This window comes from Oryza brachyantha, chromosome 6 (genome assembly GCF_000231095.2).
Source record: "Oryza brachyantha chromosome 6, ObraRS2, whole genome shotgun sequence".
NCBI lineage: Eukaryota > Viridiplantae > Streptophyta > Magnoliopsida > Poales > Poaceae > Oryza > Oryza brachyantha.
This window is the reverse complement of record NC_023168.2, coordinates 13,056,351-13,109,987: the sequence shown is the minus strand read 5'-3', so window position 1 is coordinate 13,109,987 and position 53,637 is coordinate 13,056,351. Positions and strand designations below refer to the sequence as shown.

The 53,637-nt window shown below is 39.6% G+C and overlaps 3 protein-coding genes and 1 long non-coding RNA gene across 4 annotated transcripts; 3 read left to right on the top strand and 1 right to left on the bottom strand.

Annotated features, from left to right (window-relative positions):
- Positions 1–20,032: 20,032 nt before the first annotated feature.
- LOC102705637 (uncharacterized protein At5g41620-like) lies at positions 20,033–25,326 on the top strand. Its single transcript, XM_040524964.1, has 3 exons — positions 20,033–20,947; positions 22,980–23,108; positions 23,387–25,326. The coding sequence occupies exons 1-3, from the start codon at positions 20,486–20,488 to the stop codon at positions 24,893–24,895; spliced, it is 2,100 nt and encodes a 699-aa protein (XP_040380898.1). The 5' UTR covers positions 20,033–20,485; the 3' UTR covers positions 24,896–25,326.
- Positions 25,327–28,646: 3,320 nt separating this feature from the next.
- On the bottom strand, positions 28,647–30,186 carry LOC107304496. Its single transcript, XR_001550580.2, has 2 exons — positions 29,743–30,186; positions 28,647–29,568 (listed from the first exon to the last, which is right to left on the bottom strand). It is a non-coding gene; the product is annotated as an uncharacterized LOC107304496 (long non-coding RNA).
- Positions 30,187–40,238: 10,052 nt separating this feature from the next.
- On the top strand, positions 40,239–45,901 carry LOC102705921 (BTB/POZ domain-containing protein POB1-like). Its single transcript, XM_006656054.3, has 6 exons — positions 40,239–40,671; positions 42,798–42,923; positions 43,896–44,014; positions 44,105–44,168; positions 44,503–44,782; positions 44,864–45,901. The coding sequence occupies exons 1-6, from the start codon at positions 40,452–40,454 to the stop codon at positions 45,675–45,677; spliced, it is 1,623 nt and encodes a 540-aa protein (XP_006656117.2). The 5' UTR covers positions 40,239–40,451; the 3' UTR covers positions 45,678–45,901.
- Positions 45,902–51,033: 5,132 nt separating this feature from the next.
- Positions 51,034–51,695, top strand: LOC102718466 (BTB/POZ domain-containing protein POB1-like). Its single transcript, XM_006656938.2, has one exon. The coding sequence runs from the start codon at positions 51,034–51,036 to the stop codon at positions 51,625–51,627; it is 594 nt and encodes a 197-aa protein (XP_006657001.1). The 3' UTR covers positions 51,628–51,695.
- The last annotated feature ends 1,942 nt before the right edge of the window (positions 51,696–53,637 follow it).

Here is a 53,637-nt window from a genome sequence, read left to right as displayed (position 1 = left end):
AATATCAAATCCCAAAAACTTCACTCTTATGAAAATTTATTTTCAAACCAGACATCTCTTCAAAACAATACATAAGGAACTTAGTAATACCAATCTCTCTATCACACACAAGAACAAAAATAACAGTATCATCAGCATATTGAAGATGAGTCAGCCCCCTGCACCAAATTAGGGACTAAACCAGACAAAATACCACACTCTTTTGCATTATAAAAATTGCAGCTAATGCATTACTAGCTAAATTAAAAAGTAAAGGAGAAAGAGGGTCCCCTGCCTAAGACTCCTATAAGTTTGGAAAAAGGGTTATTCTCGTTATTAATTTTTATACTAACTTTCCCACCCCTTATGCAGTTATTAATCCATCCTATCCACTTTGCAGAAAAACCTTTGTTAATCATCACTTCAGTAACAAAATCCAATCTAACCCTATCATATGCCTTTTCAAGATCAATTTTCCAAAGAATCCCTTTATCATTTTTTTGTTTTTAGCTCATGAATCACCTCATATATCATCACACAACCCTCTAGAATATACCTACCAGGAATAAAAGCTGTTTGAGAAGGAGAAATGATTTTTGCAGCCACCTTGGTAAGTCTATTGGTAATCGCTTTACCAGCATTCATTCAGAACACAAATAGGCCTAAACTGCTTGATATTTACTGCATCAGTAATTTTTGGAATTAAAGTAATGAGGCCAAGGTGATGAACCCTTTGGGAGATAATCGAAATCCTCTGCCATTATGGACACAAATCTTGAATCTTAAATATGGAGAGCGCTGTGTGCATAGTAAAATATGTGTTGTGGTGCATTAATATGCGGTACATCGGTTGTTTTTTTTTTTGCCCAACTTATTCATACTTTTTGCATGTTTTTCAAATGGTTAAATAATATTTTAAAAATGTTTCACGTATAAATTTATCATCTTATATTTGTAAAATATATTTTTAATATTACAGTAATTAATTATATCGTTCGTAAAATAATTTGGTCATCTTTCATCCTCGTATAGAAAAAGAACGCAACCATCACTGTCGCAGCTGTAGGATCTTATTTTAATGTGCAGTCTTTTTCCGTTGCTGTGGCAGACTATTGTAGCATTTTTTTTCCATTTTCCTATGTTTTGTGTGAACATATAACGCCTTTTACTTCATCTGTTTCTAAATATAAATATTTCTGTGTTATAGCAGAGGTTAAGGTTGGGAAGAAAAAGATTAGCTGCTTCTTTGTAAATGAGAAACGTACGTGGGTACGAGAGTAGGTGAATATAAAATATAAAGAATTTTAAATGAAAAAAATATTGATAAGACAAGTAATATTGAGAATAGTGCTAGAAATAATTTCATGACAAAACAAAATTTAAATTCTAGAAAATACTTGTTTTGAAATGGTAGGAGTAGCTAGCAATGTGAATCAAGTGATGCAACATCCAACTCAAGCAGAATACTGACTAGAACCATCAGATTCACCATTATTACACTATTTGCTCGCCTGGTCTCCTTGCTTTACTAGCCATGTATCGTGCTAGCGCTCCTACGATATTATAATATTTTCATTCATATATTATTTAATTTCATTAGTTAAACTATTTTTTAAAAACCTAATTGTCCCTTAACTCGATTCAAGTCATATATCAAACATACATGTGCTAACGTATGGTGATATTTAATAATAAAAAAATTGAAATAAAGTTTATGTCTTAGATATTGCATAATTTTATCTACCCATAATCATATTCAACCAAATAAATTTCATGACCATATGTGTTCCATCCAACATGCTATTAAGACATGTCTATACTAAAAATATACTAAATAAAAATATTTTTGAAGACACACGCATCGGTCCTTAATACAATGCAATTAGGATGTATCTTTTAATTCATGTAAAATAAAGTGTTTAGATAAATTTGTGTAATCCCAGTAAAAAACGTTCTTTTATCACAATCTGAAAGGAATAAAATAAATCTTATATACAATTAGTCATAAATTTTGCGTGTATGTGTATGTATAGCATAATTATAGGAGCTATATATTGTATAAATTTATATTTTATAGGAAATTTCTAATATATAGAAAGATTTTGTCTATGCATGACATACACAAAATTTCTAATACAAGTTTATATTTCATAGAAGATTCTAATATATTTTATCACTGTAACATCCTCGAAATTTTAGGATAAAATTTTTGCGAAAATATTTTAAGTTGTTGTTCTTTGTTTTTGTCAAGTTGGAGCTCTTAAAACTCATTCCATTTCTTTTATCTTTTCCTTTCGTCGCAATCCACCTAAATCTCCGTCATCAATTGAAATTCGTCTGTAATTAACAATTACTCGATTCCACCATTTATCCTATAGATCAGTGCCAATCCATTTTCTTTAGCAAATATCTGCTTGTCAAGTTCATGCTACAAAATTCCGGTGTTCATAAATATCATCATTCGAAGTCATGTCGATATCCAGATTTCCGGTTCCATTTATTTATTTGTTTCATCCGATTTATATCCAAAGTGTCCATATCAAGTCTATTTAAATTTCATCCATTCGAATTCCAAAATCTTCATATTTATTTTCTATCCAAAACTGTCTTAAATAATCCAAATTATTCCAATTATCAAATTTGTTATTCGGAGAGTTCTGCCGGCTCATAGCAAATCGCTGTTTTATTCGCTTATACGAATTCTTATCTTTAAAATCATCTATGTTTTCTACCTTGCCCCAAAACCCATTCACCTCTCTTTTTTCCTCATGTTACCGATCCATTTTTCTCGGATCGGCTAAAATCGGTATATCTCTTTCTTTGATTTTGTTCCTTCCAGCCTAAACCGGCCCGGACCAAGTTAATTCCAGCCTAGGCCGGCCCAATACCTCCACCGACCCCAAATTCAACGAAGCAGAGTTCGATCTGGTCGGCGCCGGAACCGGCAGCGCCGACGTTGTCATCATCCTCATCCCCTCTCCATCCGAGCCATCCAACCACCCAGCCATCTACCATCTGCTTCTCTTTGTCTCACAAAATCTGTCTCTCCCGTCCTCTCCGTGGGCGCCGCAGCCGAGCCGTAGCCGACGGCGCCGTCGTTGTTGCCATCCTCATCACGCAGCGGCAGTGAGCCACTCAGACATCCACGCGTCGTCGTCGGGCGCACATCCTCGCCACCGATGTGCCAGCAACCGACTCAAAACCCCAGCTCATCGTCATCCTCTCTGCACCACCTCTCTCTTTGCTACTGCCTCTGCTCTCTCTCAAATCTTCTTCTCTGTCTTTCTTCTCCAACCACTAACCACAGAGAAAACAAAGCTCTTGCATTCTTTCATCCTCTCCCTGAACCAGCAAGTACCATCGTCGCGAGGTTCGACGCCACCGGCGCAAGGACGCCGTCGGACACAGTGTGGCCGCCGGCGCCGTTCTTGAGAAATTCGTCAACCTCGTTGTCTCTTCTTCCAAATCAAGGTATCCATCACCTTCTCCATGCTCGTGTTATTCTTTCCCCTCATTTTCCCGAGCCAAAATCACCGCCGGAACCCACCGGCGTCGCCGCTGCTCGTCGCTCCTCTGTTCGTCCTACACCGGCGCACGTCGCGCCGCTGCTCCCGGCCGTCCCGGCCTCGGCTGAGGCTGCAGAAAGCCTTGAAACCCTTTCCTGGACCTTCCCCAGCCCCTGCCCCCACCGAAGCTCGCCGGAATCGGCACCTCCATGGTCGCCATCGCTATCCTGAACTGGTCGCCGCCGCAAGCCTACTCGCCGGCGCTGCAGCCGCCTCCACCTAGGGGAATGGGTTCCCCTCGAATCCCTGGTCCTGGATCCGGCGCCCCTTGGCCGGAGCCGGCCACCTCCTGCTTCCGGCGCCCATCTCCCATGGCCGCTCCTCCTCTGTGAGAGAAAAGAAAGAACGAGAAAGAGGAAAGGAACAGAACGCACGGAAAGAAAAAGGGAGAAGAGAGAAAGGAGGGGAAAAAAAAGAGGAAAAAGAAAAAGAAAAAAAAGAGAAAAGGAGAGGAGAGGAGAGGAGAGGAGAAAAGAAAATAATAAATAAATAAATAAATGGGAGAAAGAAAATAAAATAATTGGAGTCCACCTAATTTCTTTTTCTATTCAAAATAAATCCAAAAATTATTTTATCTGATTTAAATAATTCTTTGACCTTTAAATCTCGGATTTAAAATCTGAAACCATTATCCGACTCTTTGAGTCATTCCAAATTCAACGGCCATAGTTTCGTCGCCATCCAGGACTCCGAAGTCAAAACCTTAATTTTAATCCTAGGGTTACTATTCTTTAGTACCGGCGAAACCACTCGAAATCAACTTGATCTTTGACTCGTTATATTATTATTTGGTTAGTCACTCTGCTATACTAAATAATTATGTAGTCAAATCTAAAGTTTATCCTAATATATCGACGATATTTGAAACGTCGATTTCATGTTATTTATTTTGACCCAACCTCATTTAATTCCTACATTCTTTTATTCTTATACACTAAACCATGTATAAATTGAGTTATTGATTTAATTCAACAACTCAGCAGTCTACCATCATTGTCTAACCACCCCTTTAATTCGAGCCAACCATACCTGATTCATTTATTCTCTTTCAATACGCATTTTAATTTTAAATGCGTGCGCAATTCATATAGTTAATATTGTTTCCTATTTAATCATCCATAACCATTTACCGAATGTACCCATTTATATTCCTTTATCTGTATCAATTTCCATGTCCATGACAATATTTTGGATGACTTGGTGTTTAACGCATTAAATCACTCGCTCATCTTATGAAACCACATACGATCATAGCATAACTACCCCACCATATACTCCTAGCTTCCACTATTACCATCCGCTATTATAAGCCCTAAACCTATCCGGACCTTTGACCCTAATATTATTCTTTGAAACAGCTCAAACCTATTTGGATCCATCCATCCTCCAATATGTCAAAATATTCTTTCGAACCGTTGCTTCAAACTGTCATACGACATTGATTTCACAACTTATACAGTAATCCAGCTATCGACATCTTCTTAAATCCAAGTTTGTGTTGTTTACCACAAAATAATCTCGTCTGACTTATCATCTTCTTTTTCGACACACTAAGTTATGGTCTCTCCCATCTAAAGTTTAAACTATCATTCCTATCCAATGGCTTAGTAAATTCTAAACTTCAACCAGCCATTGTCTATTCATACTATCTTTCATTCGAATCAACCCTTGTCTCGAGTTATACTCAATCTTTATTATGTGGTAATTAAATCAATCTCGCAATATGCGAAGCCACATAAAATCATAACACATTCTTTTGATATCTTTTACTTCTAATCACTATCATATACCATTCTAATTCTAGACCATAATCGTCTAGATATACAATCATAATCTTGATCCTATGTCAGTTTAAAAGTCTTCTAAATCCCTTCCATTAATTATCCAATCATTATCTCTTTCGTTGTTATTTTATTGTTTATTTATAGCTTTAGTTTTATAGTTTTGTTTATTGTCCGTTCTTGTGTGCGTGCGCTAGGTCGTATAGAAGAGGAGTTTATCAGGTTGCCGTAGGAGCTGATGTGGACCCAGATGGCTATGTTGAAGCCCCCAGAGAACCACATATTGCAAGGCAAGTCATTAATCTATCCTTGATCAACTTGAGAACCTAAGTAGAGAACCACTTAGTTATTTTTGCATTATTTACTTGCAAAGTTATTTTGGCGTACCATTATTTTCAAATAATCTTGTTATATTAGTTATTGCCCTATACTTAATTTAATATCATTGCCAATACCATAAACTACCATATCATGTTCTCTGATAACCTAGGTATAGGTTGTATATTACATCAGATTAATATTATAGTGGGTAATACCACCAAAACCCTGTATAAAATGTGTCTTGATATGAATCACTCGTTCGAAGTGATATGGAGGTTAATTCTGAGTAAAGATGATATTTTGAATAATTTTCTTATGCCATGTGAAGCGATGTAATTGCGCCCATCCGCATGATCGAGATATTCGAACTTAGCGTATGCTGCTCCAGTGAATTGATGATCTGCAGCCTATCGGTGTATATAGCAATATCGGCCTTAGGTGTGTACTGACCACTGACTGTTGGTGAGAATTGTTGAGTGAGGGTGCTGCGTGTACCCAGGGTACTGTGTATACCCAAAAGAGGTCAGGAGGAGCTGATGTGCCTCTGAGACGCTCAATAGTGGGTGGAAGTTGTGTCGGGTTGGAACACACACCCTCTGCGTTCGGGACGAGGCCAACAGCCACAAATCCTTTAAGCCACTAGGTGGATCTTAGATGAACTTGGGGCAGTATTATGTTATGTTATTTACAGCCTTGCAAACTGTGGATATCGTGCGGGTAAAGCTGGGCATACACTGCAGAGTTGTATAGTATTTGAATACGTCGTACTCCCGGTTAATGGAGATACGTCATAGGGTGATTCCTATTCACATGGTATGAGTACTCTTTTATAATTAAAATGTGGATTTGATAGTGTTGAGAATAACAATAATTTAATATTACTATTGTTTTAAAATATCGTTTATACCTCTATTGAATAAAATATTTATGAAAGTAGGGCAAAACTATTTATGATAGGCTTGTTATCAAACCCCCTTTGATGAACCATATTCCTTTTGTACTACTTGCATGTGTTATACTTGTTTAGTTATGGTTATGGCTTGTTGGGTACTTTTATACTCACCTCTTACATAAAATGTGGTTCAGAAGAACAGGTCTTCATCAAGGTTGTTCGTGTTAGGGTCACTTCCTTTGCTCGAGCATGCCTGTGGTGTTGTTGGGTCTTTTGCTTGCTATCTGGTTGGTCTTTTCGAAAAGCTAGGCCGACGTGTCATATTTCCGCTGCTAAGTAAGTATATTCCACTGAGCTTGTGCTTTTATACCTTTTCTGTGTGCAACTGCATCCTAGGCAGTTGTCACGCCCAGAAATTTATACTAAATTTCTGAACAATAGCATGTATTAAATCTCGGTCCAGGAATCAACCCGAGTACACACTATGACAAATCAATACACAGCTCCACGACTTAAAAACAAATAAAAACAATTATCTATCGAAATGCAGCGGAAAAGAAAACAAACTAAACCATCTAATCTTTAGCTTCAGCTGGCGATGACGGCTCCACACCACAGGCATTCTCGACGGCGGACCGAACCTCACTTTAACCTTTGGAACAACCTTCTGACTCAGGCTCTGGCACTTGCTCTGGTGGGGGAAAAATTAAGCAAGGCTGAGTATAAATCACCGTACTCAACACGTAACACCCAAGAGAGGGAGAATAATGAATGCAATAGGGTATCAAGGATAGGCTAAGGTTGACTTGCATAAAGCGGCAGTAATTTAGCAAAACAGTAAATAAAATAGACAAATAAAAGTAAAATAAACATTTAAAATAATCATCCGCTGTCCAACGTTACACCACGTTGCAACAAGCTCAAACCACTGTCTAGCGTTACACCACCCTGCAACAGGGTCAACCCTCTGTCCAACATTACACCACGTTGCGACAGACCCAAACCACTGCCAGCGTTACACCACGTTGCGCAGGGTCAAACAAGTTCCAAGATTAACCAGGTTATTAATAGTTCAGCTATCTCAGTGAATCTGTCAGTTCGTCCAATAACCACGGGCACGGCTATTCGAATAGTTTTACTCTGCAGAGGTGTATAACTTTACCCATAAGACATGGCTCCCAAGCATGTTACCATGCCCCAATATATCACCACGATATCTCAGTACAGAAACCATGATAAGACCTTTCACTTAACCCTCCATAGACAATCGCACCACACTTCAGGTTTCGCCCCCTCCTTTACACCAAGTCGGGCAGCCCTCTCTTATGCCTAGGTGAATCCGGAAGCAGCATAGGACCATCGTTACACCATGATTCCCATCCATACTCCATCATGCCCACCTTTGCCTGGGTACGTCGAATAGGGACAAGCTAGACTACAAGTCTCACCGTTGCCCATTCTGGATTGTGGTTAGTACGTGTAAGACTTCCAGGATTTCCTGAGAACCGGTCCTTAATTGCCATGGGCACGACTCTCAAAACCATGCACCCACAGCCCACCATAAGCAATATTTTAGTTATATTAATCCACATCGGGAAATTAACCATGATCACAACCATTAAGGTTTATCAAGTCTAGCAGAAATTAAATAAGAATTGGTGAGCTAGTTGAACTAAGCATGGCTAAGCATTGCCTAAGCCTATTTCTAGTCAAATTAACCCTGGGATGACAATAATAACAAGTGGGAATCAACGGGTATAAAGATAATTGCTCAATAGATAAATAAAGTAAATACATTTGAATACAATGCAGGTTTGAATGTAAAAGCGGGGGATTTTATAATCATGGATCAATATGTTCAAAGAAGGGTGCCACTTGCCTTGCTTAGACCCACGAGGAACTTCAGCGACGACTTCGGGAACGGACGGCGCTGCGACGGAGAAAAAAACCTACAACAAACAGAGCAAAACAAACTATAAAACTACTGAAACAGAGAAATAAACTATTTTTAATGGATTCTTGGCATTTATCTGGATTTAATGAAACTTGAATGGATCTAAACGGAGACTAGATGAATTAGTTATGAATTTTAGAAGGTTAAATGTGTTTTTAAACTAAACAGAAAACCTTAATGATTTAATTGCGCAAATAATTGAAGGCATCACATCAGCACAGGGGAGAGAGGGTGTGCTGACGCACTAGGCCCACTGGTCAGTCAGGCCCAGAGGCTGACAAAGGGGGCCTGAGGGAGAGAGAGAAGGGAGGCCGGTCGGCTGACCGGTGGGCCTAGGAAAAGGGAGAGAGGGAGAGAGGGGACAACGGCTGACGCGTGGGGCCCGCGGGGAGAGAGAAAGGGAGAGCTGACAGAGCGGTCCCACAACACGGTGAGAGAGGGAAAAGGGGCCGCTGACGTGTGGACCCCACGGGTCAGAGAGAGGAGGGGACGAGGAGTTCTGCTCCGGCCGAACGGCGGCGGGGAGCGAGCGACCGGGCGGCGGCAGCGGAGTCCGGCGACCAACGGCGGTGGATGCCCGACGACGGATGGTGACCAGCAGAGGAGGCACGACGGCGCACGGCAAGTGCCGGCGGCAGGGGAGGAAGGAGAGCCAAGGGAGAGGCGTCGAGAGGGCACTGCCCAATGGCGGCGGTGACGACGCACGGGGACGACGACGACATGACGACGACGGTGACCGGTGACATGGGGAAGGGGCGGCGCGATGCGACTGAGAGGGAGGGGAGCGGCGCGGCGGCGAGGACGGCCATCAACGCGGACGCGCCCAGGCGCGGCCGGTGGCGGCTCGGGGCCGGCGCCGTAGAGGCGATGTAGATGGCGGGGAGTGACAGCGATGGCAAGCGACGCACTCGGCCGGCGGCGGTGACGCGGGCGACGTCGACTGGCCGAGGAGAAGGGAGAGGGTAGGGCGACGCGGAGGTTTACCGACGGCGGTGGGGGCGTCGGTGCGTCGGCGAGGAGGCGGGACAGGGGATGTCCGCCAACGACGAGCAATCCCGGCGCCGGACGGCGAGATCGATCGGCGGCAAGAGGCAATGGAGCTCGGGTGCAGGAAGGGAAAGCGAGCGGCGGCGCGGGGAGGGGCAATTTACAGGGGCGGCCGCCGCGTAGGGTGGGGAGGTGGTTGGCGGCGGCGCGCAGATGCGAAGGAGGCGGCGCCCGGCAGTTGCGGCGCGGTGGTTGGCGAGCACGCGGATAGTGGTGGCGGTTGTAGGATGTGCGCGGCCAGGCAAAGGCGGTGAGCAGACGCAGTGTGACCGACGGCGCGGATGAGTCACGGCCGGTGAGCCGAGGACGCGACACAACTCGGCATGGCGGCAAGCGGCGCGAGCACGAGACCGATGAGCTTTCAGGGAAAACGCACGACGCGATTGGTGGCGGGTGGCGGAGAAGAGAGGAAGGGGAGGAGGGCGGTGCTCACCGACGAAGGACGACGAGGAAGGAGGAGCTCCCAGCGGCAGCGGAGAGGATGGAGGAAGTGCGGTGGGGCAATTGATGACGTCCCGAGGCGGCGGCGTCAGTGCTCGAGCAGCGGCGGCGGCGAGCGACGCACGGGAAGGCGAAAGAAGGTGGCGGCGCGAAGCAACTACAGGCGACGACAACTTGTAGCGGCTCGCGCGGCAGCGACGGTGGTGGCCGAGGCAGAGGCAGCGTGGAGGTGGCGCTAGCGGCGACGCGAGACGTCAACCACGCGGCACGACGGCACGACTTCGGCGTGTGCGGTGAACGACGGCTCGACACGCGCACAACGGTGCAGTTGCGGCGCACGACGAGTGGCGCAAGGCAGCGGCGTGAGTGTGCGGCGCGGCTAGCGGCACGCGACGCGGTGGCGACAGCCACGGCGAGGCGGCACAGCGAGGCGGATGCGGGGAGGATGCGAAGGGCGGCAGCCGAGCGGCACACGGCCACGGCGGTGGCGAGATCGACGCGCGGCGTGGCTGTCGCGCGCGCGAGCATACAGACAGAGGAGGGAGACGGCTCCGATAGGTGGGGCCCATCTGTCGGTGTCCCGAGGAGGAAGGAGGTGGCATAGACTCCGAGGCGTCAACGAGCTGCGGCCGTGGGCTGGCCCAGCGGGAGAGAGGGAAAAGAAAGAGGAGAGCGAGCGGCTGGGCCGAGTTGGGCCGGTCCAGCGCGGAAGAGGGAAAGAGGCCGAAGGGAAGAGGGGGGGAGGAAGGAGTGGGCCCTGCTGGCTTGGCTCGGCCCGAGTGGGAGGAAGGAAGGGAGAGAGGCGGAGGCGATCTGAGTGGGGCGGCGCGACGGTCTGGCCCTTTGGAGGGAAAGGAGGGAGGCGATGGGAACTTTGCGCGCGTTGGTGGTTGCGGCTCAGGAATTCACGAACAAATAGCGTATTTGCATAACAGAACCAAAACGTGCACGAATCAAAGATTCGCACGACGAATTAGATCCGAAACACGAAACTGGGAACGGTTAGCGGAAGCACGACAGGGGGTAACGACCCGTTAAATTAAGATTTAACGACTCGCTAAACATAAAAATAAACGACTTTAACGTAAAACCAATCTACGTACAAAATTAGACTTCGCACTGTAGATTAATCTCACGCTAGCTAATTAGATTAGAAAATCTGAGCAATTACATGGTAGATTAAAGATAGATTGATTCACATGAGTAAAACATATGTGAACCTGAGATTTGGTGGAGAGGTCAGCGACAGATTGCTGCTGTTCCTCGCTGTTCGGCTAGATAACCTAAACAATTAAACGGTAGATAAATTTAGATTGATTTGTAGGTATAAAATATATGCGAACCTAAAATTTGGTAGAGAGATTCGGCGAACGGCTACTGCGAATAGGGAGCTGCAGGGCTGCTGTGGCTTGCTACACAGCTGCTGGACAGGAGGCGGTGCTTGCGAAGCAGAGCGACGGCGTGGGCGCAGTGTGGCTGAAAAAGGGACGGGAAAAGGTGGGGGCTTGGGGGGTCTATTTATAGGAGAAAACTAGTGATAAATCTAGTTATTTCTCTCTTATTAAAAATAAATAGATAATATTTTAAAAAGATAAAAATTAGAGTCCTATTTATTTGGAATTGATTTTACCGTGAGAGAGGAGGCGGGGGCTCACGGTTGGCAGGGGGCAAGATGCGCGTGCGGCACTGCATGGGGGTAGGGGGAGTACGTGCTGACCAACAGGGAAAAAAGGGGAGATCGCACAGGAGAAGGGGTTCGGCCAAGGTGGGAAAAAAAGGAAAAAAGAAAAAGAAAAGGGAAAAAGGAAAGAAAAAAGGAGGAAAAAAATTGCCTTCAATTTTGCCGATTTTTATTAAGTTTATTTAAGCAAATTTTACTGACTGCAATTCAAATATAAATCTGGTTAATAATTTAAAATGCTTTTGGGATATTTTAGAATATCCAAAAAGTTTCGAATTAAATTAATTAATTTATTACACTGGGTTTTCTCCTGAACTTTAACTAACAAATTATTTTTAATACATTATTTCAATGAGGTTTAGCTAGGGTAAAACTCAGGGCGTGATAGCAGTTGTGGCTTGTGGGATTCCTGTTTATTTCAGGTACATCCCCACAATCACTATAGGGTAAATTAGATAATACATGCGCATATATATCAAATAAATAATTTAATTTGGACCCAAACAAGTTGTTTATTTATTTTATGAATGACATATGATATTGTATATTTACAATAAAATTTGAAAAATACAAACTGTCAAACATAGGTCCGAAATTTAACGGCGCCAAAAAAACGAACTACAAATTAATAATGTTGTGTCAAAAAATAGCTCCTGCGATTACCTATGAGTCAATCTGAACATACACATGTTTATAATTTAAATAATATATATACGTATATATTACAAAATTTATTTTATACTCGTTCCTTTTTATTTGACACGGTTGATTTATTCGTGTTGATATATACATATAAAAAATACCGAGTGAGTATTACGAATGCCCCCCATATGAAAAATATATCTCGTTATTTAATATTGTCAACTCGAATGTCTATATAGATATTAGATTATATATATACACATATAAATGATACATCATTTAATCCATATCTGGTCTATTTTTATTTAACGTCGTTGATTTAGGTGACCATTTGTATTGATATATACATATAAAAAATTATTTTTTTATGAATTTTATTATTATTAGTAAATAGACTATAATGATGTATAATATTCTATATTTGCATAAAAACATTGAAAAAGGCAAACGATTAAACGAAGATTTGACTGAGATCGGACGTAGTGTTATTTGTAATACTCCCTCTGGTCTTTTTATGATACATTGAATTTGGATGTACATTTGTTCTAGACTTAATGCATTAAATTAGATGTATGGATAATAGATAGAAAGTGCGCATGATTTTGGAATAGAAGGAGTATTTAACGTGACGTACGCGTGATTTGGGGAACCTATAAAAGAAATAAGGGTTGATTGAACGTGAACTGTTCGATCTGATGGAGATGATATCAGCCGTTAGATCTGTCCAATGAGTAAATCATGTTGGTGCACTATAGGACAGGAGTCGGTAAATAGAAGGAGAATTTAATGTAATGTACGCGTGATTTGGGGAACCCATGAAAGGAAGGAGGGTTGATTGAACGTGAACCATTCGATCTGATGGAGATGATATCAGCCGTTAGATATGTCCAATGAGTAAATCATGTTAGTGCACTGTAGTTTAGATTAGGATGAAAGAAATAATAAAATTATCCTGATCGTGAATGTATAATATTAATTTCAAAAGTCCTGACCTTAATCTATGAAAATTGGATCCTTATTTCTGGTCGTGATTAAAGAATCACTCATCATGTTGAAATTCAGGTACTTGAAAAGTTTTGTTGTTAGGGGGGGTCAATCATTTTCAAACTTTAAAGAAAATAGTCAAATGACATATTTACAGTAAAAAATATTTCATAAACAAAAAATTTTATATATGTGTTTATAGATCTAAAAGTCAAGGTTGAGAAAAAAATCCAAATCAAGTAAGTTAAAAATTTAAATTTTAACTTATAAGTATAAACATAAGCGAAAAGATAAGTGTTGTACTACACTAATGCCAACAGTACTGGGTTGTTATTAGGATCAATAAGAAGCGTAAAATGTACTCCATTATTTTTAAAATATAAGTACTTTTGTGTTGTTTAGCAAAAAAACTTAGAAGTAAAAAAAACTACTTCAGTCACTTTATGGGTTAATAATTTTGAATTAATCAGATTTCTTTTCTTAAGTCCGTTTCATATTGAAAGACTTTCTAGCCTTGCTTAAATTGATCAATTGATACATATATATATATAATATATATATAAGTCTAGATTCATTAGTATTTGTATGAATCTAGTCAAGGCTAGAAAGTATTATACTATGAAACGGGAGAGTATTTGATTAACTTTGTGATCGATTAAATGATTGAAAACATGTAAGTCATGGCAGGAATATATGCTTATATTACGGTATAAATTTAAACAATGATGATTTATACCATCATGGCGCTAGCCCCGTCCGCACCGTGAGTCCTCCGTCCGTGTGCAGTGCGGCGGTGCTCCGTCCGCGTCGTGATCATACACTGTCTAGCCAATGAGAAGGACTGTCACGCCAAAAACCTCGTGTGATAGCGTTGTTTTGTCATGCCAATATTGATGACATAGTCAAAAGGTTCATTCGGTGAAAATATTTTCACCCAAGGTTTATTAATAAAATTATTTATTAAATAGGTTTAAAAATAAAAAAAATCGGAATAAACAGGAAAATGCAAAGGTGATAAAGGTACGCGGGAATCACGTTGGAGGTGTCTTGTGTCTGCGCGCGTTGCGTGGGGGCAACCGAAAGCGCTGCGCTGGTCGATCGATCGATCGATGCGTCTTGTCCAACCCCTCAACCTCCACAGCCGCGCATCCATCCTGCCCTGCCTTTCCAACTCACGAGCAACGTCGTGTAAACCGCGTGCTATACGGGGTAACTGTGCTAGTGATAAAGCCACGGCGACCGTTCCAACTTTAAATTAAATTTAAGAAAACATATATAAAAATTTATTTATACATTATTTTTTATTTGTAAATATGTTATTTGGTTTTTTTGAAACACCCAAACAATCTAGTTGGTTTTTTATCGACCTAACCATAAATCTAAACTAGCATACAGATTGGAAACCTGTGAGTAGTCTTAGGCCACGTTCGCCACCCTAGTTAGTTAACTTAACTTCTCGTTTTTCGCACGCACGTTTCTCGAACCGCTAAACGGTGTATTTTATAAAAACTTTCTATAGTAAAGTTGTTTTAAAACTCATATTAATCTATTTTATATATTTTAAATAATTAATAATTAATTAGTATGTACTAATCTATTACTACGTTTTAACTTACACCACTCCCTACCAAACGTGGCCTTAGTAGTTAGTACGGCATATGCAGGGTTCCCGCTACCGCGGGCCCTCTGTCAAGGGGCGGTAATGGTATAACCGTGGTTTGACTTTAAATTTGACAGGAATTTAAAAAAATTGAGGGAATTAACAAAAAAAAATATGTTGTAGAGGTTGATATATAGCATAGTTTTGTCAAAGAAATTCATAAAAAAGTGTATTTCCAGCACAATTAAAAATCGTAACTGAGAATTCCATGAAAAAATTAAAAAAATTGTCTATTGCAAATAATATTTCATAAGAAGATGGTTAAGAATATTTTATTGTTGAGTCATTATTAATTTGCACTAGACACATGTTGTACGTAATGTTGAAACACAAATATACAACAACAGATATACGAAAAGTATGTATGGAAGAAAATTATAGGTGCATGTTAGTATGTGTGTAATAGTTTTGTTCGTAATAATGGGAGGTAGGTATAGTTGTGACACAGCGGTTAAAATGAAGTTGTTGTTACTTGTTATTGATATGAATTATTTGGTGAATGGTGATATTAAGGTGTATATTTGAATCTTGCAATGTTAAGAATTTAGAAAATATCATATCAAAATTTTCTTGTTCTCCCTATAACATGTCCTAAATGTCACAAATTAGTCACAAAATATTTCCCTAGTATTCTTATATTTTTTTTAGATTTTTTATAGTTTTTTTTAGCATTTGACATCTCACAAATTGAACTATCCGCGGTTTTTGGTTGATGCCGCGCGGATTTGACCAGAAACCACGCGGTTAGCACCATTTGAATTCAAATTTTTTGGATTTGAATTTTTGACGATTTTGGCGATGTACGTAGTAACCGTACGGTAATTGTGGATCTGCCGTCCCATGGCACGGACGGCTTGGACGGAAACGTGAACCCTGGCCATATGGCATGAGGCTACTATGAAACTACTAACTCTATATTTCAGCCCTTAAATATTTCTTGACAGTGAAGTAACCTTCCCCGTGAATCCCCTTGCCTCCCTATCATTGTCGCATTCCCCTCTTCCCCCTCTCTCCTCGATAACGGCAGCGACAACTGATGACCTCCCATGTGACGGATCGAACTCGGCGATAATGGACCAACATCATGTATGCGCGACCCACTTCATCTTCGGTGCATTTCTCTTCTCCCTCATGCTTTCAAGACCCACACTAGACTCTATCTGACAAAGCCACCCATGCCCTCTACAGAGCACACACGTCTCTATGGGAGACACGGTTCACGCCAATCTAGCAAGCCGGCTCCGACACTATTGGCCAGAGCCACATGCCACTTTAGAACATTGTGCATGTCCTTACATGTTCGTACAAGATCTATTGCATAAAATGTTGCCAACATGTGCCGTTGAGGGTTTACCTATAACAGTGTACTACTACTCTAAAGACGTGTTTGGTTTCTTGTATAGCATGTAGCCTGGTTCGTTTGTATGCACCTGGCCCAACTCATGTTGTTTTAGATGAATAATGTTGGCTTGTTTGGTTTTTTGGTTTTCTTAGCTAGGTTCTTAAGGGAAGTTGTTTGGTTCACTGCATGTCTACCGGTAAAATGCCTAAACACAGCTTGGTAGCCAGCATACATGAGCTGCTTGCTGCTCTCGCCAGCCAGGCTAGCAAGAAACGGAACTAAAGTACGTTTCTGTGGAGCCAGGCCCGCATTGCCATTATGCATGAGCTAAGCACGAACCGACTCAGCTAAGCATGCATGAAACCAAACGTTGCATTCTTGCGTGCAGTGAGCTAGGCTCTCGACGGATACAGGAAACCAAACACCCCCTAAAATGGTGTGCCATATTGCCTAGTAAAACATTTACAAATTGACCTTTGTTAAAAACTTATTTGGACAATAGAGACAAGCATATTTTAAGATGGACAGGGAACTCAGTGCCAAACACAATGGTGTTTACTTGTGTACCAGGGATTCAGGGTGTTCACGATCCATTTTTGAAATAAGTTTCATAGGGTCTATTGTCCAAATAAATTTTTGAGAAGGGTCAAATTATAAAAAGTTTGTGTAGCATGGCTATATCTATGATGCCATATTTATTAAAAAAAGGTCAAATTATTTATAAAATTAGTTCTCCTATATCTATTTTGAGACTTACCTCGTAGTTATATTAGTTATATTGTAGGTTCAACAATTAGTCCTATATTTATTTATTCTAAGAGTAAATTTCACAAACTACAGATATTTGACTAAACTATTTATGTGCATCACAAAAATATGAACTTAGCATCAAATTTATCACAACACTATAAATTTAAGATCTCCTATAATAAAAGTATAGGTTTAGTGGTGAAGTTATCATAAAACTAGATTTGAGATATGTTAACGTCAGGTTTTGGCAAATGGCCGTTTAGGATTAACGTTCGATTGGAGGCCGAATCGGACAGGAAAAGGGGAATCAAACGAGAGTATGAACGGAAGACAGTTCGAGTTCAACTAATGGAGTCCGGATCAAACAAGAATTGGAGTCCGATTGGGCCTGGATGATTATAGATAGATTCAGAACCAATCCCAGTCGTGTAACTTAGATTTATCTGTATCTTAGAGTTTGTTTAGGATTTTACATCTAATTAGAGTCCGTGCGTCATAGGTTAGTTGCTAATGCGGATCCGTATCCGTTTAGTTTAGTTAATTTCTAGGATATAAATAGAGTATCCTACAGCTTGTATAAAGAACAATTAGTTCAATAACACATCTTCGGCGCATCGTTAACTTTCGACAAGAGCGAGCTCTTGACACAAGGTTTGTTAGTTTCGTAATGTAGTTCGTGTCTGTCAACCCGTCGATCGGCTAAAATAGGACTGTCTCGATTTAGTTCGATCTCCTGTCTAGTTGGTCGACGACCTATCTAAAGCTTGTTATTACTTTGATCTGTTTTCGGTTTGAAGTAGTAATAGGTTCTTGATTAAGTCCTCACGAGTTTTTTATTCGGTCTATCGATATGAATCTATTCAACTTGATTCTGCCTCGGTTTAGTCTGATCAATCTAGTTGGCTGGGTTTGTATTACCAGATTGGATCGAGTACTCGGGAGGGCTTATCGCTAGAGTTCTAGCCAGCATTATCCTAAATAGTCTATCGACTTATTTTATTAAGCTTGTAGATCTTTATGTTTTTCTATAGTTATATCGAGCCTGACTGCATACTGTCTCAGTTTGGTCCGATCTGTCTATATAAGCTTGTCCGATCTACTAGGCTTAGTAGGCAGGCTGATAGGTTACGTTGGTTTGGTATTTAATTACTTATACATCACAATATTATACTGATTTCATGCATAGTTATGTTAAGATCTAAACTGTTTTGGTTTAGTCTGATCGTCTAGGTCTAGCGTGAGCATGTATGTGTTTAGCTGTTATTATTATTATTATTATTATTATTATTATTATTATTATTATTATTATTATTATTTTGTGCTAGTAGTTAGCATAACAATCCAGTTTTACTTTGAATTACGCACTTAGTATCCCATCGGCTACTGACTGTATGTGCGATAAGTGTCAAATCGATCTGATCGACCGATTAATCTTAAAATTGTCTCGGTTGAGATAAGTTAAGTTACTTGACTAAACTGTTTGGCGGTTATCCTACTAATAATTCAGTCGATAGGGCATATTTTTACATATTATCATGAAATTCCTGTAAAGCCGATTATCTAGCGTATTGGCTAGGGTCCTGAAGCGGTATCGGCTATCCGACCGATATCGGTTTAGGTTTAACTGCTTTCCATATTTATATCTTATCAATTACAGGATCAAACTGACTGGCACGCCTGGTTTTCTGAGAATTTAGATCCTACATTAGAACATTCTGAAAAGTGATTCCCAGGCCTTCGTGTGTGACACGTTGATCACATTTTCAACGTCAACAAGATCTTAGACACAACACTATTGTTTTTTTAAGTCATAAAGTTGGTAGTTCTATGATAAAACTTAATGTTAAATGTGTAGTTTCCGACACCAAGCCTTAAATATGTAATTTTATGAAAGTTTTGATGCTACCTATACAATTTTTTATGCACATAGTTTTGCTACAATTGCCGTCTATATATGTCCGCTGTCCGCTGCCACTTGTTCTTCGTCGCCCACATCTAACCCTCTAAGTCTGTTTCTTACCCCGAAGTTTACCCCAACCCTAATCAGTATGTTTTTTGTTGGAGTCCGACTGTCGTCAAGGTGAGAAGCTCGTTAGAGCCCGAGAGGAGGTGTTGCAATGTAGGCGATTTTCGGTTGGGCGAACGTTATCAATATCTCCTATTTCATGTACTCCTCTGACATGCGATTTCTTTTACTAAAGGTCCATTTTTAACATTTATTTTCTATAAAATCATCAACAAACTTATTTTCAACGGTTGTATCATTTACGCACACCATCCCGCTGATACAACAATATAACACTGTTTTGCTAGTATTTATTCTTAAAAATAGATGTTAAAATTATTGCATTTAGGCCTTGTTTAGTTCCTAAAATTTTTTTCCAAAAACATCACATCAAATTTTTGAACACCTAAATAAAGCATTAAACATAGATGAAAAAAAAAACTAATTGCACAGTTACGGAAGAAATATTGAGACGAATCTTTTGAGCCTAATTAGTCCACGATTAGTCATAAGTGCTACAGTAACCAACATATGCTAATGATGGATTAATTAAGCTCAAAAGATTCGTCTCGCGGTTTCCAGGCTAGCCATGAAATTCGTTTTTTCATTCGTGTCCGAAAACTCCTTTCGACGTTTGGTCAAACATTTGACATGACACTTCTATCAAAAATTTTCTCCTTGTTTAGTTTCCAATTTTTTTTCAAAAACATCACATCGAATTTTTGGACACATAAATAAAGCATTTAACATAGATGAACCAAAAAACCAATTGCACAGTTATGGAAGAAATTTTGAGACGAATCTTTTGAGCCTAATTAGTCATGATTAACCATAAGTGCTACAGTAACCAACATGTGCAAATGACGGATTAATTAGACTCAAAAGATTCGTCTCGCGATTTCTACGCTAGCTGTGAAATTCATTTTTTTATTCGTGTCCAAAATCCCCTTCCGAAATCCGATCAAAATATTTAATGTGACGGTTATCCTAAAAATTTTCTCAATCTAAACACCCCTTAATAAAAACTTTTCTCAGAGATGTACTAACCTCATTCCATAGCAGTCTGCATCTGTGGTGTGGCCACCTCTCCCTTCTCGCTATCCCTCAATAGTCAACACACACCTCTCCCTCTCTTGTTCCTGTCTGTCCATCTCAATGCACACGCATTTACTACAGCAGCGGCGTGTACATACACAGCGAATACACACGACAGACAGAACAGAACAAGCAGAGGAAGGAAGGAGGCTGAGCACGCCGCAGAGTGTTAATGGCTCCATGCTACTACTTCCCCTAGTCAGAGAAGAAAGAGGACCCGAGGCGAGGAGCAGCAAGAAGAAGGAAAGCCGGCCACCATCAGCAGCTGCAGCTGCGGGAGGGGAAGGGCGTCGCTGACACCCACCCCACCCACCCAACCAGCTAGAGGTAGCAAGGCATCCATCAATGGAGGTGGAGACACCGCCTCCACGGCCTGCACCTGCGGCAGGTGTACGGGGGCTGAAATGCCGTGGCGGTGGCGGTGGCGCGGAGCCGGCTATGGGGACGCCCAGAGCCGCGGAGACCCCGCATCGGGGCCAAGAACCGGGCGAGGAGGACGGTAAGGGGGAGGAGGCGGTGCTGCGGCGTGGGCTCGCGGCGGCCCGGGCGCGGCGGAGGGCGGGGCCGGTCACGCCGTCCCCGTCGTGGAAGCTGGAGGCGTCGCCGCCGCGGCCGGAGGAGCCGGTGGCGGAATCAGCGGCGGGGGCGGCGGCGGGGAGGAGGAGCTCGGCCGCGGCCTCCGCGCGGCAGCTGGGCGCCACGCTGTGGGAGATCCAGGACGTCATCAAGGTCGCCGGCGCTGGGCGGCGGATCCGGCGCCGTGGGCGGAGGGGCGTCGCCGGCGCCCGCGACGACGAGGCGGATCGGGTAAGAGCTCGTCGGGTGGTTTCTTTCGCCCCGGTCAACATGGTGACGTCATAAAGTTGTCACCTTTTTTTTTCCTTGCTCATGTGTGCATCTTTTCCGTCTCTTTCTTTTGCTGGATTCTTGCATTGCATCGTTTACTCTTGCTCCAAATTATCCAAATTAAAGCACCGGAAAAATCTTTTTACAGCTTCAGAATTTGATCTTTAGAGTTCTTGCAAATGTTTGCTCAGATGGAGTAGAGATCAGGGTAAACCATCACATAGGATCATTTCTTTGGTCTTTGTCTATAAATTCAGCAATTTAGACGCAAGATCTTAGGCGTGTGCATACCTTTTTTTTTTTCAGTTCATTTCGTGGAGCAGATCATGTCCAAAAACCTTAAGTTCATAGCTTAATATCCAGATGGGTTCTTTTTTGTTCTTGTGGAGGATCCGTCGTTGGGGTCTACACTAGTGCTTATTGGATTGTTAGAAGCTCAAAATCAGGACAGCAAGTAATGTGCAATAAAAGCTGCATCAAAACGTTGTGCAGTAATTCTCACAAGTCATAACTTTGTACCCTCACACACCCCTTTCAATTAATCCCTTGTTAGTACCTCTCTTTTACGGACGAGTTGGGGGCATATGGTAGATATCCAGCTATGGCTTTTTAGATGTAATGTGGTATACATTTTGGCTTTTATTGCTTCAGCAATTAAATGCATTGGGAATTTTTGTATTTAGTAGCTGCAGCAGTCTATATTTTATACAGCAGAGTTCTGGATGCTTTTGCTTACAGAAGCTCTCTTGGGGAGTGACAAGTGAAAATTGCAAACTAGCTGAATAACTAGCTGGAAATTCATGACTGTTGATTTTTGGGACTGAGTGTTTGTTATTCAAGTGAACAATTCACTAGTACTTGGAGTAAAACTTTTGCTCATTTTATTTTTTGGGAATTCGGAAGATTGGTTGTGTTAAGATTATGCAAAATTACAAGGAAAGAAAACCACATATTAAATGGCTAAAGGGATAAATTTCTTGTCAGATCAGTCATGATTCCTGGGCAGGTTAATATTTTTGATACACTAGGCACTTTTTCTTCTCAGCTTGATGACTCCACTTTCTTCTAATCACAACTTTAGTGTTGCCATAGAAGATAATGATCTTGTAATATATATATAGCATGTCTCCATATAATTTTTCTTTTATTTTTTTTACCTGGAATAGGGAAGAACTTCCAGCTTACTTTAAGATAAAACAGAGGTGTCTGTAAGCTTATAAAACACACATAAGCCATATAAGATGACTGACTTTACTTTCTAACAAATGTACATAAAGAAAACAAGTACAGTCATTAAAACATGGACAAAAAAAACTCAGACTAGTAGCCAGAAGGCTTATGTGTTGCACTGTGCTATTTGTTTACAAATCTATCCTCTGAAGTTCAAGTATCACCTTCTCAGAGAAGTATAGGCCAGGAGCCTGTACTTTGCAACCTCCTGACGATCTTCCATCATCAAATTGTGAAATTTTCTCTGCCTGCTTTTCTTGATTGCCGGTCACATTTCTGGTACACATGTAGAAAATAAGTTTTTTTATTTATTTCTATGGCACTTACAAAGCACAATACAAATATAATTGTTTAGTGCAATCTGCAATAGTGTCAAGATTACGTCCTGTATCTTTTATTCACAACGTTAAGAGAACATAATCTACCTGGTGGTGTCAAAAATATTGCTGTTTCAGTTTTATCAAATTCTCAGTTATTTTCCATTATGGTCCCAAACTCCCAAGCCTCTCTAAGAATTTCTTGAAATTTGTGCTCCGGATGCGTATCACCTTATGAACTATATTTGGGTGACAACAATTAATATTTTCTGGAGGAGGTGCCAATGATTATAGTTTTGAGTTTTCCCACATGCCTGCATTCTGAATTTCAATTCACTTTCTTTGATGGGATTCCATTATCATGCTTTTCACAGTAAGAGTCACATGTTTGAAGTTAAACAAAACCATGAATTTATTTCGTAACTTTCTTCATTTGTGTGTTTCAGCCACAGAGTTCATGTGGTGGTGGTGGTGAGCATCTTTCAACATCATTGATGGAACATGACAAATTACATGGAGAGAGATGTCATGCAAGGCAGTCTCTTTCACCTGCAAGCTACACAAGTTCAATTGGGGTATGCACACACAATCCTTCCCCGAAGTAAAATATTGATGATTTCTGTGCTTTACCTGTTTTGTTATAATTGAACAAAGTCTGGCACTTTTATTTGTACAAGTGACTGCCATGCATCTATAATATGCTCCCAAATATTTTAATCACGAAATGCTAGGATACTTCGGCTGTCATTGATGCAGTTCCATGACAACAATCTTTTAGCATTCTGTAGTTCTAAACAATAACTGAAACAAAGCTTATTTCTCAAACTGCATTTGTTTGTGCATTCATTGACAGGCTGCTACCATAAACCTTGTCAGTCCTACTCGGTCACTGGACTGCAGGACTAGATTTAGGGAAGCAGGTTGCCAACTTAAAACATCAACAGAACTATTAAAAGTTCTAAATCGGATTTGGAGCTTGGAAGAACAGCATGCGGCTGATGTGTTAGCAATGAAGGGATTGAAGTCAGAGTTGCAACATGCTCATGTAAAAGTTCAAGAGCTTATGCAAGAAAGGCAGAGGCATCACTACGAAATCGATTCGCTGGTCAGGCAAGTATCTGAAGACAAAATGGCACGGAAAAGCAAGGATCAAGAGAAGGTCAAAGCAGCACTTCGCTCACTGCAAGAGGAACTTGAAGACGAGAGACATCTGAGAAAACATTCGGAGAGTCTCCACAGGAAGCTAAAAAAAGAACTGTCTGAGATGAAATCAGCATTTCTCAAGACTGTGAGGGACCTGGAGAAACAGAAGAAAACAACCCACCTGCTAGAAAATCTCTGTGATGAATTTGCATTAGGAATCAGAAACTATGAAGAAGAAGTCAGGGTGTTAAAACAAAAGCATGTAAAGCAATATGAACACAAGTTTGATAAGTCAGTAGTTCATATTTCAGAGGCATGGCTTGATGAGCGAATGCAGATGCAAAATGCTGATCCCAGGGAAGCTTTGGCAGAAAGAATCTCAATCACCGAGAGGCTTAACAGTGAAATCCAGACTTTTCTTAATGCCAGTAGGTCAAGTAAAGGTGATAAATTATACATCAGAAATGAAAAGCAAGATGCAAGCTTGTGCCGGCAGTCCCTTGAGTCTGTCCATTTAAATGGAGCCACTAGTGCTCCTCAGTTAGCTGAAGATGATGATGACAACTCCATAGCGAGTGACCTGCATTGCTTTGAACTGAGCATGCATGGTAACACCATTCAGAATCATGATCTTGCAGGAACTCGACACAAGGTCACAGGCTGCATGTATTCACCAATGAGAAGGCTGGAATTTTCCAATGGCGTATGCATTGAAGGATCAAGAATCTCAATCACATCACCTTGTTCAAAGAAAGAGAAGATAAGACCTAATGGCACTAGAGAACAAGTTATTGCTTCAACACCAGAAATTAGCCCATGTAATGATGCCAAAAATGCTCCAAGAGGTGTGCAAGACGAAACGGTCATGACTCAAGTTTCCCAAAGATTGCATGATGACCTGTTGAAGATCAAGTCAGAGGCTCCTCAACATGCGTATCTCGGGCAAAAATCCAATGATCATCAAACCAAGACAGCCCAACTCCGCAATGATCAGTGTACTGCTTCAGGAAATGTGTATGATCTGCGCAGTCCAGTTCATCATCTGAATAACCAACGATCATCGCTGGATCATGAAATATCCGAAGCCTCACCAGCGCATCCACTGGAGGCGAAGGGAAGCACCACCCTGAAGGCAAAACTTCTGCAAGCAAGGCTGGAGGGGCAGCACGCCCGAATGAGAGCGTCAGGATACACCCTAACCAGCACAAGAAGGAAATGAGAAGAGAGCTGGGTGACACTGAGATTTGATCATTCTGTTTCATGCAACATGGAGTTGCAACTGTTAACTGTAAGAGATCTGAATGGAGCTGGTGACACTGAGCTTTGATCATCCTGTTTCATGCAACATGGAGTTGCAACTGTTAACTGCAAGAGATCTGACTTCTTACTAGCTATGGCACATATCACTTGCAACATTTTAGGCGTTCATGTAACTATCTCATTGCAGAATTATGTGAATTCTAGCGGCAACATTTTCCTCTTGTAGATTGTGTTTTATATGTGGACCGTCCTGCTAGAATTGGATCTAGAAATGGATTTCGGCAATGATGTTGTAATTTCTGTACAGTATGAATGTGTAGCTATGTTCCCTTTTGCCATTGTCACTCAAAAATAATACTTCGTTCAGCCCAAAATATAACTTCTAATATTTTCTAGCATTTAAAAGTTGTTCCAAAATATAACTTCTCACATATGAGCCGTTTAGAGTTTTAAGCATTAGGTCCGGTTTAGTTCCCAAAAATTTTCCGTGGACACCTAAATAGAACATTAAATATAGATAAAACGTAAAATTAATTACACAGTTATGTGAGAAATCGTGAGACGAATTTTTTAAGTCCAAATAGCATATGATTAGCCATAAGTGCTAATCCACAATTCGAACTCATTGTACCATAGGATCCAGATCATCCAAACTACACACGAATCCTTCACTCATTTGTTTCCACGGAGGCAAAGGGCTCCTACCGACATCACGTCAACCACGGCCTCAGATCCCCTGATTTCAAGTGACTTTGAAGACAGTAACTCACACGTATTAATAATGGATTAATTAGGCTCAAAAATTCGTCTCGCGGTTTCTATGCGAGCTTTAAAATTCGTTTTTTCATCTGTTTTCAAAAACCCTTTCGATATCCGATAAAACGTCCGATGTGACTAACAATTTTTTTTTGTTTTGCTATCTACAAGCCGTTGTACGGTTGTACCATATAGGCCGTATTTGGAGAAGCAGCACAAGAAGACGGGAGGACCGAAATGCCCCACCGGTAAAAAAATGGTGTTTGATTTTTATCCTGGTTTTTACATATAATTGACAATATATTTATCATAATACTTCATAAAATCTAAGTCTATCATATTGTAAAAAAAACATTTTCGGGGACAAATTTAGATATACCATGTTTAGCTTTTGAACTAGTATTTTCCAAAATCATCAATGTTCAAAGTTTCAATTTTTTATCGTATCAGTCCAAAATATAACAGCTTTTAACATTAGAAATTTATCTCAAAACAACTTCTATGCATATATATTTTTCGACCAATCATAAGCACCCATCACTAAAGTTTCCTACCTACTTTAGCCGATCATACTATTTACCCGTTCAACTCTATCAACTTTCTTACTCAGCTATTTCCATTTTTTTAGGAATTAATGGCTAGAAATGAAAAGGCCAAAATATTCCTCAACAGTGCATGTATGTCTTGGGGAAAGCAAATCGTGGATTAATTAGACTTAAAAAATTTATATAATGAAATAGTCTTTATTTATGCAATTAGTTTTGTTATCAGTCTATATTTAATATTCCTAATTAACGCCCAAATATCCGATGTGAGAAGGGACGTCCCTAGATCCAATTAGCCCCTTACTAGTTAATTAGTTGATTAGCGATGCAAACAGCCCAATGGATCTTAGCATGCTTCAGTTAACTAGATTCTCCTGAGCGTGCAGCAGAGTGCAGTGCTCAGTTGCTAACTAGTTGGTTGCAGTGGATGATGGAGGGCCCAATCGACGTTCCAACGTAAGATTACGATCGGTGGCATGGCCTATCGCCTCTCTCTCTACAGTTCGACAGCGCTCCCGCATGGTAGCTTGTGGGCCCAAGCATTTTATCTGTTCGACTGCATGTTATTTTCGCGATTTCGCTTGATTGGCCTAAGCTTTTGCGATTGTCCATTAAAACAATAATATTTCTTTAAAAAATTCGCTGGAGAGAGCAAGGTGGGTTAATGGATATGAGGTGGTTGGTAGGGGCGTAATTGCACCAAAATCGCTAGAAACAACTGCTCTCTTTGTTTTTTTACGTTGTTTGACTTTTTATCTAGGTTTGATCGGTTGTCTCATTTAAAAAATTTATATATTTATTGACCTTTTAATTATGATTTGATTTATTACTAAAGTAACTTTAACTATGATTTATAATTTTATATATTTGGATAAAATTTTTATATAAAATAAATGGTTAAACATAAATTAAAAAGTTAACGGCGTAAAAAAGAATAGATGGAGTATACTTTAGGACATATAGAATCATCCGCCTGTGTCTAGCTCTAAAACCCTTGCATCCTAATATAGTCTCTCGTTTCACGTGAACATGATTTCGGAACTAATAAACATCAGTTTTTTTGCAAAAGCAATATAGGAAAGTTGCTTAAAGACATTAATTCATTTTCAAGTCTAAAATAATGAATACTCATTTAATCATAACCTAATTACTTACTTTGTTTTACATAATGACCATGTTCATTCTTTTCTTTTCTTGTGTCTTAGCTCACGCTAGGTGAATTTGACCAAAACATCCAAGCAGCAGGGAAAACTGCCAAAAAAAAAAAACACCCACATGTCACAATTAATTTGAGATTTCCTCCTATAAGATTATTTGTTATGAATACGTCCCTACTAATTTAACTTGTTCTGAAAATCCTCTTATCGTTGCTACGTGTGTGTTTGTCTGGTCATTTTCCATACGTTCTATATGATCCAGCACATCTCGAGCTCCACGTAGTTACGAATTCTTGTACCGTATCAGTCCAGCTTGGTTTTGTGGGAGCATGAGACATAGGCCTTGTTTAGTTTTCAAATTTTTTTTTCAAAAACATCGCATCGAATTTTTGGATACCTAAATAAAGCATTAAACATAGATGAACTAAAAAAACTAATTGCACAGTTACGAAAGAAATCTTGAGACGAATCTTTTGAGCCTAATTAGTCTATAATTAGCCATAAGTGCTACAATAACCAATATGTGCTAATGACGGATTAATTAGACTCAAAAAATTCGTCTCGCGGTTTCTAGGCTAGCCGTGAAATTCGTTTTTTCATTCGTGTCCGAAAATCCCTTCCAACATCCAGTCAAACGTTCGATGTGCTCCCTTTAGAAAAAATTTTGTCAACTAAACAACCCAAGTCGCACATTTTCTATGTGCATAAGGTCTCAAGCATATCTCCTAGTAACACAATATCACATGGGCTCATCGTATGGATCGACAGATTAGAAGCTTTCAGCTGACTGACAAATAGCAAAGGCGGGTCTGACTATTCGTCAGTTGACTGAAAACTTGCAAAACGTCAGTCGATCTTGTGACCCGCCCGATCTACATCCAAAGGTTATAAAAACGCAAAAAAGTTAAAAGGCAAAATAACAAAGTTTGGTGGGTCGGTAGATCAGTGATCCATCTTAACGGGTTGGGAAAAATAAAAGGGCTATGTTAATGGGTTTGAATGTGTATTTTGAGACAGTTTGCTTGCCTCTTTTGGATATGTTTTAGGGTGGGCCAAGCTTGCACCTCTTTTGGATATGTTTTCGGCCTTTTGTGTGAGCCATGTGTTAAGTGCGTTGAGGAAATTGAATTTAACAAGCCCGATTAGTTTCGTTTTATGCCATTTTAGATGTATAGTTTGAGCTTTCATATGGACCATATCTGTCACATAGGGTAAAAAAATTGAATCTCATCATAATAAAAGGCACCATGTGTTTCATCAATCAAAACATAAGCACAAATATCACATTGATCAAAAAATAATATAATTTACGTAATAAGTTCTCTCGGATTGTACACATTTGAGCATGTTCTCAACAAACTCTGATGCTCTGTAATAGCAGTGTCTACTGATTGATTTGGTACTTCAAGATGATACAGTAGTCAACAAGCATACATAACTGGAAAGACTATATGGAAAACAAAATATTTTTGTGCACAACAAATAAAGTAGCATAAATATACAGTGGACATGTATCTTTTCTATATTTGGGCCAGCGAAGAATTATACAAAAGTGGAGTTTGCTGCAGACCATTGATGTCATTGTCATTTAAATCCTAACTAAGCTTATTTTGCGTATGATAGCATCAATCACATTCTTAGATTAATCTATGGATCAGTATATATTGTTTGTATATATGTCTAAATTTATTATCATCTATATGAATATATGAATCTAGACAGTGCTAAGTTGTACTAACTTACTAACTGTTGGGAGCAAAGCACAAAGATTAGGCTAAAGATGAAAACTGAATTAAAGAGAGATCACTCCTGATATAAGCTGAACAAAACAGAACAATATTTTGCTCGCTGAAATTGAGTTACATACAGAAGCTCCTCCTAGGCACTCATTTAATCCTCAAACATCAGCAAAACATGTCAGTATATATCGACTGACAAAAAACAACTAATTCAGATTACTAGACAATAGGACAGAAAGCAATTTTCACACGATTGCTCTGAACCAAAAACATAATAGTGAATTAGGTGGATAGCTGAACAAGCAAGAAATCTTAACTCAGAATTTCTCTGCTTCCAGAACAAGAGCTAAACAGAAAGTTGGAGAACTTAATATACTACTGCATGATCTCATAAACGAAGAGCTGAACTCATCAGATGCAGGCACAAAACATGTACTGCATAAATTAAATTTAGAATAAAACAATCAAAAGTTAATTATACCACTAGAAATTCAGAATATACCTCTGAACCAAAGATCACAATGACTGAAAAAAACACTTTGGTACTGGAAACTAGAACTGCAAAAACTAATTGCCAACAAAGAAGAGAGTTAGCGTTAGTGTTCTCACGATGCAACGAACAAGTTCGTCGACAGTGGTGAAGTGCGTCAAGGACGCTGTCCCAGAGAAAATCACAGCCCGTCTATGCCTCGGGTCTCCTCCCGTGTTTTCCCGGAGATACGACACCAACTCAGCGAACGCGGCAAGGCGAGCGATGAGCTGAGGCGTGGGGAATGCAGCAAAGCAACTCGAAAGACACACCAACTAAGCAAGATCAAAATGCTGGAGCCATTGGCTAATCAGCCCTTACCCAGGACGGAGACGATCTCTTCTTATATATGCACTCAACCCAGCCATACCCCACGATAAATCCGCCATGAACCACTCAACGACGTGAGTCGTGGACGCCAAAAACAGATCAAGGTTGCGGCTGTTCTGCATAGTGGATGGATCGGCCCTCAAGAAGAGAGGGAAAACCGGAGAAGATGAACAGACTCCAGGAGAAAGCACAATAACGTTATCCTCTCCCAGCCACGTGCACACCTCCTCATCCTATCCCTTCATTGTCCTAATGACAGGTGGACCCCACTGTTAGTTTATTTCCTCTTTTATTTTTCCAAAGAAAATCTCAAAAATTAGAAATTTCCACCGAACTCCAACACTAATTACTCGCATTACTCTGAAACCTAGGAGAAATTGCCTTTATCCATGCCAACTTCCTTTGTACAAAAAAAAAATGATCCTCTTTGTCATTCCCTGCAAAAATGACAAATAAAAATATTCTCAAGAATTCTCATTATTCAAGTATTGAAAGCGGACCAATACTTCCACAAATTTGTAACAGAAGTTGCATACATTTATAACTCAAGTTGCGTGCATATTTATTTAATGAAGTTGCACATGATCTTTGTACTTTTAAAATCACATAATAATAAAATACCTTGACATATATAAATTTCCAACAAACATACCAATACCCCAAAATACACACAAACAAATGCAGACATGGATTTCACTTGATCAAATTGATTAGCACATATTATTTCTCCATCCTGCAACTAGCATCTGAGATATAGTTGCATATATTAAAGCTTAAGTTGCAAAAATACAGAAATTGCAACTATAGCAAGACGAGGGTGCAATTTTGGTAGAAGTCCTACAGTTAATCATTAATCAAACAGATTTTCTCCTAATATAATAAAATAAGAAATAAAAATAAGAAATATACAGATTTTCTCCTGATATAGATTCATGTAGGTTGATTCAATTAATGGAAAATATGAATTAAATAGTATATTGCACTTTATTTATACCAAAGTTGCATATAATTTATACCAAAGTTGCACATTTCAGATTATGCAAATTTAGGTTAAGCTTTGCGCAACTTTAGTCTACGCATTGTGCAAGTATATGTGAGTGATTAGTTAAAGGGGCAAAATAACAATAATTACACCCAAATGGTCTTTTATCTTATTGATGTTGCAACTGTAGTTTGCAGAGAAAACAACAAACAAACCAAAAACAAAAGAGAATTTTGTTACTGCTAGCTTAAAAGCTAATCCTGACATTTTTTTTAGAAAAGAGCTAGGTAACAGAAGAAAGAAGAAAAAAATGGTATTATGCTAGTTTAACAAACAAAATCTTTCTAGGAAAATGTTTGTCTTTGGGAGCGATGCTACCAAGGATGCTTTTGTTCCATCTAAGAGTGTTGCGTATCTGCCTTTAGAATTAGCATCATATTTTCTACTATTACTTGCAGAAAACATTAACAAAATTTGCACATATTATGCAACTCCAGTATATCAATTGCACAATTGATGGTACAGCTATGCAAGTTAACAACAAAATTTGTAGAGAAAATCAAGCAAAAAGAAGCCTCAGAGATCCATTAATTAGTGGCTGTAACTTTCCTCAAACAAATTCTCTACATATTGAACTGATTGGTCAATCGACAGAGAAACACTAGAATTCAGGCCAACCAACTGCCTCCCCCTTCCGCCAAAAATATATATATATATATAGGATGAATCAATGAGATGAGATGTAACAACATGCTCACACCTAGCCGCTAAGAATGAGCAAGCAGTCATGGGTCAAAGTTTGGGCCATTGAATTTCTCAGCTGTAAGTTTACATAAAACAACAAATTCGGTTGCATAAGGTGATGATATACTACAAAATTAGTTGATGGCCAAAACAAAATCAATACGAAGGATAATGCATGCAATAGCAAAAAGGAAAAACGTAGCATCTACCTTACCAAATGGCAAGCCACACTGTGGATTGCTTCAGAGGCGGCGATGCCATTGCCACAGGTTCGGCAATGGCGGTGGTGGCCGACGGGGACAAAGTGAGGCGAAGAGAACGTGGAGTAGGATGTTCAGGCCATTCTCCACCGCGCGAGGCCGGACGGCGGCACGGTCGAGCGGTGGCGCGCGTAGGAGGTGCGGAATCGAAGCTGACCTGGGTTGTCGATGCGGGCGATTTCGCCGGGATGGGAGTAGCTCTCCAGAGGGTGTCCCGCACTCATGCTCGCGCTCCTGTCATCGACGTCGTCGCCCAATCCCGTCCTCGGAGATAAGGTAGAGACTAGAGAGAAAGAGTAGGAGATGGGTGCTAATGGCCTGGGTTATCGAAAGATGCTACGTCTTGCTAAACCCAGTTCGTGCACTAATATTAAAGAAGATTCATTGGCCCAGAAATCGATTGACAGATTAGAAGTTTTCAGCTGACTGATAAATAGCAAAGGCGCCTTGAATTTGCTAGAGAATTTTTTTTCACCGAATCCAGTGAGGCAAACACAACAGCACATCCTGATCTCAATTGACCTAACTAACATAACAACGATCATAGCTCCTCTTGATCTATTTGTATTTCTATAGGAGCATGTACTAGGGTTTGGGATCATATGAATGTGGGGCCAACAACAATGGTTGGAGCAATCTCAAAACAAAGTGAATCTAGAAAGAGCTATTTGTAAAAATTATTTTATAGAGGTGAATATCAAACTAAGAGTGATATCTAGGGTGATATTTGCTTTTTTTTTCTTTGAGCAAAATGTCTCAAGTCTTGTCAAAGCAAAGTGGGAGACGACGATGGTAATTAGGCTAATTAGGCTCAAAAGATTTGTCTCATGATTTTTTCCTACCTATGCAATTAGTTTTTTTATCTATGTTTAATGCTTTATTTAGGTGTCTAAAGATTCGATGTGATATTTTTGGTAAAAAAAATTGGGAACTAAACGGGCCTAATTATGGCAACAAAAAGTGTTGCGAGAGCAAAATTTCATACAAGTTGCTTTGGTACAGGTACGGTTGTACAGCTGGTGCATGTAAGACGACGACGATCTGAGCCATGCATAACTGCATATCCTAGATAGGCATAAGAGCAATTCAAGTACTGCAATTAACGCAATAGAAGATGCCGTGCAATAGCTATGAAATGAAAGGGCTTGCAAATATTTGGAACCTATATCCAAAGGACTCTTTTGGAGCGTAGGAAAAAACATAGAATCAAAAAATATATAAAAATGAAGTCGTTTATAAAGTGTTTGAATACTTCACAGGAAACTTACAGGGATTTTAGGGGGAAAATATTAGAGTAGGGTTAGAGAGATCAAGAGAGATAGCGTGCTTTTTTGGAAGATAAGGGACAAACAGTGTGTTGAACTTTTCAAAGGAAAATCAACCTTTTGGGTTGAATTAATTGATGCACCAAACATATTGGTGTCGCTCCTAGCTCTAGAGGCCATCCGGATGGCACCGAGCACCCATCACTGCCACCCCTCCCTCCTTCTCCCTACCTTGCCGCCACCTGAGCAACCAGCTAGCAACGTTTGTTGGCCGACTGCAAGGACAGTGGAGGTGGGTCTCTCACTCTCCACCGAGGACACTTAGTGGTAGGGGTACAACCATGACCAGGAAGGTGGAGATGGTGTAGTGATGCTCAAATCTAGGCCCTCCATGGCTTGATCCCGCGATAGGCTAGCTAGCGGTGATTTGAGCCATCTTGCAAGGTGATGTGGCAAGCAGTTGTGGAGGGGATGGCAGGGGTCACATGATGTTGTGGCTTTTTGATGGCTATGACAACAGGAGTTGCTGGCTCGTATAGCCAGATCCACTACCCTCTAGAGTGAATGCGGTGAGAGGTCAGATCCCCTGAGGTGGGGCATGTGATGCCGGGGAGTGTGATGTCGGGCAACAATGCGTCAATGATAGTGGGTGGGGTGGCAAGGCACATAGGAAACATCAAAAGAGGTGAGCAAGGTAGTTGTTCGATCTAGGGCGAGTGTGTGGCTTGGATTGCCCTCGTTCACCTGCAACACCCAAATGAGCATAGTGTGATGCTCTCTAGTGACAACAGACGTAGGGGAGTAATCGTTGTGTTTGGCCAAGTATGGCAGCGCTGGTGGCTACTCCCCTCTCTCATGCTTGGTGGCAGTTCTCCCCCCTCCTCTCTGGTTGGCCACCGGTGATGAGATGGCAAGAATGACAACCACAACGATGGCTATGGGGCTAGCTACGACACTTACTTGTGGGAGACGACATGGGTAGTAGCAACATTGGCTTGTGTGAGCTATGGGCATGCATGACAAGGAGGTGCCCAGTAGCTAAATTACTGAACAGAGGAGGCTGGCCAACATCTAGGCAATGGAGAGGTGTTTTCTGTATGTTGTCAACAAGTTTGGTTTGATGAGGGATGAATTTGTGATTGCATGAGGATGGGCAAGCAGCAAGCAAATGCCTTTCTTAGTGAGCTTTGGGTCAACAATGCCGGCAACTTTGAGTGTCATTTTCCTTCTTGAGGTTTTGTTGAGTCAGCTTGGTCTCCTAGAAGGAAATCCTCCGAGTTGAAATGGAGTCCAACTTCATGTACGAGTAGTGATGGCATCGCAACCTCCCCAGAGACGTCACTTTGGAGTTACTGTTTTTTTGCCTTTAGGCAATTGTGGCAATGCTCCTGGATGGAGGAAATTTAACCTTTTGCCACTCTTGCACGTAAGTGCCAACAAATTTGTCATTCCCCTCTCACAACACTTGTTAGAGGGATTAAACTCTTTCGGTAAATAGTGGTGAGAAGTTAAAAGCCCCCCTTCCCTAGATAGGGGAAGCTTTTCATGTGGACACATGATCTTCTCTCTCGTCCTCTCCCTCAACAACCGTTCTTGTTAGTGGTGATTGAAAGGGCTACATATGTTGGTAGGGTGGGGGCACTTAATTATTTGCCACTTCTAGAGTAGCCCATTTAGCGATTTGCCACTCTTTGTGTATATGAAAATGTGGGGTCTAAAGATCACATGTCAGAGATTTATATATTAAGTTTTACTTTTAAGAGTGGTAAATCCTTAAATATCATGTTATTTGTTGTTTGGAGGCGTTGTTGGACATTTTCAATAATGGCTTTATTTTAGGTTTGGTGGTAGCTAAGCCTGTTCAACTTTGGCCTGGCCCGAAAAACCCGAGACTTGACCTAGCCCAACCATGCACCGGACCATGCCTGAATGTTGAAGCCAAAAAGCCTAAGATTTTAAAAATAACATGAAAAAACCTAGCCCAGCCCAAGAAATCCTAGGGGTCGGGCAAGGTTCGGCCTCTATTTTTGCTATAGATGTTGGGCTTGGGTTTTTGGCTGGGCTTCTTTTCAGGTCTGGCCCAAGTTTTGAACAGGCCTAGTGGCAGTCATGGTGAGTTGGGGACTAGATCTTTGCTGTGTGTTAGCATCAACACGTGTAGTGGTTTGTTTTATTTTTTTCCTGATTACAACCTGTTCGGGCTGTAGTCTTTTTTTTTCCTGCTATATTCAATAAAAATGGTATAATTGTGTGCGGGTTCTTTCAAAAAAAAACTTTTCAAAAGAATTTCAAAACCATGACATTTAAGCTCATGCTTGGAGCCCTACCTTTCCAGCTGCACAGCCAAAATGGAAGATACAATTTCAATACGAAAGTTTGCTGTTTATTCATTCCCTATGTTCAATTTGAGATGGAAATTTGAAATCAATTCATAATCCATTGCAAAAGTTATGATTCTTCATTTTTTTTTCAATATAATCGCCCGCATATGAAAAACTTTTAGATGGTTATGCCTAATACTATAGCTTTCACATATCTGATGTCTCTCGTCAATACATTTTTTTTGAAAAAAGAAGACTTGTAAACAATATAAATCAACAATCTAGGAATCATGACCTAGACCGCTGTACATATTTTTTTTACTCTTAACATTGGTTCAAAATTTCTTTATTAGAATTTAGAACTTAGGACTTCGATAACAACTAGTTGACATAAACAGGATCGAAACTATCCGGCTGAATGTTTGAGGAAAAAAAGACACGAGTGACACTTTATATTAAGGTTTGAGCGAAAAAAGGACAAGAGTGACCCTTTATTAAATTATATATGGTTGGAACTGTGAAGATGGTTGATAATAGGATGGAGAGAAATTTAAATGAAAGGTGATTAATTGGAATAACATTATGCTAACATATATCTATTTTTGAATTCTACAAAGATGACTGTTTTAGGACAAAGGTCGTAGGAAATGAGAAATATAGAAAGTGGAAAAAACGTAAAAAAAAATCAAATGCCATGCTATGAGCAATCTTGTTGAATTGAAAACGATTTATTTTTTGAATTGGTCGTTTGGATACTTCACAGTAAACTTGCTGGAATTTATATTGTTAGAGTAAGGTTAAGAGGAGAACAAAAAAGAGAAAAGGTGTATTCGGTTTTCTCAAAAAAGAAAATCAAAACCGTAAGGTTTGAGCTCATTCTTAAAATCTTCTAAAAGGTGGAGAAAAAGAATTACTCTATTTTTTTCCCAATCGGATCCTATAAGCCAAAAGTCTACACAAAATAAAAGTAGATGTTTTGAATCCTTGAAAATGATATAAAAATCCAAACGTTCTAGGCAGACAAACATAATGAAAATAAATCGACGATCTAAAATACAGATTGGATTCCATTGTTTATGGACTTCCTATGTTCAGTTTGGGAAGAAAATTTAGAGAATTGTGCACACAAGATTCTCTCACAAAAATTGTACACACCATTTGACAGATATCACCAAAAATTATAGAAAAAGATATATATGTAATTCTAAAAGTATTGTACCTGTGTATAAAGTCTCGTCCTATATATACATGAAGAGTAACACAAAAGACAAAATTCTGACATATCTATACTCTATAAAAATTATGAGATTTTCTTTTTTGGTTACGGTCAAAATATTATAAATTTAATTTGAAGATGAAACCTTATACATAAGTGTAACACAATTAGAAGTACATGTTCAATTTTATTTGTCAATTTTTTGTTTATTTATTAGCTGTATGCATGGTGTGTGCACGGGAAGCCTGTGTGCATATGATACTTAGGCAGGGAAACCACGATATAATCATTATAAAACAAATAACCTTACGTAGGCTGACTTTATACATTATAAGTATGGTCTTTATAGCATTAATTTCTACAGTAGTTCATATTCATATGAGCCACAGATAAGAATAAATGCCCTCATATTTTTTTTTACATTTGAGACTCACTTTTTTCTAGTCCATTATAAACATTGTGGAGTTTGACACAACTAAGAGCAACTCCAAGAGAATGGCTATCTCACTTGCAATAGTTAAATTTGACAATTTTGCATAAAAACTATGCTCCAAGAGAATGTCTATATGACTTGCCATGCCATTTGAAGGGCTAAACTTGAGTCTTCAATGACCAAATCTAGCAACTCATTCCTCCACTAGCACAATTGCTATCCGTGGGTCCCACCCATCACCCACTTGTCATCCTCTCCTTGCCAGGATTTGGAGAGTGTGGAGAGGTAGTCTCTTAGAGATGCTATATGAATTCAAGTTGCCAAAACTAAAATGAATGGCTAAATTTTAATTTGGAGAGTCAAAATTTAGCCATTCTTTTGGAGATGCTCTAATACCATTTCACTTATCCATGCTTTCTATAAAGTTAATGTCCTTGTCTCTTCTCTCATGAAGCCACATCACCTCAATTGTTTTTAGCCTTAGGATGATACATCAAGAGTATAAATTAAGCAACATCATCTCAATTGTTTTTAGCCTTAGAATAATACATCAAGGGTGTAAATTGTATCTCTTCACATCACCTCAATTGTTTTTAGCATTTGGATTAGTGGTGTTAACGGAGCGGATTCGAACGGATAGTGGTCATACCATATCCTAAATCATAATTTTTAAGCGGATGCGGATTGTTGCGGATGTCGAAAATGGTGCGGAGTCGGCTCGGAAATGGATTATTATTACCGGATGTGATATGTACATGTGATCAACACATTGCCATTTAATATTGGATGAAAAAATACTTGGGCTATTGATGAGCCTTTGATTTAGTACTTTGTGAGCTAAAAAACTCGGATTATCCGCTAAAATGACTATCGGATAATCCGGTAAAAAAAGATAATACACATCCATCGGATATTAATAATATCACATCCGTATCCGAATCCGCAACTCACTGTCCGAATCCGACTCCGTATCCGCCAGATAGTTTCAAACCCCTACCACATCCTCAATTCAAGCGGGTTCGGATTCGGATCGGATATTATCCGATCCTTTAACACCTCTAATTTGGATGATTCATCAAGAGTGTAGATTGCATCTCTTCCCCTGAAAGACACATCATACAACTCAACCATTTATAACTTATAGATGATTAATAAAGACGTAAAAATATATAAACACATAAAAAAATCGTATAGTATGTAAGAAATTTTTTTAGAATTTATATCTATTATATTATCACGCAGTTCTCCATAGCAACGCGTGGGGTATCCATATAGTATAGTCTATATTTGTCTATCTACATTCTCCATACCCTTAGGTCTATCTCAATGTATAGTTTCATAATATAGTTACCAAAACCATAAACTAGGTAACCGAGCCAGATAAGTTTTATGGGGATGAAACTCCTCTTTCATCTCATGGAACTCCCTCATTTAATGACCCTGCCAAGTCAGTAATTTTGCTGATGAGATACTCTATTAATGTGCATGACACCTTCATGAAACATGTATTAAGACTGACTTTATTCTTAGATCTTTATAACATTTATGATCTCATCATTTTCAATAATTGATTGCAAGTGAAGAACTTCCACATGGTTCGACCTTGGCCTTATTTATACTCCAGCATTGTTTGGACAGTATCATGTGGTCATCAACACGAGGCATAAAAAGGCCAAGAGACTGAAAATTTCAGTCGTCCTCTGGGCGCTTCAATCATGAGCAACCCCTAATTCAGCCACCACCGCCATGTTCGCAAATGTGCATAGCAGCCGTACACAGATAACAACACCACCACTCCACACACCAGGCAAGGCAGCAATGATGGCTCTGATCACAATTTCTCACCCTCCCCATTTACTCGAGCGTGGTGAACCCCGTGACCATCTGATATAGTCCCCCCTTCCTCCCTTACCCTACCTCCCCTGGCTCTCGTCCTTTCGTTTTCAAGATGAAAAAAACATACAAAACTGATTTATTTATAAATAAAAATAATTTATTATTAAACTTTTATACATGTGTATAACGAAGGACTCACTATAAAAACTAAAAAACTTTAAATTAGGTTTTAAAATTTAAATTAAAATTTCTAAGGGTAAGTTCAAAGATAGAGACTAGCACGAACTCTTACGATAATACTGACTTATTTTATAAACGTATGTATAAAGGTAGAGTCATGTATGGTTTTTCATTAATATAATAAAATATTTTTTTAGTACTCTTTCTTTTCTTTTAATCTACCCCAAGCAAAAAATTTTCTTTAAATAAATGCTAAAAATCGACTTAAGACCGTTGCCTTTTCTTTTCCCTAGTTACTCATTACTCTATGTCCTCATATTTAGGGCTTGTTTAGATGGGGCTAAACTTTTTAGCCCCATGTCACATCGGATGTTTGGACACTAATTTGAAGTATTAAATATAGACTATTAATAAAACCCATCCATAATCTTAGACTAATTCACGAGACGAATCTAATGAGCCTAATTAATCCATAATTAACCTATGTGATGCTACAGTAAACACTTGCTATATATAGATTAATTAGGCTTAAAAAATTCGTCTCACGGATTAGCTCTCATTCTAAAATTAGTTTTTTTATTAGTCTATGTTTAACACTTTAAATTAGTGTCCAAACATCTGATGTGACTAAAAACTAAAATTAAATCTCAAAAACAAACACGCCTTATTCATGAGTAAACAAATAATAATCATTTTACATGCCCTAACAAGTCCTATCAGCGAAAGGACAGGGGGCCGTATCAAATCTCTCTACGCAAGGCACAGAAACACCCCAAACTTACCCACCCTCCGACACGGGGGCCCCACGCCGGCAGCGACCCGCCTGCGGACAGATGGGCCCAGCGGGTAGACGTGCGGGTGGGTGCATATATATATACACACACACCGGCTCGCGTGGCCTTCAGTCTCGCCGTCTCGTGTGTGTGGAGTCCGTTCGTCCCGTTCCGTTCGTCCTGCGCCTTTTGCATTTCGCCCCCCCCCTCGTGTTTCGGAGAATTACGATCGTGCCCCTCCCTCTGCATCATCTTCTTCTCTCCCTCCTCCTCTCTCTCTTTCTATCTGTCTACGGCTCTTGAGTTGAGTTGAGTAGAGCCTCTTCGTCCCTCCGCGCTAGGGTTAGGGTTTCGGCGGGCGGGGGCTGATGGAGGGGGTGGGGGGAAGAGGAGGGGTGGTGAGGTGAGGTGAGGTGAGGTCGAGGGTGGTGGATTTGGCGGGAGGGGGGATGGGGGAGATGGACCCGGACTTCTCGCGGGCGAGCGGGGGCCCGAGCTTCGAGTTCGCCTTCAACTCCGTCAACTTCTCCGACCGGGTGCTGCGGATCGAGATCGTCGCCGGGGACGACGCGCCGGGGGCCAAGGGCGCCGCCGGGGAAGGGTGCTCCTCGCTCGCCGACTGGGCCCGCCAGCGGAAGCGGCGCCGGGAGGAGCTCCGCCGCGGGAAAGGTGAGGGCCGATTGCTTTTTTTTTCCTTCTCCGTTTCCTTCCCCCGGATGATGTGGTTTGGATTCGAATTGTTTTGGGGGCAGCGAAGGGAGGGGAGCGTTCGTTGGAAAGTTGGAACCCTCGATAGTTGGTTGGGGGGGGGGGGGGGAATTGGGAGGTGGTGGTGCCTCCTTTTCTCCGCGATGATTTGATTTGACCATCTGCTGGAACTTTAGGTAGTAAAGCTAAAGCATTTTGTTAGGTTTCAAGGGTGGGAGAGAGAAAGAGATGGTTAGACACCTTTACGTTTTCCCTCCCCTCAAAATCAATATTTGAGCTTCAATGTTCTTGTATACTTTCTCTTCGAAATTTTAAGCTGTCGCATTTGGATTTAGGTAATGATGCACTCCAATCGATATGATTTCCTGATCAATTTGTTGACAAGATGACATTAGTTGTGGATTTTAGATGGCACAGTCAAGCGTTGTTGTAATTTCATAATTCAAATTTGGGAATAAGTTGTGGATTTATATGGGTGGGTGTATGTAGTTCTTTTTCGGTAATATGACATGCTACTTCATGTATGTATTATGACCATTTTGAACTGCAAGTAAACTGGCCATTGTGTCCAAAAGAAACTCAATTATGGTCCAAGTCTGGATCAAACATACCTTGTGATTTCTTGTCGCTTTGTGACATGTGATTATTGACAACTAACTGCTACTGCTGATACCTCACATTTCTCTTTCCTTGTGAAGTTTATAAGTTAGGAAGTTTGTGTGACTTCTGCGGTCCATTTATTGAAGAAATGTTAAAATGCACCAACACTGATATATGATCCATTGGAGTTCAGAATGCAATGCTCTTCTACAAATTGTTAGATATTGCCCTTACATTTTTTAATCTCACAAATAGTTTTGGTTATCTACATACAATGCTTAATGGAATCCAAACTTTTTACAAAATGTAGAAACTATAATTCAAATAACATCGTCAAATTTTGGTTCATAGTACTGTGAGGGCTGACCTGATCATTCATGTGTGCAATGGTCTAAATGTAACATGTCAGTCTGTATTGGTTTATTAATACATTATCTCCTGAGGGTTAATTTGCAGTTACTTGCTGTGATTCCTTATTGTAGTTACAATATTGTCACTTGTCTGAGAAATCATATTATTGTTAGAAAAATCTATTATTCAACTGTTGTTTGTTTCACATTTACTCCATTTTGGAATGACTTAGCTACTCCTTTTTGAAGCTAGGTTAAAAGAAAAACAGCGCCATGACAAAATTTCTAAAACTGGTCGCACCAAATGAGATTCTCATAATCATACTAGATTTGCATATGGAGGGAAAGTAGAAAAGGATTGAAAGGATTAATTAATTGAATGGATAGACATGGATGTGAATTATAAGAGGTCTTGAGGAGAAAAAAGGGGTGTATTTGTTTATAGTAACTAGCAGGATGGGTACTGCATGGTATTTTACATATAGAAAAGAGTATATATTTACAGAAAGGGGACAAGGAATTTACAAAGTGCCAAGTAAGGGTTTCGAACCATGATTGCCATGCTGATCTATCTGTCTCTTTTGTTCGTTCCATTATTTTTTAATTTCTCGTCGTGCCTTACGTGCCATCTGGTTATTCCATTATAGGTAGGTAGTTTGCATATCTCCCCTGTTTTGTGGAATGCTCAACATAGTGTGCAACTTTATACTACCTCCGTTTCATATTGTAAGTCTTTCTAGCATTGCCTAAATTCATTCATGGATGAATGTACATAATTTATATATGTGTCTAGATTCATTAGCATCCATATGAATCTAGGCAATGCTAGAAAGACTTACATTGTGAAACCGAGGGAGTATCTTTTCTCTATAGTGTAGCCCATGTGTCCAGCTTTGTCCCTAGTGGTAATTTACAGTCACCATTAATGTCGAACATTAATGATTGTTCATCATATTTGAGATTTGTCTGTTGAAATTCACTATTTCACCAGCATGTTCTAATGGTATTCCAGTTTTGCCTTTAATTTTGCACTAGTCTCATAATTCTTTATGGTTTCCATGTTGATCATCAGCTTTGCTAGCATGTAGATCTTTTTTTCCTCAGCAACTTATCTGTTCTTCCATTTCATGGCTCCAGAATCAGGAAAGTTTACAGATCTGGAAACTTGTAAAGTTGAACAAGAAGAATGTGACACCTATGAGGAAAACAACGAGGAACCTGTAGCTATGATAGAAGAATCTCCACCGGATATAGGACAGGATGGTCAGTGCAATTTTAATTTCTGCTTTTTATCATGTTGTTCAAATGAAGTTCTTGCACACATTTGATCACAAACTCCTTACATTATTCTCCATTTTGAACATGTAACCCACTGGGTATATGTTAACTAACTACTTATAGTAGGTGATTTTAGAGTTCAGAGCTAGCACATTGTGTGGTAGTGATTTTACCAAGGTTAGTAGTTGGCAAACGTTGGTACAAGTTAACCGTCGGTTCTCCTGTTTCTTTGCCTGCAATTTAATTTAGCAGACGATATGCGGAAATCATTTTATATGCCTTTAAGGCCCTGTTTGATTCAGCTTGGGATTATTAAAATCTGGCTTATTAAGAGTAAGCTGAAACAAACAAATGGATTATTGTAACAGATTATTATAATATAGAGCCCAGATTACTATAATATGATACGCTCATCCGAAGGTGTTTTTTGTAGATTATTGGGTGGCTTTAGACCCACTGCCCTTGGATACTTCAAAATAATTACATACATTTATCATTTCTTTCTACTTCAGCTTATAATAATCCAGCTTACAATAATATGACTGAATAATGCTATAATAAACATGGCCTAAGATACCAGTTATTAGGTAAATTTGACTTTTATGGCTATGCTTCTTCAAACTCCAATCTGCAAATTAGGGATAGTGTAGAGCCAGGCTATACTTCTGTGGGAGATATTTCCAATAGAAGAAGTTCATGCTCTTGTAGAGAAGCAAACTTATTAAGATTGCTTAAAGCAGCTAGGAATGATGATTTCCTTTTTGTGCTCTGTTTTAAATGATGTGTGTGACATTCCCCATGTTCTTATCTTGCCAGCATAGCAGACACAAAGCTGTTCTGCTATAAAGTACATCCTCCATTACCATAAGATCAAAATTTTCCATCTTGTGGTGCTGATGTGCTCCCTTTCATTTTGTTCCTATTTGCCATTTGTTTCACTGGTCTATTCTTTGCCAGGTGAGGATGGAGAAAGCAGTGATTCATCCTGGAGTATGGAGTGTACCCAAGTCCTGAGAGTAAAGTCTATTTATATCAGTTCTGCGATTCTAGCTGCGAAAAGTCCTTTCTTTTACAAGGTAATTGTAAAATTGTTCTGAAATGCATTACTCATTTGCTCTACTTGTGTTGCTAGATAGCTAATATCATCATTGTACTCTTCTTTTTAGCTTTTCTCAAATGGAATGAAAGAATCTGAACAGAGGCATGCAACTCTTAGAATAACTGCTTCAGGTAATTCTGTAGTTCAATATGTTCAATGTTTGTTTCTATTTAACAAAAAATTTAATTTCTTCCCTATCCTATAATAGTATAACTTTCTTTATACTACTATGGTGAGTTTTGTTTGTACTTGCAGCTTATAGGGTCTATCTTTGTGATACTTTATACTCAAAATTTTATTGTCTACAACCCACTGTTGTGCATATTCCTCTATCATCTCTCGGAAACTATGCAGAAATGTAATTTGAAAACCTTTCAAATGAGAACAAGGGAGAATTTTCTGCTATTTGATTTTCTAGTAAAACAGATAGCTTTGATCTGATCATTTTATGTCTATTTGAAACAGAGGAAAATGCACTCATGGAGCTTTTGAGCTTTATGTATAGCGGAAAGTTGACGACAAATCAGCCAACCCTTCTGCTGGATATCTTGATGATTGCTGATAAATTCGAGGTTGTTTCTTGTATGAGGCATTGCAGTCAATTACTAAGAAGCTTGCCTATGACTACAGAATCTGCACTGCTCTATCTAGACCTCCCTTCCAGCATTTCAATGGCTGCTGCAGTTCAGCCACTGACAGATGCTGCCAAGGAATTCCTTGCCAACAAGTACAAAGATTTGACCAAGTGAGTATTTTCTATTGAATGCAGCTAGAACTAAACTATGGAAACAACATAATGCACTAAAGGAATGCTTCCTGATTTCAGGCTTCAGGATGAAGCAATGAATATTCCTCTGGCTGGCATTGAAGCCATCCTATGGAGTAATGATCTGCAGGTGGCATCAGAAGATGCTATCTATGATTTTGTGATCAAGTGGGCACGCTCTCAATACCCAAAATTGGAGGAGAGGCGTGAGATCTTGGGTACTCGTTTGTTGCCACTTGTTCGGTTCTGTCATATGACCTGCAGAAAGCTGCGGAAGGTCCTAGCATGCAATGATCTGGATCATGAGCAGGCAACTAAATGTGTCACTGAGGCACTTCTATACAAAGCTGATGCTCCGCATCGACAGCGTGCCCTTGCAGCAGATGTTTTGACTTGCAGGAAATATGCTGAGCGAGCTTACAAATACCGTCCACTTAAGGTGGTGGAATTCGACCGACCTTATCCACAGTGTATAGCATACTTGGATCTGAAGCGCGAGGAGTGCAGCCGGCTTTTCCCGTCTGGACGGATATACTCGCAAGCATTCCATCTCGCAGGGCAGGGCTTCTTTCTGTCAGCACATTGTAACATGGATCAGCAAAGTGCCTTCCATTGCTTTGGTCTGTTCCTAGGGATGCAAGAGAAAGGCTCAACAAGTGTTACTGTAGAATATGAGTTCGCTGCAAGGACAAAGCCGTCAAGCGAGTTTGTCAGCAAGTACAAGGGTTACTATACCTTCACCGGCGGAAAGGCTGTTGGATACCGGAATCTGTTTGCAATTCCATGGTCATCGTTCATGGCTGATGACAGCCTCTTCTTCATCGATGGGGTACTACACTTAAGAGCTGTATTAACCATAAACAACCCTAGATAGTTGATGGCGTATAACTAACAGCGTCTGCGTCCTTGAATTGTCCAAATTGGTGGGGTCTTAGTGTGAAAAATCGTGTGTCATTCGGACTTACTGTTGTTTTCTACTTGAGCATCTAAATAGACAGTTTGGAAACGAGTAAAATCCCTTTTGTTTTTACATCAAAAGAGGATCATGACATGTTACGCATTGCTATTGAACTGTGAAAAGTAATTCTTCTAATCAAAGTTGGCAGTCATACCTCTAGTGTCTTTTTTGTTGGTATACTCGATTTATCTAAACTAGCTATAATACTTTTAGCTAACTTGACTGAGGTTTGGCCACTAAAACTAAATTTATTTTAGCTAATATGAGATAAGTTTATCATATTTTTTATTGTTATTGACGCATGAGTCCTACATGATAAAATGAGCAGGGTTACCAAAACTGTGGTAACCGTTCCCTCTTTGGAGGCACGGTTTCGATAAGTCGTGATAACTGAGTTTAAATTTGAGAGGATTTAAAAAATTTAAAGAAATTTAATATATATATATATATGTTATATATGTTGATATATAGTATAGTTTTGTCAAAAAAATTTATGAAAAAAAATATATTTTCGGTGTAATTAAAAATCATAAACAAGAATTTCGGGAAACAAAATTAAAAAATAGTCTATCGCAAATAATATTTTATATAAAGATGGTTAAGAATATTTTGTTGTTAAGTCATTATTAATTTACACTAGACACCAGGTTGCATAATATTGAAATACAAATATACAACGATATATATGGAAAATATCTATGGAGAAAAATTATACGTGCACGGTAGTAATAATTGGTAGTAGGTACAGTTGTGACGCAACAATCAAAATAAAGTTATTATTTGTTATTGGTGTGAATTATTTAGTGAAGGGTGATATAAGTCGTATGACGGTGTACGTTTGTATGTTCGAATATTAGGAGTTTAGAAAAGGTCATATGAAAATTTTCTTGATTTCCCTAAAACATGTTCTATTTTTTCTATGTCACAACTCACAAATATAGTCACAAAATGTTTTTCTATTTTTCATGTATTTTTAAAGATTTTTTAATTTTTTTTTTGCATTTGACATCACACCCGCGATAACCGCGGTTTCGGCTGCAAAAACCGCGCGGGAAACCATGGTTTCGTCGTTCTCATGCGCTGTTTTAGCACATACTAACTATGCGGTAACCGTGTAAAACCGCGCGGTAACCGCGTTTACCGCGCGGTTTTGAATTCAAATTTTTTATTTTCAAATTCGTTGTGATTTTTGCGGTTACCTTGCGGGATCCGCGGAAGCGCGGTACCGCAGTTTTCGCGGAAAAAACGGTTTCAGTAACCCTGAAAATGAGAATATTTCTATGAACGTGGCAAGGATTATTACACATCTTGTTTACCCTAGTTTTGCAACCCATATTGCCTTGTTTTCCTATTAATGTTGTATTTTTTGAAAAAAAATCTATTTGCTTAAAAAATTATACATATCGTTTTAAGGTTTATTAGCTAATAATTAATTATACGCTAATCCGCTGTTACAGTTTAGTAACCGATAGAAGAACAGGACACTCAGTTAAGCTTACTGACTTGAATTGTGGTGGCTACTTCCAACAACTACTCTGTTGTTTTACCGGATACAGTTGATTTCTATATCTACATTTGATTGTTGTTTTATATAATATTTTAGTACAAATATGTAAAATTATAAGTATACTTAAAGTGTTTTTACTAATAAATTATATCACAACAAAATAATTAATAATTATATAAATCTTTTGAATAAGATGAATTGTTAAATAGATCTAAAAAGTTAATGACATAGAAGAATCACAGAATGGAGGGAGTACCTGGACAGGGAAATTAATGGTCGGTGGATGTCTCTGCGAGGGATGAAAACGGTGTGGGAAACGGTATCATATTTTAACTATATTTTCAGAAACGATATCGGTGTGGTCGGAAAATTTTCATATTTATGAAAATTTATGAATACTTAATGTGAAATTCGATAAAGTTTAGATATAAACTGAAAATGTTAAATTTTAAAAAGGATAATGGTCGGTAAGATATTTTTATATTATTATTTTCGAAAAAGGTATCGGTACGATCGATAAATTTCAATACCGTTTTCATCTCTGCCAGTCTAGGTCATTGTTTGGATGGGCAGCTAATGTGCACTTCTGAATTTCTGTTCGTCTTACGTTGTTCGTCTCGTTTCTTCACGTGGTAAGGAGATGCATCCTGCCAAGCCTGCCGCGAAAAGATCTTGAGGTGCCTGCTCTACTTCTGAGAGACCAACCGCCATTGTGGTAAACCTAAGATCTGATTCATGGTGGTTGCATTAACCGTGTCACCTTTTTAAGAGTATCTGATTATGTATAACAATATTGAATCTCAATCCTAAAAATAGAGGCTTCATTTTTTTTTAAAAAAAGTCAAATCTATCCATCTCCCTATCCTCAAGCCCAATAGTTTTTAGAATTCCCAAAACCATTTTTTTCGGTCCCTACCTGTAGGAGCGCATGTTACACTCTTAATCAACGAAAAATTATCCTCACACATAAGAAGGCAGTTGGACTCCATAGGTGTAGTATACGCGGGTCTCACCCGATGAGCATAGGCATAGGTACGAGATCTCGCTCGTGGGTACACGTGGGTCGAATACCCGTAAATATACAGGTCAGGTGTGGGTATAGATCTTCACCCGTGAGTATCTATCGGGTACTCACAACACTATATAAATACGCATATCCTACCTTCATGCATTAAATCTTACATTCTGTTATTCCCATATTGGATACCTGTCATTCCTATATTGGATACCATATCATATTTCATTTTGCGTAGCAACAAATAATTCTATCTACGTTACTCTTTACATTGTAAATGCACAATGCACTTGCACGTTAGCATTCGAAGAAGAGACAAGAAAAAGAAAATGACAGACAAGTTATCCTGACCCTGATCTCGATCTGTTGACAAAGGAAACAGAATAACAGATAATCCCCGTGAAAGGAAGAGCAGTACAGACAGATACCAATAAATCTGAAGATTTTCTACAGTCAGAAGACAGACCCACAGTTTCGTAATCCTATGCGCTTCATTTTCCGACTTAAACGAAACCATACGATTAGACCTTATTACTTTTGACTTCCACTAAAGGATGGTTCTGTGGGATGCTTCACGAGTTCATCCTGAGTATCCTCGGTAGCTAGCCTAAATTTGATTATTCATATATTTATATTTATTTGAATGATTATCTAAAATAGTTTTATCCTTTATATCTCGTTGTGTTCCAGCAGATCATTCATATCTGATATCTTTTCATATCTCTTTGGAGGATACAGAGAGAACATCTAAATATAGAGTTTTTCTATCATAATATGGATGTCATCTAAAAATAGAGGATACGATAGATGTTGTACTAAAGCTCGATTTTTATCCTTTATTATCTACTTTTCAAATGGAAGATAAGATAAATATACCGCTGGGATGCTCTTAGTTAGCAGACTCAGCATCTTCCCAAGCATCGAAACACATCTAGGCCAGGGACAACCAATCAACTGTCATATTAACCTTGGAGAAAATCAAGATCGTGGATTCGTGGTCCTTTATTTGGACAAAATCACAACCGTATTGCTTAGGCCATTTTAGTTCCAAAATTTTTTCGCATTTAACCGTCACATCGAATCTTTCAACACATATATAGAGTATTAAATATAGTTAATAAAATAACTAGTTGCATAGTTGGAAAGAAATTTGCGAGACGGATCTTTTGAGCCTAATTAGTCTATGAGTAGCCATAACTGCTACAGTAACCCATACGATAATGATGAACTAATTAAGCTTAAAAAATTATCTCGTGGTTTTCTGACACCCTATATAATTAGTTTTTAACTAATCGATTTACATATTTTTTAAAAAAATGAATAAGACAAATGATTAAACGTATATAAAAAAGTAAACGGCGTCAAACATTTAGGAGTAGAGAGAGTACTAAAATTTTCGTTTCCTCCTTGGAATCGAGCACGAGCACCTCGAACTTCCGCATGGACCTAGAGTCGGACGAGAGGTACATTCAATCCCATGATCATCAAGCATAGGAACCTTGTTATTTCTTCCACCGATTATAACCAAATGCTCGTTGGCACAGGAACATAGGAACCTGTTATTTCTTCCGTTGATGATAATGAAATTCTCGGGGCACAGGTTCGGTTAGTCCCTGTGATCTTCCAAATGTGAAGAGATCTTCCGAACGCAGAGAGAAGGCTGTTTGGTTGCTGCCCTGGTCTGGAGGTCGTCACTTCTGAATGCTATTTTTTTAAAAAAGTAAGTTTTTTAAAAAAAAATATTCACTTTTTTCTGAAAAATTATTGTCACCTCGCATGATTTTTACAATGCACTATTATAATTGTCTTTTTTTTTTTGTGTGTGTGAAACTGTAAGTCTTTGAATTTGGTGTTGTGGGTATGGGTACCCATTACCAAACACACCCATGGATATGGGCACGGGGAAATTATGGTACATGTTATGAGTGTTGGAGTAGCAATTTATTTTATTATTGGTATAGGCATGGAGCAACAAAATAGGATAGATATTGTTAACACCAAAATTTAGTAAGATTTCTTAGTGCACGCGGTTAAGGAAATGACGTGATCAATCGACGGAAAGCTTATCCAAAATAGTCCGAATTCAACAGGAAATTGTGAAGACCAAGACATGACAGATTAATTTTATCTATTAATCAGAGTCAGTTTAGGAATTTTACATTATTTCTAGAGATAGAGTCTGATCGGGCTTTGTTATTTCCTTTTATCTATTAGAAAACATATATAATTAGACTTACAGTCCGATCGAGACTTGTTATTTCCTTTTACCTATTAGAAAACGTATAAATCTACATGTGGATATAAATATATACATATACGATCATTGTAAAAAATCTATATATATATATATATATATATAGATTAAATACAAATTTTGGCGCATCGTCGCCATTCTGGTTCCTCGTTTAGATTTCATCACCAACTAAACTTTATACCACACGCGGATCAATGCCGACGATGGCACGTGTGAAAGCTAAGGAGTGAGTGAGTGACTAGTTTACTGGCGTTGATGCCAAAATGGCCATCAATGTTGACTGGCTGCTTGCACAAGTACAGGTGTACAACTAGTATGACGTGAGCTGTGACGCGTCGCACTGTCGGTTTCACCATTTTAAGTCGGTTAACTTAATTTGACTGTCCGTCCATCTTTCAGCACTTGCTTAATTGTGTTAAAGTGTTGTCGTGTTCATCGTTGCTAGTTACAGTACTCTCACTGCTCTGAAATTTTGAGACAACCTGACCTCAGCACCATGCCGCCCAAGAAGCACCAATCAACACCAACCCCGGCGACGGCGGCGGCGGCCACTCCACCGGACATCCCGCCGTGGCACCCGCTGCAGGTGACGGTCCCGGAGCCATCGCCGTCGCCGTCGCCGCGGCGGTGCGTGGCGTACATGGACCTGACGCGGGAGGAGTGCGGTCGCCTCTTCCCGTCGGGGCGGCTACGCTCGCAGCCGTTCCGCCTCGACGGGCGGCCCTTCTTCCTGTCGGCGCGCTGCAACATGGACCAGCGTAACGCCTTCCACTGCTTCGGCCTCTTCCTAGCCATGGACGACGACGACGACGAGGATGATGAGGAAGATGATGCAGGCTCGCCGGCGAGCGTCACCGTCGAGTACGAGTTCGCAGCGAGGACGAGCGCGTCGTCGTCAGGAGACGAGTTCGTCAGCAGGTACAAGGGGTACTACACCTTCGCCGGCGGCAAGGCGTGTGGTTACCGGGATCTGCTTGGGACTCCATGGACGTCGCTCATGGCTGCTGCTGATGATGATAGCATCTTCTTCGTCGACGGGGTGCTGCGCTTGAGAGCTGAATTAAGCGTAAAAGAATTAGAATTAATATAGATGTATGATTGTGGCCGTGTTCGGCCACCCAGTTAGGTTATCTAACTTTTTTTACCGTGCACACGTTTTCCGAGCTGCTACACGGTGTATGTTTTGTAAAAATTTTCTATAGGAAGTTGTTTTAAAAAAATCATATTAATCTATTATATTTTTTTAATAATTAATAAATTAATTAATCATATACTAATCTATTACTACGTTTTCGTGCCGGATAACTAGCCCCTTCTTTCTTACCGAACGGGGCCTGTGTCACGAACTAGAGTTACTTCTTACCTTCTTTGTACTTGTAAGCACTGAGAGATCTTAGTTTTCTTCTAGACAGTTTGTTTCTTAATTTGCATATTGGGAGAGGAAGCAACCCTTCTGCGTGGACAATAATTAACTATTTGCTATTCTTATACGTGATATTTAATTAATATGTTTAGAACCTATATGTTATATCTAGACACGTAAGATGGTAAATATGTAAACTTGTTACTGTAGTAGTGGCAAAAAGTTTAAGTGTGAGTAAGTGAGTTTTCAATATGAATGTGTCTCTACGTAGGTGTGAAAGGAGAAAATAATCAATTTGCATGTCGGGAAATGTTGAACAACTTGTTTTTGTTTTACCTTGAACCTTTTCTTGGATGATTTATGTGCAAAGGCCGGAGGGCCCGGATTTATGTTTCGTTTTATTTCCATTATCTAAAAAACGAGAAATCCATGTATCTTAATGAGCTCGCTTGGTATTTCCGCATTTGTTTGGATACAACATTATCAACTGAGGACGACCTACCTGTTGTTTACTTGTTTGGTGTTGAATGACAAAAAAAAAGGTGCATTACGTTGTGGGTACAAAAATGTGTGCCATTATATTCACGCTGCCTGACCCTTAATACCGTTTATGGTTTTCTTTTGCTTGCTTCACTGTCACAGAACTTAAAAGAAAAAGAGTCATTTGTGCCGATCCATGAATACCCGTTACTAATATCCCAAGACCCAGACGCCCAGCACGTGCAAAGTAACAACCAACACAAATGACTGCCTATTTGTGCCGGATCTCGTTAATAACCACTACAAAACGATTGATTACCCTATTTGTAGCTGGGTATATAAAAGAATTGGAATAAAAGGTGTACTGTGCTGGGTATAAAAAAATATATCCTATTTGTGCCAAGTATATAGAGGAACTGGCACAAAATATGTACCTCATTTGTGCAGGGGTATCAAAAATATCCAAAATAACGGATATGAACACCTATATGTGCCGACTAGGTAGAAAAACTGACACAAATATGTATCTCATTTCCGAGTGTCTATTTGTGTCGGGTATACAGTAGAACCAGCACAAATGTTGATACCACTTGTGCCGCATATATATAGTAGAATCACACAAATGTTGTTCATATTTATCCTATATTTGTTGTGACGGTTTTTTATAATACCAGACATAACTATCGTCACTGTATATTAGGTTATTCATTCTGCTGGGGAGGCAGCTAACAAATAGCGCATCGGGCACCCTGACAATATATATTTTATTTAGTCCTTTTTGAAGTTTTCTTGAAAATAATTTGTTGAGACAGGAGTGATTTTTTTCTTTTTTGAGATAATGAAACATGGAATTAAGTATGCTATGTGTTGCCAGCAAAGCTAGCATGCATCCAGGCAGTGTGCAGCTAGTTAGGTTTGGTTTTACTGATCCCATGTTGACTGTTGAGACAGTGAAACATGGGAGGCCTGTTCATCCTGTGTTGATCTGTGCATTGGTATGCTTATGTGTTGATACATTATTTTCTCCTGTGTTGATATGTGCATTGGTGCATATGCCTCCTATTGTTTTCGATATGTTATTTGTTTCCTGTTGTTTCCATGTTTCATTAGAGCTACGATTTCAATTTTTTATTTTGTGATAAAGAGCGATCAGTGGCAGTTAAGAAAAAAAAAAGTCAGAAATCATGTCATCGGTGTCGGGTCTATTTCAATATTTGTGCTGGTGCAAACAAAAAAACCAGTCACAAACAGGATCAT

Coding starts and splice junctions, on each gene's coding strand:
- LOC102705921 (XM_006656054.3), top strand. CDS start 40,452: ATGGGGGAGATGGACCCGGACTTCTCGCGGGCGAGCGGGGGCCCGAGC. Junction 40,672..42,797: donor GGAGCTCCGCCGCGGGAAAG/GTGAGGGCCGAT, acceptor TCATGGCTCCAG/AATCAGGAAAGTTTACAGAT. Junction 44,015..44,104: donor AAAGTCCTTTCTTTTACAAG/GTAATTGTAAAA, acceptor TCTTCTTTTTAG/CTTTTCTCAAATGGAATGAA.
- LOC102705637 (XM_040524964.1), top strand. CDS start 20,486: ATGGAGGTGGAGACACCGCCTCCACGGCCTGCACCTGCGGCAGGTGTA. Junction 20,948..22,979: donor GCGACGACGAGGCGGATCGG/GTAAGAGCTCGT, acceptor TGTGTGTTTCAG/CCACAGAGTTCATGTGGTGG. Junction 23,109..23,386: donor GCTACACAAGTTCAATTGGG/GTATGCACACAC, acceptor ATTCATTGACAG/GCTGCTACCATAAACCTTGT.
- LOC102718466 (XM_006656938.2), top strand. CDS start 51,034: ATGCCGCCCAAGAAGCACCAATCAACACCAACCCCGGCGACGGCGGCG.